The 71,705-nt window shown below is 40.4% G+C and overlaps 1 protein-coding gene across 5 annotated transcripts; it reads left to right on the top strand.

Moving 5' to 3' along the window:
• Positions 1-11,547: 11,547 nt before the first annotated feature.
• On the top strand, positions 11,548-65,191 carry TJP2 (tight junction protein 2). Of its 5 annotated transcripts, XM_059834309.1 has the most exons (25): positions 37,332-37,403; positions 38,024-38,047; positions 38,947-39,000; positions 41,363-41,416; positions 43,439-43,563; positions 45,869-45,971; positions 46,687-47,266; positions 48,788-48,891; positions 49,047-49,200; positions 50,239-50,347; positions 50,463-50,602; positions 51,120-51,186; positions 53,233-53,383; positions 54,143-54,251; positions 54,938-55,148; positions 56,457-56,644; positions 57,697-57,792; positions 57,900-57,979; positions 59,051-59,261; positions 59,683-59,783; positions 60,169-60,381; positions 60,728-60,838; positions 61,803-62,141; positions 62,570-62,655; positions 64,316-65,191. In XM_059834309.1, exons 1-25 carry the CDS (start codon positions 37,332-37,334, stop codon positions 64,482-64,484), a joined length of 3,651 nt encoding a protein of 1,216 aa, XP_059690292.1. In that variant the 3' UTR covers positions 64,485-65,191. The 5 variants fall into 5 exon arrangements, with proteins under 5 accessions (XP_059690296.1, XP_059690292.1, XP_059690293.1 ...); XM_059834313.1 differs by lacking the exons at positions 37,332-37,403; positions 38,024-38,047; positions 38,947-39,000 and adding an exon at positions 11,548-11,668; XM_059834310.1 differs by lacking the exons at positions 38,024-38,047; positions 38,947-39,000.
• Positions 65,192-71,705: the final 6,514 nt, after the last annotated feature.

Raw genomic sequence — 71,705 nt, 5'->3', positions numbered from 1 at the left:
CATTTGTGTGTGTGTTTTAACAGTTACCAGCATTGTCTGTCTCCACAACTTCCTTGGAGGGTAAAGGAAATCTCTTGTTACAAGACTGTTCTCTTTTAATTGCTGAAATAACAGTATTTACATTCTCAAGGATGGTGTAACTTTCATCATGCCTTGGCTGCATCAGTTCCATCCTATTGTAGTAATCCTGGAACCAGTCATTCTAATAACGGGAAAGAAAGCACTGACATGGTGTAACAGCTACAGTTTGTTGAGGTTAGAGATGTTCAAGTCTGGTTTATTTTCAACCGGGTATGAAAATACTCATTGCTGGGAAAAAATTAGTTTGTTAAATCTGATAATTGATCCTTGACATCAGCTGCATAAGACCTGTGACTTTTAATCCCAAATTGCAGTGAACTTCTGTGAACTTTAGAAAACTCCTCAAAAATGAGACAATCTATTTGTAAAACAAACATTTATGGCAATAAGGATACAGGGCATAATTTTTAGGCCTGTCTTCTAATATATGGATCTTGCCATAGTGAAGAATATTTGCAAAGGTGAGTTACCTACAAAGATTGCAGCATCGAAGTGGGTATGAGTGGTTTTGCGTGGCCATGCTGGCACGCACACCAGTGCATGTTGTCTTTCACAGTTAAAGGTTTGGTTTCAGTCCCGTGACCAAGTACTCTAAGTTGTTTGGGAATCCCCAGAGAAGTTCTCAGGTTTAATTTCTACACAGATTTCTCTCCCAGATGCTTCTGTCAAAACAGAGCTGTTCAACCATGGGGTGCTTTTCTCAATTATCTGAACCTATCCTCTTTAATGGCCTTTTACCACTACTAGGGTTACCCTAGTCCCACTTCAGAAAGTTGGTTTTTTTTTTCTTAATAGGTAAATTGTGATACTGTGATTTAGAACTTCCTGTAAGTGTGTTTTGGTTTTTTTGCCAAACAAAGTTTGGTAAAAAACAAAAGTTTTTTCATTTTTTTACCTGCATTTAACAGTAGAGGACCGAGGTTATTTTTTACTTAAATAGTACATAATTAACACAGGTACTGACTGCAGTATGGGAATTAAACAGCTTCATGCAGCAGTGAAGACCACTCCAGGTAATTTCACAACTTAAACTATTATTGTTTGGGTTGTGTTTCAGTTGTTTTGTTATTGTTGCTTTTTGTTTTCTTTTAAATCAGATGATTGCTTTTTGAAAGTGCATGTTGCTAGGGAATATTGTAGATTTTTGTTTCAAATGAGAATGCAGACTGTGGAAACTCCTTTCTGTCCAGTGTTAGATGACCCTCGCAGTTGTGAACATATTGAGGATGTTTATGATCCAAGCCTAGTAATGACAGAGTGAGCTGTGGGAGCTCTGGTCTGCTATCTTGTATGGCATCTATCCTGGTGTGTATTCATCAGCTGCAGGCTTTGTTTTTAGGAAACATGAGCTACCCAAGTCTTCCTGAATTCAGGTCAGCATAGTCATTGTGTATCTGAGTCCTGGAACCTCAGATAACCACAGTTTCTAATCTAGGAAGAAAATGAAACTCACTAGTGCTGTATTTTCATGTGTATAATGTGAAAATGACAGACAAAAATACTGTGATGCAATAGTAGAGCCAATAAGAAGTCTGCAAGGAAAAATATAAATCCCCTTTTGTTCTGATTTTTCCCAGTGCCTGCTCCCTTCCCATGCTGTTGTCTTTGCTTCTGTTTTGCACCAGCAATCCAGAACTGAAAAATTTCTTTTTATTTAAGGTGTGCAGATTATCTCGGGTGTGGTCTATAGACATGTGAAATGTCAGCTTTAGGATGTCTAGTTAGGTGTGGGTATGTTTTTGTTAAGCTAGGCATGAGTTCAGATATTTTGGACCACTTTGGATGTTTCCTCAGGTTGGCTCAGTAATACCTCTCCCAAAAGCATTTTGTTGTCATTACTCTTGTCATACCAAACTAATTCTTTAAGAGCAGCCTGCATTGTATTGATAAGCTGAGCGTGAACTCAACAATGTTTAGCTTCATGTAAACCAAAGTTTCACATATTTGTTCAAGCTTTGTTATTTGCTTTGCCTCATTAGTCTGCCCCCCCCCCCCCCTCCCCGAGACGTTAGAGAAAACCCATACATGTCTCCTGCACATCACTGTTAACAGCGAGGCTGTCTGTAGTCTGGCTTGCTCTCTCTGTTCCAACATCTGCTTCATCATCTAGCTCTGCTTAATAGCCGGCAGATTTGACTGCTGGTGTCTCTAGCCTCCTTAGCACAACTTTGTATAAGCTGATTCTGAGAATCTCCAGGAACATATGGGCTGGTCAGGCAAGGGACTATCTGTAAGGAGGAGCCAAAAGCAACTGCAATTCATGAAGCTATGTGAAAAAAGTTTCCAGGTCCTCCTCTTCTCTTTCCATTAAACTGTTCCCGCCCCCAGTCTGATCCTTGATGCTCCTTTGCCTCAAGATTGTTTCAACAGATCAAGCTTTACGTATGCATTGATTGTTTTTCAAGCTATTTCTTAGCTATATGGCCCAAACAAAATACATGTATGTTCTGGAAGTTAACAGTTGCCTGTCATAGTTATTCTTGTCACCCAAAAAGAAGCATGTCGAAAGAGACCTTTGTTTCTTTGCTCTCTTCATGGGAGAATTCTTAGGTCTGTAGGTGTTACAGAGATTTTTGTTGAGAGACAAGGAAGAAAAGAATTTTGTCTCTTTCCAAAATGCAAAGTGATTTGTGGCTATGTTGGGCAATGGTTGTCTCCTTTGTAGTTGGGTCTGAAGTGACTGAAGATGTGATCATGCTTCTGTCATCAGTTTTTACATGAAGTATGCTCAACATCTAATTAAGGGAGAATGACTGTTTTCATCTGTCAAGGATTAGAACAAAAGGAAGCTTTCACTTTGATCTCATAAACGTTTCTTTAATGCAGAAGAGAGCTCCTGTCGTTCTTTCCCTATTCCCTGAAATATGTCTTGCTTTCCAAACCATTCACTGCAATTGAGTCTACAATTTTTACAGTGTGAATGAAAATAACCAAACTTCAGAGCTGCTTTTGTGAAAGCCATCTGTAGAATTTCAGCCAGGTTGAAATCACTGCCCCAAGACTGAAACTTTTTTTTTCCCCCTGTTTCAGTTAAGGAAGCAAAGAAAAGAGTAGGGGACTTTGGAACAGATAAAGAAAAGCTGACAGTTTTCATGGAGCCCTCTTTCCTTATAGCCAGAATAGCTATGTAAGGCTATAACACATGCTCCAAGCCTTGTGGTACGTTGCCACAATGCACTATATCAGTTTGATAGAAGTGTGTGTTACTGCATTTTCTTTGGTTTGTAAACTGATTAGAAATTAATGTGAGAGATCTCCAGGGAGAAGGTTAGCAGAGAAAGCAAATATTGTGAATAAGCAGAGAGTATTTTTAGCTGAACTGTGAGGCAGTTTCTTGCTGTTATCTTTTTGGATATGGCTGAGAAACATGAGTTCCTGAAGTTGACACAAATATTTTTCTTAGCAGCTTAATTCTTAGATTATGTTTATTCACTTGTGTGTTCCCAGTTAGGAAAATTGTGCTATGTTCTTTCCAATAAAACTTAATGTTCGTTCTTCCTGAAAAAACACAAAGCCAGAAGAAGGGGAGTGGATGATAACTCCCTGACAGGAAACAATGGACGAAAGTATGTTTTAGACCTTTTGTTTGCTCTGCAAAAGCTATCCTTCACTAACAATGGATGTACTAGCCGCTTTGAATTTCTGTTTTCAAATTAAGTTGAAGGAAGTCGATAAACTGTGAGTCAGTCTTACTCCCTCTAGATAGGCAGAGATTTCATGAACCATTTAGCCAAAAGCAGTACTTGGGAGTAACTTGTGCTTATTGTGTGAGCTTGGCTTCCCTGTGTACAAGGCTAGTTGTGGGGCACCTATTCTAGTCAGAAATAATTTGTTTTGCCCAGAGAGACAAAAGATGGACCAGAGCTGCACTAAATGTTTTTTTTGGATTTGAAAAGTACTTTGGGGAAGTTTTTGTAAGAACTGTTTCTTAGATCTAAAAGGGGAAAATTTGGGGTTAAAAAAGTGTTAAGGGCAGGACAGAAAGAAGTACCAAAACTTCATAGGGGAAATTGTGGTAGTACTGATGTTGTTAATAAAACTGACTTTGAGGGAGGACTGGATTTTATCTAAATGTTTCTGTGTTTAAGTGAAATTGAATATTGTCATGGACTACTACAGTCAGAAGGTTCTTAAAAACTGAAATAGTAAAAAAACTGCCTGCTGCTTATCTTGTCTTTTCCTAGTCAGTACTGCCTTTGCAATAGAGCTGCCAAAGCTATCAGAAGTCAGGATGCATGCAGGCTTAATGACGTTAGCTATGCTTGCAGACTTCTAGTAGTACTTCACTTTCCTAAGCTTCTTAATACTTTGTATACAGATGTTTGAAGTTGTAGTTAAGACCTGGAGAAGTAATTCTTTGCTTAACTTAATTTCTGTGGGTTTATTACATTAATTTTCTTAATACATCAGAAATTTTCAGACTGCCTGTTCCTTACGTATCAGCATGCAACTAGGTAGGTGAAAACTAAATTTTTCCCTCTGACAGTTGTGCTTGTTGTTTTTTGGTTTTTTTTACAGAATCATAGAATGGTTTGGGTTGGAAGGGACCTTAAAGATCATCTAGTTCCAACCCCCCTGCCATGGGCAGGGACACCTTCCACTAGACCATATTGCTCAAAGCCCCGTCCAACCTGGCCTTGAACACTTCCAGGGTTGGAGCATCCACAACTTCCCTGAGCAATCTGTTCCAGTGCCTCACCACCCTCGTGGTGAAGAATTTCTTCCTAGTATCTAATCTAAAGCTACTCTCTTTCAGCTTAAAGCCATTACCCCCTGTCCTGTCACTTGTAAAAAGTCCCTCTCCAGCTTTCTTGTAGGCCCCCTTCAGGTACTGGAAGGCTGCTAGAAGGCCTCCCAGGAGCCTTCTCCAGGCTGAACAGCCCCAACTCTCTCAGCCTGTCCTCATAGGAGGGGTGCTCCAGCCCTTTGTAGTGGTACTCCCTGAATCTAAAAAATGCTTAATTTTATTTTGCTCTTCTACAATCAGTCCTATGGATTACTGTTTAGTAATAACTTGAGAGAGTTCAATGTGTGCGTGTGTTAGCATAACCTACAACTTTGGCTGAATGCTAAATACCAAATATGGATAACACAGGATTGTAAGTAATATAGAACCTGGCAATGGTTATACCAATCTTCTTGTTAACGGCTGACTATTTTACAGTGTAAGTAATGAAATTTTGTGGGTTTCATCTTAGCACTTTCTAAATAAGTAGCATGCAATACAAAGTCACACCAACAGAAATATAGACATGTCTAATAATATTAAGGGATAACTAAAATGCGTAGTTTACAGAGGGAAGTTGTAGCTGAAGTCTTAGGTCTTCCCATGTCATCTGTTCTTCTTACATTTTTATCTATATTACTGATTAAGTACATAATATTTATATTATATATATAATTACATATAAAGCATTCATATCTTAGTATCTTACCTGATCTCCTTCCATGACCAGGTGACCTGCCTAGTGGATGAGGGAAAAAGCTGTGGATGTTGTCTACCTGGACTTTAGTAAAGCGTTTGACACTGCCTCCCACAGTATTCTCCTGGAGAAACTGGCGGCTCGTGGCTTAGACAGGTGGACTCTTTGCTGGGTAAAAAACTGGCTGGACTGCCGAGCCCAGAGTCTCGTGGTGAGTGGAGTGAAATGCAGTTGGCAGCTGGTCACAAGTGGTGTGCCCCAGGGCTCAGTTTTGGGGCCGGTCTTGTTTAATATCTTTATTGGTCATCTGGATGAGCGGATTGAGTGCTCCCTCAGCAACTTTGCAGATGACACCAAGTTGGGAGGGAGTGTTGATCTGCTCAAGGGTAGGAAGGCTCTGCAGAGGGATCTGGACAGGCTGGATCGATGGGCCCAGGCCAATTGTATGAGGTTCAACAAGGCCAAGTGCCGGGTCCTGCACTTGGGCCACAACAACCCCATGCAACGCTACAGGCTTGGGGACGAGTGGCTGGAAAGCTGCCCTGCAGAAAAGGACCTGGGGGTGTTGGTTGACATCCAGCTGAATATGAGCCAGCAGTGTGCCCAGGTGGCCAAGAAGGCCAACGGCATCCTGGCCTGTATCAGGAACAGTGTGGCCAGCAGGAGCAGGGAGGTGATCATGCCCCTGTAGTTCGCGCTGGTGAGGCCGCACCTCGAATACTGTGTTCAGTTTTGGGCCCCTCACTACAAGAAGGACATTGAGGTGCTGGAGTGTGTCCAGAGAAGGGTGACGAAGCTGGTGAGGGGTCTGGAGCACAAGTCTTATGAGGAGCGGCTGAGGGAGCTGGGGTTGTTCAGTGTGGAGAAGAGGAGGCTGAAGGGAGACCTCATCACTCTCTACAATTACCTGAAAGGGGGTTGTAGAGAGGTGGGTGTTGGTCTCTTCTCCCAAGTGACAAGTGATAGGACAAGAGGAAACAGCCTCAAGTTGTGCCAGGGGAGGTTTAGGCTGGATATTAGGAAAAATCTCTTTACTGAGAGAGTGGTGAAGCGTTGGAACAGGCTGCCGAGGGAGGTGGTGAATTCACCGCAACTGGACTTGTTCAAGGGACGTGTGGACGTGGTATTGCGGGACATGGTTTAGTGGGCATGGTGGTGTTGGGTTGATGGTTGGACTTGATGATCTTAAGGGTCTTTTCCAACCTTAACGATTCTGTGATCTTTGTATCTTAAGTAGCATTACAACATTTCCTTAGTCTTTTTGCAGTCAAGTGTGTCTCTCTTAACACAGCAGTTTGACAGTGCTGCAGCATTTTCAAAATGTCACTGTTACTTCAACATGTTCATCTGTCTCCACCTTAGTAGTTAGTACCTGAGGTCTTTGGCATGCACGGTTACTTACGTCATGGCTAGAACAATTTTGACATGAAAAGTGGCTTTCTGGCATTGTTAGAGGCACATTTGAATGACTAGTAGGTATCATCATGGGAGTCGTTAGCTTTCTTAATTCAGTACAAGTCATGTAAGGAAGTGTTTCTCCATGCCTTTTCTGAACAGATCAGATAAATCCCTTATAACACTTCCAGTGTACAGAGCCTTCTGGTGCTGAGAAGAAAAGTTGAAGCAAAAGTTATTTTCGTCTGTCACAGTGCCTAAAACAGTCTCAAGTTTGCTGTGCAGATCTCTCTTATTTCCTGGATGGATTTGACAGAGAAGATACCTAGTGCTCCATTAGTACTCAAAAGATTATAGACAGCAGAGATTTAGCAAAGGATTAGTCAGTTGGAGTGTGTGCATTATCCGGGTAGGCTTAGAACCATGATTGTCTCTTCAATCATTTTCATTAGTGTTTTATTCAAAGATCAAATTATGTAACAATGACGTTTCAGGGGAATCTGGTAGGAGTTTTTCTTTGGTTTCTCTCTCTTGCTAACTCTTCAAGCCTGGGAGAGGGGAAAAAGCATTATTTCTATGTTTCAAACTTGCAGCACGTTTTGAAAAGCAGCAGTTCAGATAAGTGAAGAGGCATGACTTCAGTTGCAGCATCTGCGTTTGGATGATAACTTAGCGTGGTGGAACTCTTGAGAGAGGCAGGATGCGGTACAAGAAATACATAACTATTTTAGAAGCAGCGATAGGTATTACTCCTCTTAACAAGAGGGAGCTGCTTCCTGAGGGTAGACATGCAAATCTGTGGCAACATCCAGGGTAAGTGTTAAAAAGCAATCAGTGAGTAGCTATGGGAAAACCTGTGCTCACCTTGAATCATGCAGCTTTAAAACTTCTTATCAGAAAAGAGGAGAGTCATTCATGAAAAAAGTAATCTTTTTTTGTGCCTTCCAAATGGTGTATCTTCTGCAGTTGTAGATAAACTTTATGGTTTCATTGAGAGATTTCTATGTACTTCTTGTCCTTGGCTAGTAGAGTAAGTAGGAGAAGGTGTTATTTCTAAATCAGGAGTTTGCTGAAGAATGGAAAGGTTGAACAGGTGTAAACTCATCAGAATGAAAATTAAATGGTTGTTTTCTGTTTATTGCTTACTGCTAAGCTGATGTGTATATGTTTGCCTTCCACCTCCCCCCATTTAAAAATATATATGTTTCAGTTTTATCTATGAGAGAAGTAGCAGCTTCTAAAAGTGGAAAAGCATTCTCTGTGTGTGCAACTTTCCTTCTCTGCTAGGAAGCAAGAGTTCATCATACTTGGGAATACTGTTTCCCTGAAGGAAAGAGAAGTCAATTAAGGCTATTAATGTTCAAAATGTGAAATACTGAGCATTCTGGTTTTGTTAAAAACAATCCAGAGTGCTTTTTTGTACCACAGAACTTGAGTATTAGGCTTCAGAAAATTCTCTCTGTTGATAACTGTTCCCCTCAAAAACTTACCGTGTGTGTGAAAGGGGACTGTCATTCTCTCCCACCTTCCCCTATATGAGCAGCATTGCAAAATGTGTGAGGCTTTTGTTCAAGAGCAATTAATACATTTGTGCTGGTTTTGGAATAGTTTTGTGTAAGGAAGACTTCAACAAAAAGCTTGGAGTAAAACTGTGACTGTGGCTATAACCAAACTCAGATTTATCCTGCAATTTTTTCACAAGAGCGCTTCCTCTAATGGTAGTTGGAACAGAAAGCAATTGAAATACAGTGTACCATATGATTTTTTTTTTTTTTAGTTGTATCACCAAAACCACAAAAACTAGTCTAGAAAATACACTGATGCCAACAGTTTTCAGCCTCTTATCAACATAAGTATTCTTCAGGTTGGTCCTAAGTTTCTGGTGTCATGTTAATGAGTGCTTGTAGGGCTTTTTGTTAAAAATCTGCCCACAGGACAGTGGAATGTCCTAGACTGTGACTTCCTTTGATTGTTTCATCGAAGTTATCTACATGCCAATCTCTTTGAATTTTGCAGCCACTCTTTACATGTTGATAAAACAGTACATCATTGCTCTTGATACTTTTGAGGAGCTGCGTTGGAAAGTAATGGTACACTCTTGCAGAATTCCTCTTTGTTTTCGAGTAGGTTTGTTTGGCCAGAGTCACAGCTTGAAATAAGCCATCTAAAAATGAAACTTGCTAACTTCAGCATCCATTATTTTTTGTTTTGTGATGGGGACTGCTTGGCTTTCATCTACTACTGAGCATTAGTCAGTATTGAAGTGCAAAAGACACTACCACATTAATATTTGTTTTTATTTCCAGCGTTCTTAATTGGGCATCTCCCTCCTTTCAGGCAGAGGTTTAGTTGATGTGATTGTTATACAGACTTGACATTCCAAACTGGTTAAGATGTATTTGGCTTACCTTTGGATTTGCCATTCCAACACTTTCACAAAAGCAGAAAAGCTGTTGTCATTGGCCTGTAAGAGGGATCCCTTTTATGTTTTCATTAAAACTTTCAGGGAACTAAAGGTTGGTAACCAGCAATTGCAGCAAAGCGAAGTGTGAGTTGAAGAAAAAAGCGCTGTTCTTCTTGTAGCTGCTTATTCTATAAAACCGGAATAAGCAAATCAATAACTCACGTCAGCTTATCACTCAACTTGTAGAGGTACTCTGTCACATCCATATAAAAAAAGTGTTTTAAAAGCGTGTGTGTGTGTATATAGGAAAAAAACCCCACATCTAATGAGACAGTTTCCAAAACCTAATACTGAATGTAGGAGGATATAGAGGTCCTCATCTGTCATCTCCTCACTGCACAAATTCAGATGCATGCTTAACTCAAATACTTCCTTTATTTCTCTTAATCATCTCCCAAAATAAGAAATAGAATTAAAGTGTGATGCCAGCTCCAGTGCCATCATTTGAAAGTTGTGAAAATCCTGATTAAAAACCCGGACTAAGGCACAAAAGAAAGCGGGAAAGGCAAATATGTTATTTTGCTCGGGCATTAATTTACATTTCCATATCAAAGGCATAATAAAGTATATTTTCCTAGCTCAGTTTTTGCTTGCAATAGTGATGTGATTTCTGTGACCGATTGGTTTTAATAACTTCTGGCATCTTCACGCAGAGGCAAAATGATGGCAGTGGTAGTTTGGGTTTAGCTTGCTTGCATAACTTTCTTGCAGCCTCCAGAATAGTATTCTGTGCACAGCCTGGAACAGTAAAGCTGATGTTTGTTCATAATGCACAGCATAGCTCCTTGCTGCTTTTTGGTTATCACAGAAACTTATATTAAGCATTCTTTTGTTCTGTGACTTCAGAAATCATGCCTTGATCTAAAACAGTAGTTTTACTTTTAGAAAGAAGCTTTTACGCTGGAAGAATCAGCAGAGAGGGAAAAGGACCTTCTAGTTTCACAATGTGGTGTGTGGCAGGTGCTTGCATTTTTGAAGTTTTTTAAGAAGTTAATATGAGACCAAATGTATTTTTAAAATATCTTAGAAGCTCTAAGTTTGCATTTTTGAACCTGGGACCTCATTATGATTGTGCTCAGGAAATAGTGGGTGCCACATACAAGACACATCAATAAAATGTGGGATAGACTTGTAGATAATTGAGGAAGTTTTGCAGAATTCTTTTAGTATCTCTTTCTTACGGCTCTCCTGATATCTATAAATGGCTAATGGAATATTAACCAGAATTAAAAAAAAATACATTGGAGAGAAAAAAAACCCCAAACCTGTTACAAGTATGGATAAGATACTCTTCTAGGGAAGTCTGGCCTCATCCTTCTTTGAAGATGGAACACTTTGGAAAGATGCTCTTTGAGAGTAATTTAGATGATCAAGACGTGTGTTGGTTTTCTTTTAAAAACAAAACCCAACCAACAAACCCTAGCCACTGGCTTCTTTTTCTATTTCTGTCAAAAGTTCCTCCTCCATCTTAGTTAACCCATTCCTTTTCTGTTTTCCTACACAGGATAATTGAGGGATAGGACAAGTGGGGTGGGAGAGGAGGAGCCCTCTCACAGGGATGCTGAATGGAAGCTAACATACTGCTTGTGCAGAAGAGGGGTAGCTGAGGCCTGTTGAGCAGGGGAAGGAGTAGAAAATTACATTGGGAATTCTTTCTTTGCTATAATTTGGCAACTGGAGTTAAGCTACCAATTGAAATCACTGGAGTGCATGTATCTCATTGTTCTTCTTACCGAGGTTGTGCTCAAGATACAACACTCTTACTAGCTTAACTTTGTACAATCGTGTGCAAACTAAGCTGTCAGACTAAGACTAAATTAAAACAAAAAGCTCAAATGCGTAGTGGAGAGGACCAGTGCAACAAAGGGAATATAAGCTCGCTGCCTGTCCGTACCCTATTTAGTTTGCAAAAATGCATTGTTGCCTGGTTGCAGGCTTGCATGGATGCCTAATGAGGGACAGAGATTAAATTGAAGTTTGCAGTATTGCTGCAGGTGTAAATATTGCTGAGTATCTTCTTTATTCAAGCACTGGTTCCACTTGATTGCCAGGGAAGCTAAAGCATGCTAAACTAACTAAGGAAATATATTTTATATCCTCCTTATCTCTAGGACTTCAGTGTCCCAGGCTTCAGAGTCACTCTTTTGTGATTATATATGACTTAAATGAAACTTTGTTTTTCAGGGAGCAGACCACTACACTGCCATCTCCTTGTGAGTGGGACTGGGAGCACAGCTGTACATCAAGGTCAAAGCATCTCACAGCAAGTAGACAGAGACATTCAAAAATCATCATTCCTTACAAGGTACTAGTCAAGTTGCAACAGTTAGAACTGGCCATTAGTTTAAAATGACAGATTCTTGTCATGTGCTAGCTATAATGTTCATTCTTTTAGCTATGTTTTTAAAAGGTTTTAAGAAACTGTACTTAATAGAGTAATACATTGAAATCAGAACTGGTTCTTTGGGATTCCCGAAGCAACTAGAAAGAGCACACACATATTTGCTGAAAGCTTGATGATGTACAACAGGCCTCCAGAAGAGGAGAGACTTCTGCAATAAACTCAATGTTCTGCTAAAGTTATGCAAAATAGTAATGCACAGGCCTGTACTAGTTCATCTCTTAGTTAAACATTTGTAAAGAATGGATTTAATCTGGGGTGATGTCTTCAGCAAATATAAATATTTAGCATGGGTTTGAGGATAAATAAATTACTTTAAGCTTGGAGGGTAATATTAATGGGAATTGCTTAGTGACTCAGGGAACTTTCCTGGGAAACAGAATAGCCACACAGAGGGAGAGTTGTTTTGCTGCATATTTTCTTACAGTACATCATTAAGGTAAATATAATCCTTTTGGCATCTTAACCTTGCTTTTGAAACCTTTTCTCAAGTGCTTCCAGAGAGAATATAAAATGCATCCTTAGTTTCATGTGTCGATCAAACATGCTTGGCTTGTTTTTGTAAGTCATTAATAGATGACAATTTTAAGAGAGCAAAGGGTTTTTATGCTGGTGTGTCGTGAAACTGTAATTGACTTATCTTTCATTCTTGAGAAATTAATAGCTATTGCTGCTTTAGTAATTTACTTGGAAATGTGGCTATCAGTTGTCCTGTCTTTCTAATTTGTGATATACTTAACCAAAGCTACTCATCTGTTAGTTTAATGTTCTGGGAGTGAGGGGAGAGGGAGAGGATGCTAGTTAATAAGACTCTAAAGACATGATAGGACACCAAAAAAAAAAAAAAAAAAAGTTGGCATTATGTAAAATAACAAACAAGCAAGCCCTGTTCATTTAGGGCACTGTGTGGGGAAAATACGATGCGGAAAGATCAGTAAAGCATAGCTAGGCAGGAGTGTCCCAGTTGGGGTCTCAAGCAGACTCTAGCATTTTCCTCAAAATAAAAAATTTCAAGAATATGGTATGGTATGCAAACCGTACACCAGGTAATGTGAATACTTACAAGCCCAACTCTTAGTGAAAGAAACTCAAGAACCATGTATCCACTAGAAAAAGATGCCTCAGAAGCTGCATCCAGCCACCTTGCCTGTGGGCTCCCAGGAGTTTTAGAACTGGCAAGTGAATGACTGGGGTGGCTGTGTCCATCTGCTTTCTCCCTGATGATTGTTCTCACTATTCTCCCTTGGACTCTCACCAGCTCATTTCAGTCCTTCCTGAAGAGTAGCTCTCAAAAGTGAGCATAGTACCCTAGCTGGGACCTTAGTGTTACTGAATAGGGCTGCAGAACTGCTTTGTTTTTTAATGAGCTTGTCAGCAGGAGGTTTGCCAGTATAAATAGGATGGGGAGAGGCAGAGCTTTGAAGCATAGTTTTAGTGCTCTGAAGGACTAACTTGGCTGAAGAACTGCTGGCTGGAGCTTTGTTTTTTAAATTAACCTCTGTATCAGAAAAAAATTAACAAGAAATTTTTGTGTATGTTATGTCTTTTGCATTCTGGATATTCTTTTGCAGGTTCTTACTACGTATAATGATCCCTATGAGAATGGGATCTTTGTTTTCTTTACTGTGTTGTCTTAATGAATTTGAGCTGCAAGAATTGATTACCATGGTACAGTTTTTGATGTAGGGCTTGACTTCTAGTGAGGGAAGGCAGATAAATTGCTAAAAGCAGGGGATTGTTTCACAGCCTTGCAAGGAATAGTCAAGAAACATGGAGAAGAGAGGAAGGAAATGAGATGTAAGCAAAATCATTGTTCAAACAGAACGTGCTCAATGTGGTGCCTTCTGTTTAAAATGAAGAAGCTGGGGGTGGGGAAGAGATTTCCTTTCAAGTGTTGATACGCACTTTTGTATGGTGTTTGAGGAGAAAAAGAGCACACATTTGTGTGGTTTGGGTCTGTTTAAACTATTTCGATATTTCATTCTTTAGAATAACAGTACTACCTTTTGTAGCCTCTTAAATTAATAGAGGTCAAAGTGCTTATGCAGAGAGAGTTGCTTCAATTTGCATAGTCCGTAGAGGGAAGGGGGGGGGGGCAGTGGCGGGCTGTATTTGGGTAGAGTCACTGTTAAGTCCCTGTTTCACACTCTAGCAATAGGTCACACTATTTTCATTTGCCTGACTTACCAGTGTAATTTTCAAGACACTGCAGTGTCGTTTAAAACATTGCATAGATGAGAATGTATTTAGAATAAATAGACTGTATGTCTTTATTCTCCCCATTATCATTTTTATTGACTGTTATCAAACACCACTGCATATTCTTATGCTGCTTTTTATCTATCCTGTGAAATGTGCTATACACCTGTATTTTCTAATTTGCATGTTCTTTGGAGCAACAAACAAAACAAGCAGTCTTATGCTGTTTTTCAGCAGAATAAACCTATGAGGTGTGAGATCTAGTAGAACTGATGGTTAAGATTTCAAAACTGTTGAGAAAAATATATTACTGTATTTCATACTGTTAATATCTCTAATGCTATTCCTAGTTGTTCAGCATATAACCATGTTTGTTACAGTAAAATTTTTTTTGGTTTTGTGAACTTGAAATTGAGTTTACAATTGGCTTAGAACAGTGCTGCTTCTTGCTCTAAATCTTTATCTACATGTTTTAAATTCTGTTGATTTGAAGCATCTAGGTAAATCTGTATGTCTAGGTTAAAAAAAAAATATATCCTTACCGTGAGAAGGTCAAAAGAGGTGGCCAGGTGAGCCACAGAGTATTTTGTACTGTTAATTACCACAGAAAAAGTATGTATGAAGTGTGGGTTGCTGTTTAATGTTGGGCTCTGTGTTTCTTCCAGGGACATCTGCGCTTTCTAAAATAAGTCTTATAATTGGTGCTTTGAAACCTGGAAAGTGTGTAAGCTCTACATCCTTACACTAGACCAGGGATGGCAAACATACCAGACCCTGCAAACTGTATGCCAAAATCTTTATGCTGCATAATCACAAACTATACTTTGGAAGCTGAGACAAGGAGTAAGATGATGAACATGTCACTCTGCTTTAAGCTGGCACTTGAGTCATGCAGTAACCCAGAAATGATAGGCTAATTCGGGTGGAAGGGGACCTCAGGAAGTTTCTAGCCCAACCTCTTGCCCAAAACAGGGTCAGCTGTGAGATCAAAACAGGTTGCTTGGGGCTTTACCCAGTTGGGGTTTGAAAACCTCCAAGGACAGGTGGTACAATCTCTCTGCGCCCTGGGTCCATGGCTTGGCTGCCCTCATGGGGAAAATTTTTCTCCTTTTATCCATCTGAACCTCTCGTTTGAACTTCTGCCCATTGTCTCCTATCCTTCTACCACACACCACTTAAAACCTGGCTGTAGCTCCTCAATCTCCTCCCATCAGCACCAATGGGCTGCTGTGCCCCAAAGCCATCCTTCATCCAAGCTGAACAAGCCCAGCTGCCACAGCCTCCTCTTGCAGGGCCAGTGCTTTAGCCCCCACCGTCTTGGCAGCCCTCCACTGGATTCACTTCTACACATGGTAGCAAGTACCAAGGTAGTATTCATGGCTTCTCTTCTCCAATCCCCTCAAGATAGAGATTAAGATTACTGTGCCATACATGTGACTTCCCAGCATAGAGCTATGTGTTTGAACCATATGTAGCACCTGAGCAGTTCGAGAGTCAGAGGTCAGCTACCTACACATCCTCTAATCCTGAAGGTTGAATGTTAGGGCCCAGCTTACTATATAAAGAAGCTGATGTAATTGGATTTATGAATCATTTAAGTAGGACTGGGCTGACTGATTTGTGTGATTTTGCAGGCCGATGACAAACAGCAGTCTGAAGAGATTGCCTGGAAGGGAAGGGGGAACGGCTGTTTGGCAATGTGGTATTTTTAGAAACTTCTACCCTGCCTTTCATCAGAGGATCATGAACACTTACTTAAAAACAAAAGCAAAACTGACATCTCTGTTCAGACAGTTCAACAACTGGACCAGCAGCCTACATTCCCAGATCTCTTGCTGAAATCAGTTCCCAGTTCTTCTGAGGGGGTTGCCTGTTTGCCATGCTGTCTAGCAGCACTACCAAGTGTTGAACTCTAACATTTAAGAAAAAAAGAAAAAGAACTGATTGTCAGAGGAGGGCCAGTTAAAAGGCTTGATGGTGGGGAGGAGGTGGGGAGAACCTGGATCACAACATGGTAACTAATCTTGGTTGCTGCAGGCAAGTTGCTGAATAGCCTGGGTTGGTAGGAGTAACTGTGAGAGGCAGCCGCTTGTTTTAAATTTGCATCCTGTAGTGTAGTGTTAAATGGGTGTTCCTCTGCTAGTGCTGGAAGCTTCATTCACAGTAGCATTAGATAATTTATGGAATATGTCCTAGGTTTTGCATGACTTCAAGCTACAGCAAGTGAACTTTCTAAATTAGTGCTACACAGACCGTTGATTTAGTCTGATTGTAGGCAAACAATGTCTGCCTTGATTATTTAAACTGAAAATCTCAATGGGAAATGTGGTCACTAGAAGTTATTTGCATGTTTCTCATACAGTTAACTACCCATTAATCTTTCCGGTTAATTTTAAAATCTTTATGCACCTACGTAACATTTCATTAAATCCTCTGCACTTGATACTGCTTTGTACAGTTATTGCACATACAAAATAACTGGTCATAAACACTGCAGAGGACAGAGCTGCACATTTATAGCCCAATTAATGTAATTTTGACATGGTGTTGTTACCCAGCCTTTACTTTTCATGATGCGGTATCCCTTCCAGGGCTCCCTACAACTGTACCTGCACCTCCCATTTCAAGATCTTACAGGTCTTTTCTAACCTTAGTGATTCTGTGGAAGGGAGACTATGAGTGAAAAGTGCATGCAGCCATGCCTCCAAACACTCTGAAGTGTGCAGAGACGTGCATAGACAGAACAGACCATTTTGCTGGGTCTCCTACCCCTCTTCTACTTCTGCTGCTGTCCCAGGTCAGTTTTGGCTAGTTTGTTGGTATTCTGTATAGTCATATGTGATCCACAATGCGGAGCCTTGTGGCACTTAAGAGAACCTGAGTCAGGAGGAGAAGTTGTATCTAATTATACACTTAAAGATGTGCTTCTTTGAGCTGCCATTTAGGAGTTTGGTTTTGTTTTCCTTTGGCTTACAAGGGAAATGAATGGGGATGCTGTCCTCCTGTGAAATAGGTGTTAGTTGTATTCGGTGCTTTGAGTACCTGTTCTCCCTCTTCTTGCCACAGGGGGCAGGAACTTGTGCCAGAGGAGTTCCTGCAGGTCTTGTGACTGGTTACACAGCTATCTTGTATCCTTCCATTTTTGGTTTAGGTGGCATCATCCTCCCCTCATAAGGCCTACCTTGGGAGGATAGTTTGGTCAAAGGGCAGGAAGTACCCAGGAAGGCACGAAAGTCTGTTCTCTGTAGTTGAATTGCAGGATAAGTAACTTGTAAATTGTGATTATGTTGATAGTTACATCAGTCCATGCCATCAGTATGGCATGACCAGGGCATTTGGGCACTTGGCCAAGCTCTAGCGTGAGCATGAGCACTAGAGGTCACTTGCTGCTCACATTTGCAGGCTGGTATAGGATGATTTCTCAGTCCGTTGTGGTAGAGCAGCTGTTTGGTTTGAGAAAAGAAATAAGAAAGCAGGAAAAGATGTGTCTCCTCAGTTCTCTTACAAGTGAGGTATTTTATGGATAATCATGGGAAATATTTTGATATGCCCAAATGGACTGGTTTCCATCTTTTATTGCAGGAAACTGAATGGAGGCAAACCGATAGGCCCTTCCCAGGTGATGATTTGTGGTAAGGGATTGAAAACCAGCCTATTTTGCTTGTGTAACTGTGGTCAGTTCCTGCATCTGTGTTGCACTTACCTCAGGCTAGCTAAGTGTGATAACCTTGGTTGCTGCCTTACAGCTCAGGGAAGTATAGCCTGATAACCCCACTGTTAGTGATAACACCATGTGGCTTTGATAAAGTCACAGAACATGCCAAAAGGAGGCTTTAGGCCAAGCCATACTTTTGTGTCTGGAACAAGAAGTAATCCTCCTTGGCCTTGGACAGGATAAGCAGACCCTTACATTGCTCTGCCTGGCGCTACCTGCACTCCCCAACAGGCTGTGTCTAGTGGGGGAATCGGGAATGCTTGCTCTTCATCTTCTGCCAGCGCCTGTGTGAAGGGAGACGGCTGCAGGAGGCTGGTACTCTACTTTATGCTGCCACGAACTTGTTATGCGTGTTAAGAGACAGAAGCCGCTAGATCCCAGTTGCTGCACCTTTCCCTGTCGCACCTGATGTCTGACAGCTGCTTTCTTTGAAAAAGTATATTGCCATCTGGCTAAAAGCAAAAATTGATCTTACATCTAAGTCGTCTTATGTAGTCATCTGCAGCAAAATCTTATCATACCCTATCAAAACAAAAACCAGCTCATGTTGTTTTCATCTTGTCTTGTCATTTCAAGGAGGTAGGTATTGGACAGTGGCTTTCTCTGCTGACCCCATGGCGTAATATCCTGTGCTGATATTGCCAGTGCTAGCCCTTTGGAAAATTGCCGCCAGATTGCAGAGATGTGCAGAAGTGCTCAGCAGTGTGAGAGTGACAGCTGTTTTGCCTTGCCCTGCTGCGTCTCATGGAGAAATTCTTGATGCCAGATGATGTCACAGAACCCCATGTGCATGAGGAGCCTGGCCCTGTGCACTTTTTTTTCCAAGTGGTCTTGACTTTGGTCGTGTACCAGACTGCTAGTGTTGCAACAGAAGTTGGATAGGATCACTCACTTGTAAAACTGAGAGGAGGGACCAGATGAAAGAAGAGCAAAGTTCATGCTTTGGCATTTTTCTGCCTTTTTATCTCCAAATTTGAGGATAGATCCTCATGCTGTTCGCATTCTTTTTTTTTGAAGTGTTGGCTTAAGAAAGTTATTCCCTTACAGTTTGTCCTTATTCTTAATTTCTTCCTTCCAAGAGTCAATTCAAGTATTGACTCATCCGCCCAAAATAATGTAGCTGCAGGAAGACAGTAGCACTGGAAAGAAATCTTTATTTCTGAATACAGGTGTGGTGGAACTCCTGGCAGTGTTCTCCTTAGTGCTTTTAGTGACCAGTCATTTCCGCAAGCTCTTGAGAATACTGTTACCTGAAGAATAATGCTCTTTTAAACTATGTAATTATGGCCTTAAAACCAAGCAATTCAGCCTCTGAATTAATAGCAGCAGGGTTGACTTGGAGACTGATGTGGAAGGGCTGTTAGGTGGTGGGAAGGAAACCTGACCGAGGCTGTGGAGTTGGGGAAACCATCAGGTGTGTGAGGGCTGTCAGATCCTCCTAAAAACACAAACAGAAACGGTAGAAATGACTAGCGCATTCCTGTCTGACAAAACAGGGCTGTGGATACTGTCCTAAAGCCTCATGTCAGAAATGTTGCCCGGGCTTGGACCATAGGGCCCATCTCTCCTGTTTACTCTGTGACAGGCATCAGCTGCTGGCCGCTGCCAAGGGCAAGGATACAAGAAATATTTTTGTAAATGGAGAATAACAATTCTTTTCATCCCAGGGAGAATGAAAATGTTTCTTCCCCTCCCCGAGGCGTTTTCAGGCTTGATTGGCTGGCGGCGGAGGGCGGCCGGGCGCCGGCCGTACAAAGTCGCTCTGTGGCGGGCTCCTCAGTGCCGGCTTTGTCCCTGGCGGGCTCCGGCGCAGCCCCTCGCCCGCGTCGTTCCCGCCGGCCAGGCGCTCGATCGGTTTCCTCCGGTACTTCCCTGGCAGCGGGGCCGAGGCGGGCGAGAGGCATGCCCGGGGCTGGCGGATTTGATCGCTAGCGGCCGGGGCAGCGGTCGGCGGCGCGGCAGAGCCGGCGATGTTACCATGGGAGCAACGCAGGGCTCCGCCGGGAGCGAACCACGGGAGCTCGCGGGGGGGGCGGAGCAGGTCGGTAGTTTCCCCCGCGCCCACCGCGCTCCTCCTCCTGCCGGGCTTGCCCGCCGACACCCCTCGCCCCGGCCGTGTTAGTGTCCTCCCGGCTGGGACACCGCCACGGCGGGGGGCAGAGGAGGGGCTCCGCGGCGAGTCCGGCTCCCGCCGCGGCGCGGGGGCTGTGAGGTGGGCCGCGGGCGGAGGAGGGGGAGGGCGGGGGCTGCATCTGTGGCACCGTGCAAGGAGCGGGTGCGTGCGTGTAACGCTTGCGGCTGTTAACGTGTATTTCAAACCTGCTTAATGTACCTGTGGCCGCTGCTGCGGCGGCGCCGCCTCCGAGCCAGGCCGGGACCACCCGCCCTTCAGGCGGAGAAGCCGCTCGTAGGAGGGGGAGGACTCGGTTAGCGCGGGCTGCAGGTTTGCTCCGTTCATCCCCACCGCCTCGGCCTGGCTAGTGACACTGCTGGAGCCGAAGGACGGTGGAAATCGCGTGTTTTTTCAGGGAAATCGGAGCGGGGAGCTTCAGGCCAGCGGGCAGGAGCAGAGGGACGTTCAGCTTTTGGGTGTGTGGACTTGCCTGTCTGTAATGCTGGCCTGTTGGCTACGTCTCGAACGCTGGAAGACAGAATGTAATTTTGTATTTTAAATATTGGTTGTGGTCAGGATGCAGTTCAGCATTTTAACCGGCAATACCCCAGTTTCTGTGGAAAAACCAGTTTGTAAAAGAAAATCCTATTGTCCCTCTCCTTGGCCCCTGCTTTGTTTGTTGTTGGTTTTTTTTTTTTTTTTAAAGTCTGTTCAGTTTTTATGGGAAAACGTGTTTTCCTACACCTATTGTCAAACTGCAGTAATCAGTATAGCTACAAAGCACCTAGACATAGCAAGCAGCACCTGTCAGGACTGGAGAGATGGTGTGGTGTGCATGCCAGCGTGCAGGAAACTGAACTTATCTGTATTCATTTCCCCCACCCCCGCTAAAACGTGGATGGAAGATGTAAACAGACCTTATTTATGTCTCATAGTTTGTTTTGTGGCTTGTAGAATAATTAGTGCTGTAAGTATCCTTTTTGTGTATAGAGTCTGTGTGTTAGCCAATATCCTATATTGCACATTACGGGTATTCATTGGCCATCAGTGAACTACCAGTTGATACTTTCTTTTATGTGATTATTTCCATAGTGTGTGGTTTTGGGCTGTTTTTTGGTTGGTTGGTTTGTGTTTTTGTGTTTTGGTGGGTTTTTTTAATCACACAAGTTGATCTGGGTAACTATCCCACTCTTTCTCCACCCTTCTTATTCTGTTATCTTTATCATTTCCTGTACCTGTCTGTTTCATCTCTCCTGAATCCATCTTGTAAGCTCTTTGACACAGATCCCATTGTATTTGACACTTCTGTTGCTGCAGTAGATTCAGTAAGCAGGCGTAATCATTTGCTGGTGGTTCTGGTGAGAGAAATGTAAATATCCATGACAATGTGTTGGTGGCTTGCCTTGCAGGGGTCTCTTGGGGATGAAGTTTAAATGTGTTGATCTGAGGTGGATGGAAAGCCTGACTCTGCATGTGTGAGCCATAGAAGTTACAGGGCTTGTATTTACAGATGTACACTTTAGATGTACACTTTATACAGCTATTGCTTAAATACTTCATTTAAACAAAATCATAATATAGTATGGCTCCTGAAGTAAGAAACCTTGCAGTGTGTTTCAGCAAATGGTGTACTGGTAGACTGTGCTGTCAGTCTGCTCCCATTTCTGTCGAATAGCAGCATTTTTTGGATCTGCTTTTATCAATATTGGTGGAATCCTTGCCCTTTTGAACTTAATGGCAACAATTCTGCTGGCTTGATAAAGTGTGGGTTGTGAGGTCTCTACTGAGTGTATGGGGTTTCTTCGCACTGTTTTACAGTCTGCCTTTCATGTAAAGAAATAGAAATTAAATGGTTTGGATGCAGATTCTTTTTGTTTCACAGCTGTAAGTCCATGAAGTAGGGAAGTAGGCTGTGTTGGCTATGAATTCAGTGGCGGCTTCTCTGTCAGCAAAAAGGGAGCTTTGGCTGATCTTTCTCCTGCCTATTGTTTGGGACTGTGAGAAAGCTTATGTTTCTTAGGTGTACTGAACTTAGGTAAGGAGAAATTGTCACTGTGGCTCCTGTGATGGTTATATTCCTTATATTTTATTAAGACCACAATTCTCTTTCTTCTAGAAAGACAACAGTTTGTTCATTGTTTTGTAGGAAAAGACAGAAAAATAGTCTGGAGAGATACTACAGCTATGATTTCTAGTTTCCTCTTTATTTTTCTTAATGAAGCTACGCAAACAATACAAAATTTATGATTATACTAGGAATTCTATTTTTCACAGCTTGTGATTATTAGAACTATAAGGTAAATGAAGATTCAACTGATGTTGGAAACATTTTTGGAGTCCTTTGTGTAACGGAAGGTGGTAAGTTGCAGTATTTTCTTAGGAAGCTGACGTCATTGATGCTGCAGGAACCTCTTTTTTCAATAACCTGAACTCTATATGGTTTATAAGCCAAATAGTATAATGTAATTAATGACTGTTAAAATTGCAAATGAACTCAAAAAATAGCTTTGTATTTTAAAACTGTGTTTGGAATGTATTTCTTACCATCAAAATGAAGAACTTGCCAAGAATTTTGCGTGATCTGTGCTGATAAGACAGACATTCACTGCAAATACCAGCCTTAAGGCAGAATTATGTTCCTGAATGCATCTTAGTTGGAATGTACAGGGGAAACTAATATATACATGCAATTATTCTTGATGCTATGTAAGAATAAAACATCATCTGACTTACTAAACAGCAGGAGAGGTGCCTTCATGAACCCTCCAGGCATCTCTATCCAGTAACTTAAAGATACAATAAAGATGAAAATGCTTCTTGAAGGTCTACAGTGGTAGCAGTTAACTAAGCAGGCAGATGATTGTCAGCAGCTTTCCGGGTGTTTTTGCCTTGTGTTGTGTCCTATTAAATACACAGAGAGCAAGATCTTTTTACATATTCTGCTGCTGGAGTCTCTAGATCTGGGTAACAATACTGCATTAGCGTTTCACAACTGAATTTTGCGTAAATGATTCTGGTTAAAAAACCCCCACAAAATCAAAAAAGAAAAAATCTGCCAAAAAAACAGCTGCACTCTAATGGCTTCCTTATACAGCTACAAGAAATTATATACCTATCCATTATTTATTTATTACTTAATAATGTATGTCCTTAGTCTGCCATATTTTTCCCTTGCACATGCATGCCTATTCTGCGATGGGAAAGCATTTCGGATACTGATCCATTATGATTCCTAGCCAGTCTGAGCTTTTTAGAGAGAGTGCAGAATGTCCAGCTAGACTGTCATTCCAGGCTCCACCAGCAAAGCTGTGAGAGGCAAATTGTTGGCCTTTGACTGAACTGAGCAGCTTGTTGCTGGGGTCAGCGCTTGGCACTGATTGCTCTTCGTTCTATGTTCCAGCACTGCAAAAATCTGCTGGATAATGTAGGTTTCTTCTAGTGGCCAGGGCTGAGGATTCTTCTGTCCAGTCAGTGTTTCAGAAGCTTTTTGAAGAGTTGCAGAACAGGATGAAAAATAACTTACATTTTTGATTACTTTGTTTTCCTAAGTAATTTGTATTCCAGAAATCAGAAGTGGTCAATGGTTGTGGTTCTTCTGAACCACAGAGTTAAGTCGATACAGTTTTAAATCAATTGAAGTGACAGTAGCTTAGCTGATTAGTACTACATGTATGTATGCTCCTTAGATGATGCCATCAGAGCTCCTGTTTCTATGTAGAATGGTACTTGCATTGTTTTGTCTGTGGACTACATAATGGTTACAGTTTGGCTGTAAATTTCCTGAAAGTCTTGCAGTTTAGTGTCATAGTAGGGATGTTGTTCCTGACCCAGTACTTTGGCAGAAACTCCTTTTCATTTGCTGATAGTTGACAAGTACTTGTATGTGCTTTACCTCGGTATGATGTGTTGAGTAGGTTAGGTTGCAAAAACCCTGTGGTCAGGCTATCCTGAATGGATAGTGTTGCATGCAGTACCCCTTTGGCAATTATGCTTCCCTAGCTATTTGTGCACAGTGCACCTAAAAGGTTTAAAGATAGGTTAAGATGGGGGGAGATGTTCAGTCGTGTGCCTCAGACACGCTTGTCAAGCTATTGGTAAAATGTGGAAAGCCCTGTACCAGAGTACTGGTGGTACATCAGTCTTTGCTGTTCTGTGGTGTGTGTGAAATATTTAGAATCTAGTCTAACATATGGGGATGCCTTGAGCATGTTTTGTCATTTTGTGTGTGGCTTTTTGTTTGGCAAGTTGTTATGATGCCCTCTTAATTTTAATGTTGCTATGGTGTTAAACTATAGAATTTCATTAATTAAATTTCATCCATAACCTGTCTGCCTGTTGTAATAATTTGACTTAATCTTGCTTTCTTTTCCTGCTTTACCTTGTAGAAGCCAGTAGATACGTTCCTAATGCCTTCTGCGGCAGTAAGGATGGACTAAAACTCTTGGATCGCAATGATTTGAAAAGGGATTAAATTTTTCTTACCTTTTTGTAAGGCTTGTTTGTCTATAGGCAAGTACATAACTTTTTTCTTTCAGATGGGAAAAAAGCAGAACACTTCATCATGGTTTGCTTCTGCTTTGTGTGTCAGAAGGTCCTTGAAGTGTATAATGCTCTTTTATGTGGCTCAGACCACAAGAAGAAAACCTTGAACTGAGATTCGGAACGGAGAGTGAACTTTCAGTTGCTACCAAAGTGAGCTTTGCTCTGGGAGGTAACTTAATGGAAGCATTTCTAAACCTTAATGATTCTGAGATGTTTAATTTCCTTTTAGCTACATATGCAAAAGGATTCTCTTGTTTTTCTTTCCCAGTTCTTTACAAAGCCTCATGTAGTTTATGAAAATTACTAATAGCCACAAAAGGAGGAATAAAATTTATTCTGTCACTTGCTGATCCAGTTCTGGTCAGCTTATTCTTGGTGTACTTCACTTTGCAGTTCAGTGGAAATGGCATACTTTCATAGGGATGTGTCAGTTTGGTTTCATTTAATAGTTGGAGCAAAGCCTGAAGTTCCTTACACTGACATTACATGCATGTGAAGTGTTGACTTGGTGGAAAGATTGCATTAATGGTTCTAGTTTCAAATTGTGCTGCAGGCATCCTTTCAAGTGAAGCAAGAATGGCTGCAGATAAAGTCAGATTAGTGCTTTGGGAATGAATCAGCCAAGTGAAAGTTACTATCTTGACACTAAAGAAAAGGGGTAGCTGACTTCACCTCCTGCACCTTGTGTTGATTTATTGGTTATTGGTTGACTGCTGTCATTAACACTGTTAATGTTGGGGCAAGTTTGAAATGTTCTTTATAACAATGCATTCGGATGTTAGCGAAGTCATGTGCTAGTACGTAACTGAATGGTATACTTCAGCTTCACATCCAACCTTGCAAAAGGATTGAGGAGGAGGAATGGAAAATACTTGAATTTTACCACTCTCATCTGACCACCTGTTGTTTTCTTACCTCAAAGTGTTTTATCAGTGTCATCAGATATGTGGTGAGTTTCAGTGTAACACAACTTTATATTGGATGATAGGTTGCTGGTGTCGCTGCCCTAGAAAAATTCAGATCTGTGGGGAGCATTTACGCTTAGTTTTATTGTTTGAAAAAGCAGTTATACTCCTTTGGAGGCCTGGAGGAGGAAACTTTGCTGTGAGCAAAGGGATTCTGAATGTGTTTTACCGAAGCAGGTGCAGCTGGCTTAATCCACTATCTCATGGTAATTGGGATGTTGGGAGGGGCTTGGTGATTTTTTTGTTTGTTTGCTTGTTTCCTCTTCTTCCAAGTGTGCTGGGAGGAGTATCAGTATAAGTCTTAGGGACCTCAACCCTTCAAATGCAATCGCCAGATTTGCATCAATGCATCCCATTGTATGGATGACAGAAAAATTACTGAGCTCCCTTTTGCAACAGATTTTGCGTTCTATTTAGATATGTTCAAGACACGTTAAAGTTTAGGGGTGAACTTCAGCAATGCTTTGTGGTATGACTGAGTAGGCTGTTGAGACATCTTGAGAGGGAGAGGTGAGTTGCTTAAGACCCTGAAGGCAGGACTGTGGTGGTAGAAGGAAAGGAATGTGGGGAGGTATGATTAGTGTGACTAGAAAACAGCTAAGAGTTGGCTAATAAATCAAGCCATTTGTTGTGGCATGTATCTGAATGACGCTGAACATATGACTTCAAGCTCAAAACAGCTTAATTTTATAGAGATTTGGTATCTTGTGAACTGTCAATTTTTGGCTTGTTTTTCAACAGAAACTTGAATTAGGTTCTTACTGTTAGGGACGTTTAAATGCATTTGAAGCTTTTATTTATCTACCTTGTGTATCAGTGACCTTCTGTTTGACATTTATGTTTTGTGAGGTTCATGAAATGTCATTTATAGTTGTATGAAATGCATTGTAGTATGTAAATTTTATGGTGTTTTAGTCTTAGATGTGGTCAAATGTACCATTAAAATTTATGCAATATACAGAACCATACATAATCAGGTTTCTTTCTGTCAGCCAAGAAAAGAAAGCTAGTGTGACAGTATGTAATCTTACTGCCGCAGGAATGTCCGAACAAAAGTAAAATGCTTCCAAGAATACGGCATATTCTTCTATTAATAGAGTTAGAACAAAGGATACTAGAAACCTTAACAGGGAAAGAAAATCTAGTTTGGTTTGGGACTAAGCTCAGAAACTGACAATTGTGCCATTGTTTGAATTGTCTTGCATTATGACTGGATGATTATAAACGCTGACCTGATTGAATTGTATCCCAGCAATGAATCAGCCTTTTAAAAACCAGTTACAGGAAGCAGTAAACCAGTGCCCAGCTTGTTTTTCTCAGATTCGGGAGCTGTAGTTGTTGAATAACAAAGTTTATGCAATCACAGAGTCTGTAAGGACCACGGAATAGCAGAAATGCAGTTTCTCACCAGTAGTCACTTGATGCTGGAGTTAGTCACTTCTACTGCTTGGTTTGCTATTTGAATATGGGTGCAGGAAGCTGAAGCATTCAAAAACAGTAGCAGTAGAACATGTATCACTGAAGTTGAATAAAAATGTAATCGGTGCTTTGGACCATGTAATGCATATGGTGCTTTGTTTTTTTCTTTCAATTTTTTATTTTAAGATGCTACAAGAGTAAAAGCTATGCTTTGGCTGCAGAGAATAACTGACTCTGAAATGAGACAGGTAAGGAATGGCGTCTGCACTTATGTTTTTCACAGTTAACTTAATTTTATTAGTTTATCTAGCATAATGAAATTGATTATGCACACCTAGTGAGTGTAATTTACCTCCCTATCAAATCCTGATACTGCAAGTACATCAGAACAAACTTTTTTTTTTTAATGATGCCAAGCAAAAAGTGGTCCTCTTAAACTTAGCTTATGCACAAACTGCTTCAGCACGTTGATTCTTAGATTTCGTTTGCATGGGCATCTTAAGGAGCAGAAGGTACAGAAACAGGGTGACTGGAAAGAAACATGTCATGTGTTACAGTTAAAGTGAATGGGAATGGTTAAGTCAGAGACAGTCTTTAAAGCTGGTGTTGATCAGGTGAGCTGAAAGCTTAGTGTCCCTTCAGTAGCTTTACCTTCTTATAGGGTATACAAAAAAACTTACCAGCACCTTAGTCTGTCTGACAAGGTGAAAGTGTAGGAAAACTGCTCAGAAAAAGGAACAGCAAATAAACTCTGTTCACTTTCCAGTGTGTATATACATATGCTACATACACAAGTATAATTGATCTGTCAACCTTTTACCTAGATTAATTTTGATCTTTGAAATTGCTTGGCTTCCAGGTTTTTATCTCCTGAAGCCTTGCTGTGATTTTGAAAAAGAGGTGGTGGGGAAATCTACTTTACATAAAGATTGGGCACATGCTGTGCCCCAAGAGGTCAGGTTGGTTCTTTTCTTTAGAACCCTTTCAACAGCTATGGGCGAGTAAATTAGCATTTCCAAGGCTCCTTTGCTGGACTGGTGCTGCACTTCCTGGAACACTTGGGGAAAAACAGCTTCTGGCTTTCCTCTGTGAAGCAACATACGAAAAGGAAGAAAACTTTGATGAAAATAATGTGCTTCCCCCAACAGGAAGCAACCAATGGGTCAAAATTTGTGAGGGAAGAGCTTCAATCGAAATATGAAATTGCTATTTTGGAGAAGAAAACAGATCTCATTTCCAAAAAAAAAAAAAAAAAAGGCAAATGCAAAAAAATGTTTTAAATTATTTTATTTTTTAGAAAACAACTTCTGCCTCTGGACAAGTAACACTCTGGGAACTAACATTATTTTCAGGCAGCCACCTGTACTGCTTTGATGGTATGCTACCAGGAGTAGGTCCTCATTTACCATTATTGGGGGCAGGGAGAATGGTGAGAAGGGCATAAAGCGGTATTTATGCAGCAAAGTGTAACAAATTCAGAACATGAAACTCAAGATCATTTTACAACCTTTCCTTGCTACACAGATTAAAAATATACATGCAAAACTTCTAAACTTTTCTGGGATAGGGTGGAAGATGTTAGAGGAGTAGTTTACACTTGTTAGAGCTGAATTCTACTGAGCTTAGATGCCTACATATGCATCATCAAAATCCCGTACAATATCCCATTACAGACTAAACAAAAGCTTATTCAAGATGTGGAGGGGGAAAAAAAAAACCCACAAACAAAAAACTGATTGTATCCAAAACACAGCTGCACGATATACAGGTCTTACCTACTGAAAACCTAAAACTCATAAAAAGATAGCTTAGTTCTATTTCAGGAGTAAGTTCCCTCCATTGTATTTTGCCCAACAACAGTTCTGTCATCACCCTGGTGAAATTACCCTGGGAAAATGCACTGTATATCGTGCAGCTTTGATGAAAATAATGTTAGTTCCCAGAGCGTTACTTGTCCAGAGGCAGAAGTTGTTTTCTAAAAAATAAAATAATTTAAAACATTTTTTTTTGCATTTGCCTTTTTTTTTTTTTTTTTTTTTGGAAATGAGATCTGCTTTCTTCTCCAAAATAGCAATTTCATATTTCGATTGAAGCTCTTCTCTCACAAATTTTGACCCATTGCATTTACCTGCTTCCAATAGTTAGAGAGGGAACAGGCAGTTCTAAAAAGATAGTTGTTCAACAAGCATCATAGTTTTAAAAAGGCACCACACAATCCTAAGTAATTTCTGGGTACTTAATTGAAATGATTAACTGTTGTTCTTGCTGGCAGGGATCGCAACTACTGTGAAATACAAGTGAATGAACTTTAGAAAATTCCAGTGTGCGTGTTGCTTGACTTTTCTGGTGTAATAAGATGTGCTGGTTTTGGCTGGGATAGAGTTAATTTTCTTCATAGTAGTTAGCATGGGGCTGTGTTTTGAATTTGTGCTGAAAACAGTGTTGATAGTACAGGGATGTTTTGGTTATTGCTGAGCAGTGCTTACACAGAGTCGAGGCCTTTTCTGCTTCTCACACAACCCCACCAGCGAGTAGGCTGGGGGTGCACAAGAAACTGGGAGGGGACTCAGCTGGGACAGCTGTCCCCAACTGACTAAAGGGATATTCCATACTATATGATGTCATGCTCAGTATATAAACTAGGGGGAAAGCTGGCCAGGAGAACTCTGCTTGGGGACAGGCTGGGCATCAGTCAGAGGGTGGTGAGCAATTGTTTTCATTTGCATCACTTGTCTGTCTTGGGTTTTTTGGTTGGGTTTTTTTTGTTGTTATTTTCCTTTTCATTACTATTGTTGTTATTATTTTACTTCATTTATCGAACTGTTCTTATCTCAACCCCTAAGCTTTCTCACTTTCACTTTTCTGATTCTCTCCCCCATCCTGCTGGGGCAGGGGGGGAGTGAGCGAGTGGCTGTGTGGTGCTTGGTTGCCAGCTGGGATTAAACCACAACATGAGACATTATGCCTTTATGTCAGCAAAACTGAGATGTTAAAGGACTTCATGGTACTTCTTGAAAGTGTAAACGTCTTATGTTCAGGTTGAAAGTAGCCTGGAAGAAAAAGCTCCACTCCAAAAATGTAACTATGATTCTCCTTTTTATTGTTAGTGTTAAAATGTAATGTTTCTAACTTCAGGTGCAACTGTCATGCAGTATTGGTTCAAAATCTCGTTTAGAATTTTTCAGCTACCCATTTACATGGTGTTGTGGTGTGACTGATGAATAATACGCATGGTTTATCTTTGGAGTACCAGATGTTTCTCTCTTTTCAGAACATAAAAGTGCTTGAGGAATATTTTTATTGCCTTTGTGTAAGTGGTGCAATTATTTCTTGAAATAATTGTGGTGGAAAGGCACTTAATAAAGCTGGAATTTAAAAACAACAACAACAAAACAGTCTGTTTGACTGATGATAGGATAGGTGCTTGAGATTAAAGAAACAAAACAAAAAACACCCAACACCTTCTTTTAACACCACATTTCCTGTCATTTTTAGTCTGAAAGGAAGATTTTGAAATAGGTTTATTGCCTAACAAGATGTTGGGACTTTCTCAGAATTTTTTAACTTACATAAATTACATTTATGAAAATCACTCAAATGCCAGCCCGTTTGAAAAATAAATAAAGATACTGTGTAATATTGAGTCTAGTTCTTCAGAGCAATAATACCATGCTGTGTGCCAAAGCAATAGCCTGAAGTTGTATTTCTAAAACTCGGAAGAAGTGCTCTATTTAACATCATCTTATGGGGCAGGAAAGCAGTGTATGCCTCAGTTGCAGCATCACTGCACCACCTAGTGTCTCTGGGGGTGAGTTGCGAGTTGTACACCACCTTCTAGAATATGGGCAAATAGACAAGTTACATGACCTGTCAATGGCTATCAGGATATCCTAGGGTAAAGTCTATGCATGAGGGCAGTAATCTGTTGTTTTATCAAAGGTGGATTAAAAAGCAGGAGAGAATCTATTTTCTCACAGTCTTAAGTACCCCTAAACAGCAGAATTCACAGGGTCAGTCAAGGGGCTGCATGTAAATGAGCAGGAGGAGTGTGGAAATCGTTGTCATCAAAAAGATGATGTTGTTTAGTTCGTATCTTGTGAACCCAGCATATGAGGTAGTTGTGTGTTTGGGAAGAGAAACCTGCATTGCCAGAGATGAAAAGGGGTGTTCGTCTTCCGTGAACCTTCTAGAAGTGCTTGTTTGTAGAGGCAAGGAAAGCTTAATGAGCTTGAGAAGAAAAAAAACATCTAGAAAGCAAGCAAACAAACAAAAAACCCGCCTTGGATTTTTAATAGCTCTTACTAAGGTGAATTGTGACTAGAACTCAAAATGAAAAATACTGATTCTCCCTTTTCTTCCTTTCAGCTTGTCCTGCCCTCTGAAAGACTTCAATATAATTGGTAAATCTTTGTCTTCTAAATATACAGGAAACACAGTTTTCCTAGGCAATATCTTACTGGCATGGACAGATAAAAATTTCCCCAAAAACCTAATTTTTTTTTTTTATTTTTTCCCCCCAAAAGATTCTAGTGTATGCATTATTCGGATACTTGCACGTACAGCCTCCCCAGCTCTGTTTAGGTGTTACTTTAATACAGAGTTGAAACAAATAAAACTATTCAGAGATTATGTGCTTTACTCAGCAAAAGGATGCCTAACGCCACATTCTTTACTGGCTTCTTTTCAGTGTCCAGGTTACTTGTTATTCCCTTTATTTTTTGAAATTGCAGAATAATGAAATATTTGCAAAACCTAAATCCCATGCCTATATTTTGATGTGGTTTTTCTTGTGCTCAGGCAAATTTATGCAAAAAGTCTTTCAACTGGGGCTGCTATTTCATCACTGTGAACCATTTGAAGAGCGCTAGTGCAGGGAATGCTATTATGGGCAGATTGCGTGATATCCTTCGTTACGTTTAAGCATCGTTTGTCATTGACATGCTGTGAGCTGGATTAAGTAGTATATTTTAAATTAAAAAGCACACAACTTGTCAAAGCTCTAGATCAGTGGAGATGTTCTCTATGTGTGCAACTTTTTTTCCATTTCCTTTGGCTTATGTTTTTTAAACAATTTTTGTGCACTAGAAAATCTGGGGTGTTATGCTGTGAATGTTAGTAACAGGGCTGCAGTGCAAATGAGACCTGGATGTGTTTGTCGATCAATATACTAAATAGTCTGATGAACAGTGCTCTTGCCCTTCATCTCCTCAGTTCTGCATTGGACTGGATTCTAGTTCAGTTTGCAGTCTGGAAGGCATTTGGAGTGTTGTAGTGTAACAAGGTAGAAATGAACACAAGTTCTACAACCCTGGAATTTTTCCCCATCTGTTAGCTGGCTAAAACTTCCACAATGGGAGAAGGTTGACTCCTGTTTTCCTATTACAGGTGCTGTTTTGGTGTGAGACTTCTGTTTGGCAGAAATGAAGGAAGTCTATGTGTTTGCTTCCTTTCACAACACGTTTCAGTGGATAGGCTATTTGACTTGAAGTCAAGAGGCCTGAACTATGCTCTTGGCTCTGCAGCTGACAGCTTCAGCCCTGGGTGTTTTTTAAGAAGGAGTAGTTTTGTTAATTGGAGGCAAAATTTGTAGTGAAATAGTCCTGAGCACAGTGTCAAGTAATGACTGTGGGGATTGTCAACATGCTGGATTCAAACTGCTCCTGGAAGAGCTTAATTATTGTCTAGTAAACAGTTCTTGTTTGATGGTTTTAAAAGTTTTCATGCAACTTAAGTAGTGAAGAGTGGTCTTTGAATGCCTGGAATAGGCATGTTGTACTTATGTAGCATTTGCCAGTGCTGTTGTAGATAGAATTTACAAATTATAGCAAGTGACTAGTGTAACTGTTAAGTGAAATATGATTAAGAAAAGTTTTTGACATCGTCACTTATTTTGCATTAAAAACAGTTTTATTTGTGTTTCTGTGTAATGGCATTCAGTTTATCAAATCTATGAAGAACAAATGATTAGAAACGTTATGCTCAGTTTATATTTTCTTTAAATACATCTTTTTAGACAACCCTTATCTTGAGATTACTGCTTCTAAATGCATTTTGGAAAAAAATGTTTCTCACACAGTCTGATATATTCAGTCATTTTTCACTATGTTAATTAAGAATACTTGGCAGGCTCTGGATATGCAGCCTGTGTTACATGATCGTCTTTTTATAGTCATCTTTAATAGCCTAGTAGGCGATAGCCTACAGCTGAAGAAGAGGAGGTGTGGACCTTCACACCACATACTGATATACAGGCTGCTTCTCATTTCACTCAGCTTCCACTGTCTATTGAGGGGATCTCTTCGGGATCCTCCAGAAATTGAAGTGGATCAAACATCTTTGAGTGGTTGTAAATCTAGGGCCATACAATTTTGTCTGTCATAATTGTCTTTATGCAGGCAGGTCACATGTGAGGGCAGTTTCTGAATCCTCTGATAACGTATCTGGTGTTTGAGACCAGGTATGCTGCCGACATCTTGATGCAGCTCTGGAGTCCCTCCATTTGGCTGCTATTATCAGTGGCTAGAACACCCTCGGTTCCCATCCTTTACAGGTGGGTGACTTTCAGTTAAACTTGAAGTTCTTGATCATCTTCTGTATAGGAGTCTGTCTTTAGGGAAAACCTGGACTCAGCTTTCAAGGTTTTTATGCCTAAGTCCATGGTAGCAGATGAAGGGGGCAGGGGAGGGTGGGGAAGGACCTCGTTTTGTGTCACTTCCATAATGGAGGCAACAAGACCGTTTAAGGTTTCCCTTCTGCTTAGTTACACAGCCTTGTCTAGACTATGTGTGAGGAAACACCCTTTTTCTTTGCTGGCTAGACGGGAAGAGATCAAAACAGACAGTGCTAGGTGTAAGACTTCTAGTTAGCTTTTCTGCTGGGGAGGCCCTGCTGAGGTAAGGAAGCTCTTTTTTCATCTGGGTGAGTGGAGAGATACTGCCTTCTGCTGCAAGGCTTTGTTGTGACATTCTGAGGTGGCTCTGTTGGAGCAGAATAACCCCATGCATCAGTACGGGTTCGGGGCTGACCTGCTGGAGAGCAGCTCTGTGGAAAGGGACCTGGGAGTCCTGGTGGCCAACAGGATGACCATGAGCCAGCAATGTGCCCTTGTGGCCAAGAAGGCCAGTGGCATCCTGGGGTGCATCAAGAAGAGTGTGGCGACCAGGTCGAGGGAGGTTATCCTCCCCCTCTACTCTGCCCTGGTGAGACCACATCTGGAGCACTGTGTCCAGTTCTGGGCTCCCCGGTTCAAGGAGGACAGGGAGCTGCTGGAGAGGGTATAGCAAAGGGCTACAAAGATGATTAGGGGACTGGAACATCTTTCTTATGAGGAAAGGCTGAGGGGACTGGTGTCTTTTTAGTCTGGAGAAGAGAAGACTGAGGGGGGATCTTGTTAATGCTTCTCAATACTTAAGGGGTGGGTGCCAGGAGGATGGGACCAGTCTTTTTTCAGTGGTGCCCAGTGACAGGACAAGAGGTAACGGGAACAAACTTGGTCATAGGAAGTTCCATCTAAACATGAGGAGGAACTTCTTTACTTTGAGGGTGGCAGAGCACTGGAACAGGCTGCCCGGAGAGGTTGTGGAGTCTCCTTCTCTGGAGATACTCAAAACTGGCCTGGATGTATTCCTGTGCAATCTGCTCTAGGTGAACCTGCTCTGGCAGTGGGGTTGGACTCAATGATTTCCAGAAGTCCCTTCCAACCCCAACCAGTTTTCTGGGAGCTTGTGCTTTTTGCTGTCACGGTTTATAGAACAAATCATCATGCTTAGTTTTTAATTAATTTTTCCCTACATGATTCACAAAATTAAAGCTGCTCAGCAGAAAAGGACCTGGGGGTGCTGGTTGACAGCTGGCTGAATACGAGCCAGCAGTGTGCCCAGGTGGCCGAGAAGGCCAACGGCATCCTGGCCTGTATCAGGAACAGTGTGGCCAGCAGGAGTAGGGAGGTGATCGTGCCCCTGTACTCGGTGCTGGTGACTTTCAGTTCAGGCCTCACCTCGAATCCTGTGTTCAGTTTTGGGCCCCTCACTACAAGAAGGACATTGAGGTGCTGGAGTGTGTCCAGAGAAGGGCGACGAAGCTGGTGAGGAGTCTGGAGCACAAGTCTTATGAGGAGCAGCTGAGGGAACTGGGGTTGTTCAGTGTGGAGAAGAGGAGGCTGAGGGGAGACCTCATCGCTCTCTACAACTACCTGAAAGGGGGTTGCAGAGAGGTGGGTGTTGGTCTCTTCTCCCAAGTGACTAGTGACAGGACAAGAGGAAGTAGCCTCAAGTTGTGCCAGGGGAGGTTTAGGCTGGATATTAGGAAAAATCTCTTTACTGAGAGAGTGGTGAAGCATTGGAACAGGCTGCCGAGGGAGGTGGTGAATTCACCGTAACTGGACTTGTTCAAGGGACGTGTGGACGAGGCATTGTGGGACATGGTTTTGTGAGCATGGTGGTGTTGGGTTGATGGTTGGACTTGGATGATCTTACAGATCTTTTCCAACCTTAATGGTTCTGTGATAGACTCCCACAAAGAACCAAGGTGTATGTGTCTCGTTGGAGTTGAGCTTGCTTTCAAAGAGAGTTTCAGTTTTAAATGTCTCTGGATAATAGATATCAAATAGGTGTTAGATGTGAAAGGCTTGTAATTGCATCTGTAATCTTGTGCTGGGGGTGACGTTAGGCTTTAGTTTCCTTTACCCTTTGTAAAGAGGCATGCAGGTAAGGTCAAAAGACAGTGTCTGGGACAGTGCTTGCTTGTTTAAAAAAAAAAAAAGCTTTTCTTCCCATGTCACTTTGAAAAATTGACTAGAGCAATTGCTATCCTGGAGAAACTGTTTTCCTCCCAAATGAAATATCCAAATGCAAAAGCCTTCATCTTTCTTTTAACCCATCAGTCTCTTCCCAGCTCCTGTTCTGACTATCCAAGAAAATTTGTAGTAACATGCCTAGACTTCCTGATTATTTCTTTTAAATTCCTTTTCAGCTTCCTTTTAAATGTTGGTGGAGTCAATCCATCTGTCTTTCTCATTTTCCTTTAGAGACAAGGCAGTCCAGAACCAAGGAAGAAGAGTCCTTGCTGTTATAACCACTGCAGCTCATAGACAATGTTTTGCCATTTTTGTTCTCCATGTCATCAGTCTTTGGTGATATTTCTCTATTTGGAGTGCTGTTGAAGCTTTGTCAGGACAAGGAGGAGGAGAGCAGGAGAGCTGAGACGGGGCTAGAGAGGTCTCAAATACATCCTTACATTGTTTCTGCTTCCTGCTGTTTTTGTAAAAATAAGTAAATTTTAAACACTGTTTTGGAAGCTGTGAATGTGAGTCTGTTCAGAGGAATGAGTTATTTTCTTTAGAAATGTTGATGGAGATTCTAAACTATTTTGACCAAACTCTAATGACAGTCTTAAACTACTTACATTCACATGTGTGCTGTGGAAGTGAGAAGCCCCATTCAGAGGCTGGTGTCAGTGCGCTTCTCCTGGACCCCCTCGGAGCAGGCTGAATGGTGTTCACCCTCGGCAGCTCAATGCTGAAGGGGCAAGCCTGTGTTCATCCTAGTTCTGCTGGCTCATGCAGAGATGGGGTCAGAGTTGAAACACGGGATGTTGAAATCCGTCTTCATTTTAAATGGAAAAACCTAAAAAAACCCCAAAAACCTCCACATTTTCCACCGCTGTCTGAATTCTTACTTTTCAGCAGTTAAAATTGTTCCACTCATGAAAAATGCAATCTACAGATGGAGGTTTTGGTTAGCACTGTGCACTGAACGTGGCATGTGTTCCGATCTGTTCACTGCCTGAGAAACGTACTTACCTAAAGTCTAGGGGAAAAGTTCGCTTAAGGCTTAAATTTCACAGCATTCATGAGGCATAGATGGAACTGATAGCTTGACCTGTTTTCCAATGAAGTAATTTGTTTGGCTGTATGATTAGCTTATCATTCTTACAAATACCTTACTAAATGTTTGAGGGCAGAGGGAGTGTCTTGTTATGTGTGGCTATTATAATTTTGTTTCTGTTTCTCTTTTTGCTTGCTGGAGCAAAGTCTACAGTTCTGCAAGTGTTTATATGCAATTTTACATGTGAAATTGAAGGGATTACTCACATGTACACACTTATTTCTGCATAAGGACTTCCTGGATTCAGCAGTTTAATTGTTAAGACTTGATAAGAGGCTGCTAAACCACAGCATTACTCAAGATAATGGAGTCAAGTGGTAATTTTTACTATAAAGTATTATAGTCAGAATACAAATTTTCAAATAATCTGCACTGTACTTCTTAAGCCTTTTTTCTTTAAAGTTTCAAGTAGGTACTTGGTGGGGTCAACCCATATGTGCTTGGAAGAAGAATAACTTGCTACATATTGATCTGTTTCTGACAATTTTTTTTTAAAAAACTAAGATTACATTACTGCTTTTTCCTGGGGTCTCTTAAAGTGAGAGTTAGATAAACTCTTGGTAGATTTCCCTACTGTGGTTTTAATGTGTTTCTGTGTGAAACTGACAGCAGGATTTGTTCGAGTATGTAGGCCACTATTGTATTAGAATTACATAACCATGTTGAGTGGTGGAAACAGATGAAAAGACGGGGATGTACAACGTCCCCTCACAGATTATATCCTGCAACAATGAAGACAGCTCAAGCTCTGCACAGAATGTGGTCACATGCAGTCAAAAAGTTGGGGATTTTGAAAGGGCACGTGAGTTGCTTTTTGTTGCATCTTGCTCCAAGTCTTTTCTTCCCCTCCTCCCCTCGTATATCTCTCCCCTCTCCAACTCAGTTTTATAGCTAGATAACTGTTGTGGCAGGTCTTCTGTCAGTGTGAATGAAGTTGTCTTCAGTGATCTCTCAGTAGCAAGTAATTGCATAAACCTCTGATGACTGTCAGTGAGACTTGCAACAGCTTGCCTGTTTGTAACACACAGATGATTTTAGCACTTTGACTAGTTTCCTGCCAAAGATTCTGTTAAGCAGTCTATTTTGGGGATGTAGAAAGCACCTGTCATTTTGGTATATGAGCATTAGGCAGATTTAAGCAAATCCTGACTACAGTGCTCTAATTAGAAATGGACTGACTTTAGTCACTAATGAATTTAGAGTAGCTAATTGCACTAATTTGCATTTACTGCAGGTAGCCTGCTATCTGTGTGAAACCTGGGTAGACTAGCAAAACAGTTACTGTCAGTAACTGGAGGTGGGGTTCTTAACCATTTTGCCTGCCTTTCTTTCTGCAGTGTTTTGGTGTGCAATCTTGCAGTGAAATTGCGATTCTGTAAGGGATGCACAGGCTGCTCAGGATCCCTTTGTGTTTCCTTACAGATGAATTATGAAGAAATTGGCAAGGTGATGGAGGCCTTTTGTAACCCATCACTTGATGCATTTAGAGGAGAGTCATATTAGATGTGGAATACAGGAATTTTGTGATTGTGGTGGAGACTTCAATCTTAGTTTTGATCAAGTCCTCAACTGATGATTTGTAACATTTGTGGTCTCTCCCTCCCTCTCAATCTTCTCTTCTCCATTAATCTGTCAGTATGGGTTAGCATTGTGGCAATGGCAAGCAGCAGTATGTTTTATAATGTTAAAGAGATTATTGCTTAGAGATTTGAGGGAGTACAGATGTGGTTTCTGCCTTATAGGCTTCCAAGGTGACCATTCAGTTCTCTGAACCGTGTTGCAGAGCCTGCATAGCTTTATCAGTGTGGCAGAACTAGTCCTGTTGTCTTGGTAATTATATTGCACAAGATCAGCTTTGCAAGTACATTAGCGTACTTTCCTTCACTAATACAGCATACAGCAAATGGAGACAGTTTCCCAAGGAGCAGTTTCTAAAAATGTATTACTTTAACAAATACTTATGAATTTAAAAGTTAATTATTTAATTAGCTTTTGTTGTGTGTTCAGTAACAGTTTCAAGCTAAAAATAAACCCCCAAAATTTACGCAGAAAGTACCCGAGACAGTCACTGATACTATAAGGAATTTTTTTCTAGACACAGATGAGATGATACTATAGGCTCAACATCTTACAAGACCTAGGCACAGATGACATGATACTATAGCTCAACATTTTGCAAGACCTTAATTGTAGTGTCTATAGGCAGCAGTTTCTTTTCAATTCTTATTACTTACTTTAGTGGCCAGATACTGTGAGGCTTACTTGTCAAAGCAAAATAAACTTAACCCTGTTAGTTTACGATGCTTTGATTTACTACACAATGCATCTCTCCAGTTGTGCACAAGGTTTTACTTGTGCCACTGCTCATGGGAGGCCTAGTTTTCTGGAAGGAAATTCCTGTAAGCTTACCTGTTTCATACCCATAAATCTGTCCCGAATATCTTTACTGTGCTTTCCTCAGTCCTTTTACTGCGGTGTTGTACTGAATAAGCAGTCATTTCTCAGGCCTTCCTTTAGTAGGTAGTGTATTGAAGAACCTGGTGTTAGAGTTTCTGGAAGAGTAAGGCAATTATGCTGTTCTTTGTTCTCACTGGTAGTAAGCTCTCATCGATTGCATCCTGCCTACCTTGCTATTTTGCCTGCGCAGAGCTGGACTCAGTATTCTAGGCTGGGAGGTAATGTTAGTAAGAACTGCATACAGTGCAGACTGAATTTAAATGATGTTCTTGTTATACATGTAAGTTGTTGAGGCTTTTATACAGTGAGAAGGATGGAAAAGGTTTTCCTTCTCCCCTGCTTCTACAAAATTTGAACCTACCTGCTTGTCTTGCAAATTTTACCCATCATTTGATACTGTCTTTCATTTCTGAAACTTTCTTCAGTGAAGTCAGCTGGAATTTAAGTGACACTGAGGCCCTTCTTTAGCACAGACTGGTTTTTTGCAGAGCTAAAAAATATCGTATAGAAAAGCAGGACAGTGATGGTGTAGCCAAGCGTCAATAGTAGGTAAACTGTTTACACATTTTCATACATGCCAGACAGGCAAGGCTAGTCACTTCTATTTACCGCAGCATCACAGCAGCTCAGAAAAAGCGCGTAGTTAAGGAGAAATTTTTTACTATGGAAGGTTCTCTGTGTAAGGGAATATATGTAGTGAGACAGTTGAGTGTCAGCTAGTTGAAACATTAAAACATGTCAGCTGATTAAATGGGAATATCAGATAAAAGAATTTCAACATGTGCTTCAGCAGAGTAATTCACTGACCCAAGACATAGATGTTTTAATACTAACAATTATAAATGCCACTCATTCTTGTCTGATCTAGATGAGTAGAAATTGAGAAGTACTTATTTGTATTATTTTTAATATAAGCCATTCTCTCCTCCAGCTATTTTGAATGAATTTTTTAATTAGACCCAAAAGGTTCTGGAAACTGGGGAGCATTGTTCATTTTCTGGGAGAACAGTGGAAATTTAACACTGAGTGTTGTAAAATTCCTGGTAAGAATGCAGCATGTTTTTGTATTCCCACAGGAACTCTGAGCAGGACTTTCATTTTAAGTTTGTTTTTTCAATACAGTGAATGTGCAATGGAAAATGTAAACCTAGTTCCTTCTTTGCATTTGAGAAACAGCATCCATAGCTTGCTAGAGAGTTGTGTACTGCCAGAGGACTTTTACTCTGGAAATACTGGGGGTGCTTTAAAGTACAGGCATACCTTTCTTGTGTCAATTCTCTGGCTATTGTTTTGGAGCTTAGTTGCCAGTAATCTGTTTAATGCCTTTAAAAAAACTGTTAAGTCAGAACTGAGCTTCTGTCTGAACTTCAGTTTTCTGAGCAAACTCTTCGCTTCCCAAGAAAGACAACCACTTTTAGCAGTAAAAACAAACAATCCTACAGCTTGAGTATGTGCATGCACATACTCATGCAATGCCTGGATTTTTCTTCTGCAATGGATGCTTTGCATTTTGAAATGTTTGCAGTACATCAAATATTGTGGCTCATTTTTCTCCTCATTTTACAAGCCAGGCACTGAAGGGGCTGACTGTGTACTATATGATGCATCACAGCTGGGTGATTATTCTGTATTAAATTTCAAGCTGTGGTGTTGGAAAGATTTCAGGTTATATCATGTAAGAGAAACTGATCAGTTCAGGATCTGTTTTAAGTGGAAATGTGGAAAAAAAAAGTGGTTCTGACAAGTGTCACAGAGATGGATGTACCGGTGCTGTATAGTGTGATACACTGTGTTTTCCTGTAAAATTTAATTTCTTGAGGTGAACCTTAGTGGTCAGTTATGTAATTCATAGCAGTTGAAACATTTTAAGTCCACATAAACAAAAAGCAAAAGATCTGAAGGCTAGTTTATTTTGAAAACCTCAGTTTCAACTGCTAATCTTATTGCATACTGGAATGGAGAGTTCTTCCCTAAGTATTTTGTGTGTTATTTGAATCGGGGCTGTATAATGCTAGGGTGGTCTGAATTCAATAACCTTGCTGAATGAGACTTTTGCAGAAAATCAGAATGAGCTGTTAAATCGGTGAAATGTGAAGGGATTCTACCACCCCAGACGTGTTAATATTTTTTTCCTTTTTAAAGAAAAATCATCATTAATTGAAATATATACATTTCGTACTAACTCTACCAAATTATTAGAATATGCATATTATTTTTATACCTGTGTTTTAATGGGGTATTTCACATTTTAATTTAGATAGTTGTATGCTTTGTGTTTTACTAATTGGTTTCTGTGTGCAACAGGCCCCAGGCATGGAAGAGCTGATATGGGAACAGTACACTGTGACCTTACAAAAGGTGAGTGAGTGCCTGTTATATTTTTAGTTTTCAGATATGCAAGCACTGGTTTAGTCTAAATATGTTTTACAATAGATGTTATTAGTATATCTGAGTCTAGAATAGGATGAATTTGTTGTCCAAATCAGATACGTTTTTCATTTTAAAGCTTAATTGTTAGTTACTTGTACAATAGCATGACTCTTAAATTGTTAATTTACTCTTAACGTTAAAGTGCTATATTCGCTACTGTTTGGTCTTTGTAATGACAGTATAATATACCACATGCCAGCCGCATAGGTAAATTTGTCATTGAATAACCTCAAAAACAAAGCAGATGGTTCTGTGAAGCAGTGTGGTTAATGTCCAAGCTTTATAATAGTCACTGAACATAATTCCACTGATTTTATTTTTTTTTTATACTTTAATATCTACCAGTGTACAATCTAGTGGAAAACTACTGTCATCAAAATTTCTAAAATACATGGACTACGGATGTCACTTTTAACAATTCTTTGAAGAAAAGAGGAAGTATCTCATTATGTAGAGTCCTTTTGAGTTAAAGAAAGCAGACAGCTTGTTTGTGAGTTCTCTAATGGTTAGGCTGCCACACCATGGTACAGGATGTGTGCTTCGGCAGTGATGGTGGTCTTCCCAGCTGTTCTGATGATCTGGGTTCAGAGAGCAGCCTGCACTGTGCTGCTTACGTTTTTTTACATGTTCTGCAATGAACTCAACTGGATGACCGGAGGTAAAATAGTGATCTTTCCTACACAGCCTGTTTTATGTGCTGAATTGTTGTGAAGGGATTGTTTTTCAGAGGTAGACAGGAGAAACATTGCAGAAGCAGACCTTAGTTCCTGTAATTTCCAACTTTTCAGATCTTGAATATCGTGTGAATGAGCATTACTTCTTTGCCTCAGAGATAGGCTTATACTGCTGAAGTGGCAAAGGGCTATTGGACTTGCTGCATCAGCCACTACCAATGAATTTTACTGTTATTTTGAATTCTGTATTATTTTGGCTTGAAGCATCAAACTGCTTCCTGTAAAACTAAGGTGCAGCAAGTGAAGTGCTGTTTTAAAAAAAAAAAACACATTGCTTTTTTTCTCCTCAAAGAAATAACCACTTAATATTGACGTTAGTGGAGCACGAGCTGGTATGTGATGAATTACACAGGCTAGTGTGAGTTGGGGAAGAGCACGCCTTCAATTTGGTGTGTTACTTTGCCACTATGTTAAAACATTTTGTTTAAATGTAGCGTAATTTGTATTTTAGTGATAAGAGGTGTATGTTAAATAAGTGATAAAATTAAACCTGTGTGTTTATCAAAATGTATGGTTTTGTGCACACCTTCTTGTCTGCAGTTCAGTTACGCTAACAGTTCTCAGTTCTAGTGTTATAGACATGCTTCCTTCACACCCTATTAAGTATTTCCCTGATATTCTATGAATGGGCTTTTATGGATCTGATATTTCTGTGATGACAAGTTTGACATAAATTACATATTTAAAATAGTTGATGGTGAGAGAGGATAATTGTACATAATTCACAAGTTCATTGTTTGCTTTTTGTAATCAGCCATGATCTTGTTTAGTTTGATTGAGGAGTAAGTAGTTATTACAAACTAGGTAGCAATCATAATGAAGATGAGATCCTGGAAAAGCTGTTCCAGTTTCCCAGGTGTCACTAACAAAGTAGATTTATCTAACAATAAATTTGGTATGAATAACCAGTGGGATGGTGCAGCAAAATGCAGGCCAAGCTAGTGGGTCCTTTACTTAATTGCTGACCATCGTAAGGCTGTAGACTGAGGTTTTGGAACGTGGGAACATGTCATCTTGTTACATGGATTTGTAAACACATTCCTTCTTAAATCTAGAGGTGCTGCGTATTTCTGCAATTCTCTGCACACAACTATCATATTTTAAATAATTTCTAGGTAGAGTGCCATCACAGGAACATTCGTGTTACTCGTTTTTCTCCCTATCAAAATTCCTATGGATGGAATTGAGTTTTGTTGTATTTGTTTTTGTTACAAAGGATTCAAAACGAGGATTTGGGATTGCAGTTTCTGGCGGCAGAGATAACCCTCATTTTGAAAATGGTGAAACATCGATAGTCATTTCAGATGTTCTCCCAGGTGGTCCAGCAGATGGATTACTTCAGTAAGCAATTTCTTATTTCTCTGTCTGGCATATTTTGATGGGCGTGGCTGTAGAATACATAAATCTTTCAGACAGGCTCGGGTGAAATCCTGGTGATTTAATCCACTCAAGATTTGATGCCCTCTTGAAAACCTGTTTTAAATAATGAAAAAAACCTCCAAACAACAAAACAAACTCCACCGGAAGGTGGTTTTATTTGCTGTTTTGTAAGAAATTAAATTTCAGTGGTGTTGAAAAGCTTTTATAGTTAAGTATGTTTCTCTTAAGATTGCGTTTCTTTTAAAGAAACAGTAGAAATACCTATTATCTTAAAACATTATCACTGTTCTTCCTCCAGGAGACACTAAATTTAGTGATCAATCATTAGTTTTCAGGAGAATGGCTTAAGTCAGCCCAAAGAAGGATCTTCACTCCTAAGATGTCAGGAGCAATAATGGGGGAAGAAAAGAAAAGTGTTTGCTAAGTATTTATTTTACATTTGAAAGAAAAAATATGGAAATAAAGTGTTTTGGTAGTCTTCCTGGTAACATCATCCTTGGTGAGGCAGCATCTATCATGGGCAAGTAATTTTAAATCTATAGGCTGAGATAAACAGTTTCTAGCCCACTGCTTATCAGCTTTTCATCCTTTGACCTGGAATACGTGATGAGGACTAGACAGTTTGGAAGAATGTTGAAGTTGTCCAGTAATAGTAAATCAAAAGAGTAGATTGTGGCCATTTTACCAAACATTAATTTTTGGTGAGGTAATGAAAAGGCTGACATTGGAGTAGTTATTGAAGGACCGAATAAAAGGATTATTGTGAAGCAGGTAAACCATTCTCAACATAAGTGTACAAAACCTGCATTTTATAGCAGCGACCCCTGCACAGCACTAGTATCATCCATTCTGTTCTGTGATCACCTGATATTTGGGAGTAAAATCATGTCCACAAATTATTTAAGGTCCTAGGTAAATTGATGATGATAGGGCAATATCAAGCGATTTGGGCACATTCAGACAAAACACTTTCTGAAGAATACTGAATGCAAAGCTGTTCCTCCAACAAACCAAGGAATATAGGCCTAGCCTTCAGAGTGTGTGGGAATTACAATCCTGCAATCTTTTTTATGGTAGAGTGAGCATAAATAGATGGGAGGTCTTGATGTAGTGTTGCAACATGAAGTTTTATACTATCTTTGGATGTATGGAGTGTGAAGAGAGCTATTTTAACTCAAATAAAGCCCAGATGAAACTGATACTGGAATATAGCTTGCTGTTCTGGCATACTCATTCAAAAAAAGGAATTGGAAGGGTATGAAAAGCGGCACAAAAATCATTTGGAAGTTAGAGAAAGTGCCTTACAAAGAGAGGCTTAAAGTGTCTAATCTTCTTATTTAAAAAGAAGATTGCCATGTGACTTGATTACAGTGAAGAGAAAATAATGGGTACAAAAGATTTCTTTTATCGAGCAGAAAATGGCACGGTAACCAGTAATTGGTTGGGCTAATGCTCTGTAAGGTTAGTAACTGAGTAGTCACCAGAATAAAGTGGTAGATTTTTTTTTTTTAAACTCCTGCACTTTTTGCGCTGAATTGCCGTTATGGAAGATACGTTTTTTAATTGTGTGTTATGGGGCTGTCTCCTGGGGTGACTGAGTTAAGTCTTAATGGTCTGTTTGACATGCAGGAGATCTGAATAGAAAAGTTAGTAATCTCTTTTGACCTGTGTTTTAGGGCAGGGAGGACTTTTTGTGTATTATAGTTTGGTTGGGTTTTTTACCCCCCCCCCCCCCCCCCCCCAATCATCTTTCTTCAGGGTAGATGGGACCTGAATGCCAGTCTTTCAGAAAAGTGTACTAGAGTGGTACTTGTCAAGATCTGTCTGAATACTGCTCTGGCTGCAGCAATTTGAAGCTCTCTTGAAATTCTTATGTTGTTGTGAAAAAAATATAGCACTAGGTGTGGAAGACTAGGAATTCTGAAAGAACCAAAAAAAAAAAAAAGTTTTAATGGTCATCACAAATACTCTTTAAAAAACAAAATCTTCTCTGACATTATGGCAAGGTACTTAAGCTGGACATAGTACATGTACAAAGATACACACCGCTACCTGAAGTCTAATTTTTAAACACACTGAAAGCTTCTTCTAGTATTCAGGTATTGTAGTGTTTGTATAACAAACACAGTTTTTAAGCAAAGGTCCTTGTTAAAGTGAATGAAATCCATACGTTCCCCCTGAAAAAAAAAGAAATTTTGTTGCAGTGTTTCCATGAAGACTCCTCTTAAATCCTTTTTTTCTTTTTTTTTCCTCCCCTCTCTTCCAGAGAAAATGACCGAGTGGTCATAGTTAATGGGACCCCAATGGAAAATGTTCCACATTCTTTTGCAGTCCAGCAGCTTAGGAAAAGTGGGAAAGTGGCTACCATTGTAAGTAAATTACAAATGTATTCACTCTACAGTGGTATATACCTGTGCAACCAGTCAAGACTTTGGTTTTCTTCTGTGAAGTGTATTATAAATGCATAAAGCAAAGCAAGCCTTTGCCCAATAAAATGTACAAAGTAAATAAAACAAAGCAAAGACATAGTTTCTACAGGTGAAACAAATGGAAATTAAACAACAGTGTCACAAAGTTATCCTGTTGAAAAACACGGAATAAAATGTATGTCCTCAATCTTTCATTTTACTGAATAATGAGTGGTAGTTGGAAAAAACAAAAGTTATGTGAGGCAAGTGATGTCCTGCATACACAGACCTTGTCCAAGAATTTGCTGTCCAGATTGGCTTTCATTAGTTGAGAGAGGCATCTACAGCTCTGTCTTCTGGGGGATTGTCACATTTTTTAGAAGTCATCTAGAAGAAGAAAAAAAGTATTACTTAGTCACATTCTTGTAGAGGTAAAAGAATGGGGTTGCTGATCTGATTATATTTTTTTTTTAATTTTCCTACTGTTCTTTATCCTCCCAATTAGTAAGTATTTCTGCTGCACATCTAAATAATCTAATTTACTGGTTGTTCTATAAAAAGAACATTGTTCTTCTCCCCCCCCCCCCCGAAGTGTGAAGAATACTCATCTGTTGAATTTCACATTCTGACCATTGGAGGCATTTTTTGTTTGTTTGTTTTGTATTCCACTGAACAGGTAGTGAAAAGACCAAGGAAAGTGCAGGCTTCTGCGTTGAAGAGAAGCCCCTCCCTTAACTATGAGGACAGAGCTTTAGATGTAATGGATGACCATGCAGAATTTGATGGCAAAAGTGCTCGAAGTGGCTATAGCGACAGAAGCTGGCATAGCGGTAACGGAGGGCGCAGCCAAAGCTGGGGAAACAGCCTGGATCAGAGCTATAGAGATGAACAAGACAGAGGACGTAACCAAAGCAGAGACTGTGACAGGGAACGCAGCTACAGCCGTGATCGAAGTCGTGGTAGGAGCGTTGACAGGAGCTTGGACCGAGACTACAGAAGAGATTGGAGCAGGGGAAGGAGCATTGACAGGGATGGTGGCTATGAACGGGACTATAGAGGAGACTACAGCCCACCCGGTTATAGTCATGGATCTCAACCTGATCCTAGATATGGGAGGGAAGTGAGGAGTCGAAGTCGGGACAGGCTTTGTTCCCAAAGTCCTTCACCTGAAATGCACCATCAACATGAATACCTAGGACCACAGGATCAGAATGGACCAATCAGTGTTCTCTTAACAAAAGGCAGACATAATGAAGGTAGGTATAGTAGGGGAAGAGAGGAACTGACTTTTAATACAGCATGTTATTTTGGTGGGGGAGGGAGAGGAGCTGAATATTCTCTGCTTTTCAGGTTAAATGTTGAGTTTTCTAACTGATCACTTAAGTTGTTCTTTCATTCTTCCTGGACAGTTTGGGGTGCTTTTTACCCCAGCACCTTGAACTTTACCTTTGAACAACGGACTGCTCACCCACATTGTTTCAATCTTTTCAAACCACTGTGTCCTTTGATTTTCCATTTTCTCGGCCCTGTTCTTCTGGTTCTGGTGGGAGACATGGATCTGATCATGATTCAGATTACACTTGGCACATCTACAAAAGGGTCAGCTACAAAGGGTGAAGAGTAGACTCTGCCTTTAATAGCGCACTTACTTCTTCCCTTCAGTATAATTAAATTAGTTCCAGGGATTGTTTGGTTCCGAATACTTGAGAATGTGGTTAAAGAATACTGAAATAGCAACAGCTGAAATAGCCTTTCCTTGCTGAGTATTGGAGCGTGTAAATGAAAGCCAAAAGCCTGATCTTTTGTGTGCTGTGAAAGACTCTTGTGCTATAAACCATATCTGAGATTAGGTTCTGCATTCTTTTCTGTTTGGGCTTTTTTTGGGGGTGTGGTGGTTTGTTTGTGGGGGTTTTGTGGTTTGTTGTTTTTTTCTAATCTGTCCTGTTATATTGTAAGAATTTTCTGCTCATGTAAGCTTTGTATGCAGGAGCTAACGTCTTTTTTTCATTGACTCTGGCAAGGATCCCTTTCCCTACTTCCTCTTCTTGCCCTGCATATAATGTTTCCACTTGTAAAGATAATACAGATGGGTATACAAATAAGGAGAAATTTAAGGTGTTTCTTTGTTAAGGTTTACATGTATCTAGTAATTCCATAATAATTTCTTGCTCAAATGTGGTGTTTTTTTAAAAGCAGGTAGCTGTTTCTTTCCTTTTCTGTTGTTCTAGGATGTGCATGTTTTAAGAGTGCTGCCTTTCTTTTTAAGTAGCAAATATACTGATCCAAGTAACTTGGATCGAAGGGAAGAAAAAAGGGGGCGGGGGGGAGGAAGAGGAAAAAAAACAAACCCTTTTGCGTGAAACAACTGAGACACTGGGGTACAGGTAGGACAGGGTCGGCATGCAGCAACTGGTAAAAAACCCAGCTCTTCTATTAGTGCTTTTTGACCGTTCTCCCTCTGTACACTGTGCAAAATGTGATACAGAGAGAGAATCTAGTCCAGCATGTTAATAAGCAACTCCAGAATGAAGGCATTGTTTTGCTGTTGAAGGTGCAGACTAATCATCTGTCTGTGATTGTTTTTAGACTGCTGTTTGTTCTTACTGTGGTGACAGCACAGAAGTAGGAGAGTTAGCCTAGGGTTAAGTGGGTTTATTAGGTCTGCATTTTTTTCTGTTCTCATGGTGTAATGGGGTGTGTTTACATGTGTGTAGTTTTTAAAAAAATGCATTCTCGCTCATCTTCTAAGCTACAGTGGATTATTTCCTTGATTCCAGAATATGGTCTCCGGCTTGGAAGTCAGATCTTCATAAAAGAAATGACCCGTACTGGCCTAGCAACCAAAGATGGCAACCTTCATGAAGGGGATATAATTCTCAAGGTCTGTTCTGGTTATGCTGGTAGCAGTTTAGCAGGCACTTGTTATAGTGGTTACTCTGGAGTAAGTCATGTTATAGTCAAGTTCACTATTAAACTTCAGCACAATATGGACTTGTTTGTTTACTTGTAGTGTTATTGTTGCCTTTTTATGTCCAGATCAATGGTACAGTGACGGAGAACATGTCTTTAGCTGATGCCCGGAAATTAATTGAGAAGTCTCGGGGGAAGCTCCAGCTTGTTGTCCTCAGGGACAGAAAGCAGACACTGCTCAACATTCCTTCATTGAATGACAGTGACTCAGAAATGGATGGTGAGGTTTACTGTGGATAAAAAGTTCTGGATTCTGTGCAGGGACAGAATGGAGCTTATAGTGTTTTGCTGTGATAGAGTGGTACAAAGGTTCTTTAAAAAAAACCAACCAAGAATAACCAAACACAAACCTAAGTAATAGCCAATTAAGCATCAAGCCCACTTCCTTTAGGTGAAAGAAGAGTTTTGTAGGAATCATATAATTACATTTTGGGCAGAGGCAGAGATGGAAGGAGCAATGTTGGTCTGGCAAAATCAATCTTCGTTCTCAGAACAAGCAAGTCAGTTGCTAATAAAAGAATTCAGTTTTAGAAACAGGTAGATTGGACTGGTCTCTCCTTCTGAGGGCATCAACATTCATGACAGCATTCAACGGGAGAGAAAAAATGTCAGGACAAGAGGAAGTTAAGTCCCCTTGGACAGCTGGTTTCTATTTCCAGTACCTATTCTGTACAAATGATCTCTCACAGTTTATGAGCTATATGTCTCAACATAATCTTGCTTTGGGAAGGGCTCAGGGTGTTGGGGGAGCAGGATGTTACATTACTTAGTGCAAGATATTTGCTTCTCTGATGTCAGAATACTGGGTGCAACTTTTTGTAGGTTTTACTGTGAAGACTGAGAATACAGTTCAAGTCTGAGGGCTACTCTGTTTTGTCACTGAAAAGCAATGATGTGAGGACTGTTTATGTCAAGGTGCTCTTCTGTTTGGGAATCTCCATGAGACCTCAAATAAAAGGCTGCTAACACTAGTTAATGAGTCTATGGTATGCGCAAAGGAGTTTTGTGATGTCAGTGTTTTCCTAAAGGTTGGGTGAAACTTTCCTGAAATACTTCTGGGGGGATGGGGGGGGGGGGGTGGAAGCACTAAAAGGCACACAGCACTTTTTGAACCCTAGTCAAATCCAACTTGAAACAGGAGTAGGCTTAAAGGTTCAGAATATCTTATATGTGAAAGCTTTGTAAATAAATGTGGTGATCAGATGTGCAGGTAATTTAAACAAATCCTGCATTTCTTGATTTGCTGCTGTCTTTACAGACATTTCTGAAATAGAGTCAAACAGATCATTCTCCCCTCAAGATGACAGGTCACATCATTCTGACATAGATTCGCATTCATCCAATGAAAAGCTGAAAGAGAAACCGAAGTAAGAAATGGTCTTTTCTAGTCCATTTTTCTAATGCTTGTCAAAGAAATTCTTAAAATACATGGCATTCTTATCTGATCTCACTACACATTTTTTCTCTTTTTCTTTCTTTTAGTGCAAAAGGTGATCCATCCAGTAGGATGTCCAGGATGGGAGCAATGCCTACACCATTCAGATCGACTGGTGACATTGCTACTCCTGCTGTTGCAGTTGTAGACACAAACAAAGAACTGAAGTACCAAGATGACCCAGCAGGTCAGAGTTCGAAGTTTTTGGTTGCTTTTTTTTCCCCTGCCCACAGAATGTGTAGTCCCCCAATCATGTTGCCATATCTAGTATATTCTTCATGTCAACCCGATCCTGACACACAGATCAGAGGTCTGTCTTTGCTTTATGGTGCAGAGAGAGAAGTAGTACCTGAGATTATTTCAAAGCAGTTGCTTATTAGAATTACTACCTCAAAAAGCAGGTACTCTCCTAGAGCATCTACTGTAGCCTGTTGCCCTAAGCAGCCAAATGAAGCTATTCCTGAAGTCTGATCTGGCTTGCCTGAAAGAGTTGTGTATCCTTGCCTTGAACTCTGTTATTTTTCAAGAATTAAAAAAAAAAAAGGGGGGAGGTAAATCAACTCTAGTCAAAGAGATGCTTGACACTTAAATCTGTATTAATTTTTGGCATGGAGTTGTTTGATCGCTGTCTGATAGCTAAAACTTGTTGGCATTTATAACTTTTTTAATAGCGCCATAATTTCTATTGGCTTTTTTATATATAGTGTCTCAACCAAAAGCAGTTACAAGAATGATTCTTAAACCAAGCCCTGAAGATGAAGCAATATATGGGTAAGGTGGCACTTGCCATATGCTTCTGCACTCAGTGTTCTTCCAGTCATGTGTACCTGGTTCTCGATTGTATGGGTTTTGGAGTTTTTTGCACATTTAGAGTGATACTCCTTTTATAGCTTAATGCAAGAAGAGATGACATGGCTTCTAACTGACCATATTTGAGTTAAACTTAATTTTAGAATTATCTGCCTGGAAGGTAGAGACTTGCCTTCTACCAGGAAGGTATAGAACACCCTGTGCTTCTGGGCTTGCGTGGGAACGTATACAATGGTATATTTTTATTCTGCTCTATTTGGCACTTTGAGATACTATTTGGAGTACTATGTCCATTTGGGGGCTCCCCAGGACAAGAAAGACATCAACACACTGGAGCGAGTCTAGGGGATCAGTGGCTGCAGCATATGGCATAGAAGAAAAGACTGAGAAAACTGGGTTTGTTAAGCCTGGAGAAGAGAGGACTGAAGGGACATCTTATTGCTGTCTGCAACAACCTAATGGGTAGTGGGTGTAGAGAAAACGGAGCCATACTCTTCTCAGAGGGGTACAGTGGTAGGACAAAGAGCAAGGGATGCATGCTGGAACATAGGAAATTCTGACCTGATGTAAGGAAGAAAACTTTATATTTTGAGGGTGGTTAACCACTTGAATAGCTTTCCCTTGTAGGTTGTGGTATCTCCACCATCAGAGATACTCACATAACTGGTCAAGGCCCTGAACAACCTGCTTTGAGCAGAGGGCCATTCTAACCTGTGCAATTCTATGGAAACATATTTTACACCTCTTCCTTTATTTTATATGTACACAAAAGACAACCCTCCCCTTACCCACAATACTAAGATACAAAGAGAACGTCCTCTATTTAATTTGTAAACAAGCTCGTTGCAAGACAAGGCCAAACATATGTGTGTTTCTTTACAAACTGGAACCTTCTATACAGATATCTGTGTCTTTTCTTCAAATCCAAGCTTGTGCAGTCCATATTGCAGTTCTAGTCTTTGCTTAGAAATGAATGAAACATTGCTTCCAAAGTTTATTGGGGGGGGGGGGGGGGGGGGGGGTGTTGATGAACTTTATAAGTGGTCAAATGGAACATGGTACTGTTGTTTCTTTAACAATTAAGATACTAGAAGTTGCAAACTGTATTAATAATCAACTTAGATGTTTTCTTTTGAAAGTTTCCAAATACAGAAATTGAAGGGAGAGGAGCACTGAGATTTTAAGGAGACACCTAAAGATAAGGTTTTGAAGTTATTCTGTAGCTTGGAGTATTTTCTCAGATGAATTCTTTTCTCAGATCTTTTCTGGGTTGGACTCTGCATGTGTTGTCATTGATGTGCAAATTAATCAAGTGATTATTTTGCTGAAGGGGAATTTATAATACAGGCTTAGGGTATTACTGAGAAAGCCTGACAGATAAGTACTGTCCTGTGTGTTGGAAGGTCACTCAGGCATACAGCTTTTCTGACAGCAAAAAAGCTGAACCTAGTCCAGTAGCCTCTCCCACTGCAATATGAAAGGACTGATTGTTAACATACCAGTAGAGTATACTTGGAAGTATTTCTCAATTACAAGAAAACTTGAAGACTTCTGTCTAACAAACATGTTAAACTGCAAAGAAAACCGTTATCAATTTATTTCATATGACAGTTCTCAACTGTATAGAGGAAAAAACAATGAGTATGATTACTTAGGCTGTTTTCACAAAAAACCCAGCTGCTTATTTGAGAGAGGATCCAATAGGTAGGCAACTATTCTAGGACTTCAAGAACAGGGAGTTGTTTTCCTGCTCTATCAAGTCCATGTGTGCCACTTTAGTTGCTCTTCCTAGTTCAGTTTCCACTCTGAAAAATGCAGATTCTCTGCTTCCTTCCCTCACTGAAGAGTTGCCTGGGTAAATAGCCTATATAGTGAAAGAAAGGGGCTAAGAATATTATTGATAAGATTTTGTTAAAAGGGTTGCATTTTTTTTTCTCTTGACAACCTGTTGTTGTCATATGCCTAACATCTGGTCTTAATTCCTTTTTCTGCTGGTAAATCTTGCAGTCCTAATACGAAAATGGTGAGATTCAAGAAAGGGGACAGTGTGGGTCTACGACTGGCTGGTGGAAATGATGTAGGGATATTTATTGCTGGAATTCAAGAAGGCACCTCAGCTGATCAGGAGGGACTGCAGGAAGGAGATCAGATTCTTAAGGTATGAGAACAAGTATGTGTCCCTGAAATGCAAATCACTTTTGTATTTTTTGGTTTGCTTCTTAGTGAAAATATGGAAGAAATTACGATCTTAGCAAGTCAAGTTACTGCTTTGGAAGTGTGTGTGTGCGGTGGAGGGATCTTACTGAAATCAGTTTTTGAAGGAGAATTTTGTATCAAGCTTTAGTTTGTTTAAGATTCTGTGGAAGGGGTAGGTAGGAGAAATATCAAGAAAAATGCCCCAAGGTGGGAGTATAAATTTTTCTGTACAATGCTTCTTCCTAGTCTTGGAGGGGGGAAAAATAGAGGCCAGCGTATTTTTCTTCTTTCATCTTTCTCCAGTTTTCTTGGGTAACAATGATTTATTTTTCCAGTTACTGAATTATATCATCTATGCCATTTTGTCCTCTTGCATTCTCCTTTTTTTTCTGAAAATTCAAATAGGAGGCTAAATAATTTTCTCTTCTGCCTCTTTTCTCTTCTGATAGCCTTGATTTTCAAGGCCTTTTGGAGCCTGTTAAAGTAGAAGAAACAATCTAGCAGTGCACATCCAGGGCCTTGTTATTTCAGAAAGATTACTGTTAATGGCTGGAATAAAATATTCCTATGGCAACAGATATCCATATTGACATTAAAAAAATAAGTATAATAAAGGAAGAGAATATTTAAGATTTTTTAGATGAAACAAAAATCTTTGGTTATTCCTTTTCTTGTTGATTTTTCAGGTGTTGGTTTTTTTAAACTTTTTCTTGGTACATAGGTAAACACTCAAGACTTCAGAGGCATTGTTCGGGAAGATGCTGTTTTGTATCTCTTAGAAATTCCCAAAGGTGAAATAGTGACAATTTTGGCTCAAAGCAAATATGAAGGTAGGTGCTTTGAACAAAATGTGTGATCTCCATGAAGCTTTTAAGCTCTGTTTTGTCAGTGAAACCACAAATAATCTCTCTTGTGCTTATTCTTGATAGCAAAATGCTATCAAGTTACCTTCCTTTCAGTAGCTTAGAAGATAGCTGTATTCTGTACCACGAGGGTCATAGAGATGTGCATGTGTGATGTGTTTTTCAGAGCACTTTGCCATCTCTTTCATTATTAGCAAATAGCATCTCTTCTGGATCCTGAAGAGTGGCAATGTACTGCTTGTTACTTCTGCTTTTCTGTCTGCAGCAGCTGGCCCAAGATTTGCTGTTAGCATTCCTTTTCTGCTGTGCCTTGGCACTTATAAGGGATGCAGTCAGATAGCAGCAAATGGACAGTTTTGTTGAAAGCCTCTTGCTTTCTTGTTAGAGACACAGCCTGCTGTAATATTGAAGTATCATAGCTGCCTTTTGCTTTGGGAAGGTGCAAGTACCTCCTTCCCTCAGAGCTGTAAGGGCTGTATGTGTACAGGTATAGAATACTCTTGATAAATGTGTGTGTAGGGTAATGAATATGAAGGCTGGTTTTTTGCATCTTTGAGTGGAGGGGAAGAATTTCAAAACTATGCTCTAGAATGACAGCTTAATCTTTCTTTCAAGAGTTAAAAAAATATAAACAAAAAGAGTTCCTGTTTTAGTCTACAGAGACATCATGGCCTGTGGCAGAGGAGATTCGTTCTTCATCAGGAGCCACTTTGAGTGTGAAAAAGAGTCACCACAGAGCTTAGCATTCACCAGAGGGGAGATCTTTAGAGTAGTTGATACACTGTATGATGGCAAACTGGGAAACTGGCTGGCCGTGAGAATTGGAAATGAACTGGAAAAGGGCCTCATTCCAAATAAGAGCAGGTAAGGTGGCATCCTGTCTTCCTACCTGTTGTTAGAAGTAAGATTCCACACCACACCCCCCAAACGATTTTTGCTTCCTATGTCATACCTTTCTTCCTTTTTTTTCCCCTTTCAAGAATGAATAAATTGTTTTGCCTTTACTGTCACAACAATTATGCCTGTAAAACTGTAGTTTAGAACCATGGCATTACGTGAGGAGAGGCTGAGAGAGGATGGTGTTAACCTGCATACCAGATCAGGTATTTGCAACACAGACCCAGAGCTCCTATCTCAGCAATCAACCAAGCTTTGACCACTAGCTGCTTCAGTTCTTCTTCTAGAAAATGGGTGGAGGGTCCTATTTTGCTTTTTTTTACCTCCCCCCCCTCCCCACCCCACCCCCTTTCTGTCCCCCACCAGCCCATTCCCAACCAAATAAAATCAAACCAAACCGAAAAACCCAACACCTGAGGAAGCTCATGACTGTGTGTGCAAGAATACTCTGATGATTAATCTTTTAAAAGAACATAAGTGTTTGAGTTTTTCGTAAGGGTATACGAAAGAAAGGTTTCAAGCATTTATTGCAAGGCTAATATTTCTTGATAGCTGTAGTCGTTATTTTTGTGTGAAATACTGAGTGAACCACAGCAATGTTTGTTGCTTAAATATGCTTTCGTAGTCAAAATTCATGTGAGGTAAGTGTTCAAATGTGCACAATGAGTAGAAGTGTTAAAATTCATCAGCAAAAAAGTCAGGGTGCTTTTCAGACTGTAGCTTTTAAGTTCTTGGGTGTGATTGTGATTTTAAGATGCAGGAAAAAAGCTCACAACTACATTGTGCAGAAGTTCCTGAAATACGCTTCTTATGTGACTCCTCTGCCTCTTTCCTGATTAGTACATTCTGTCCTCTCTGTTAATTGATCTGACCAAGCCAGCCTTTGTTTCTGTGCTGTAGTGACTTAACTTATAAGGCTTAATGGAGGAGAGAATAGTGACAGTCATTTCTTAGGCCTTCAGTTCTGAGTTGCACTCTCTCACCACCTCTTTGCAGTTGCATTCTTTTATTTATGCTTTTATGACTTGTCAGTTTAAGATCTGAGGGCTCATTCCTGCTCAGCAATCTTGCAGCTGTGGCAAGTCAGAGCATCATTCTGATACTGTGTTTGCTCCAAGGCAGAAGAACCGGGACTTTTGTATTCTTTCTTCCACTTACAGCTGTCTATCTGGAAAATTACCTGTTGCAAATTAGAAATTCATTGTTCTTCAGTGAAAGCGCCTTTGCCCTCTTTGACTAGTTTTGTACCAATGAACTCTGTGCTTTCTGTGTCAGAGCTGAGCAGATGGCCAGTGTTCAAAATGCCCAAAAAGATGGCTCAAGCGATAGGGCAGACTTCTGGAGAACACGTGGCCAGCGATCTGGAGTGAAGAAGAATCTGAGGAAGAGTCGTGAAGATCTGACAGCTATTGTATCTGTGAGCACAAAATTCCCAGCTTATGAGCGAGTTCAGTTGCGTGAGGGTAAGTGAGACTGCTGTCAGCCAGCTGCCCATTTCTTGGTGGCTGGTTTAGTGTCTAAATGTTTGGTCAGCTGAGTAAGTTTTTTTTAACAACTTGGGTTCAATGTTAAATATGAGCAACAGGAAGGGATGACATTTTTCTCAGAATGCAAATTTCTGTGTGCTATTAACTACTCTAAGAAAAAAGCTTTTTTCTTTATTTTTAAACTGCTGCTGTTCTCCTTTGCCTCCAAATTACACGTGCCAATTTCAAGGTTTAAAATGAAAAAAGGAAGAAACAAGCAGGGCTTTCTTGTTTCCTTAGGTTCCCTGTGGCTAGCTCTGAAAGTACAGTCCATGCACCTGAGATCAATCCCAATCTTTAGCTTGCATGTAAATACCACTTTAACATTACTTTCAACAGATTGTCCAAATGTAATCAAGATTGATGTGGTCCATCTCTGTGACTCTAAACTAGCTATGTTAGTAGTGATGTTGAGCAAGATAATTTTCTGGGTATTCACATGTGACAGTATTGTGGAACAAAACAAGCAGTAAAAAGTATTTTAAAGGAGCTCCCAGATGTCAAGACGAGGACTGAGCAATAGAATGGCATTCCCCCATTAACTTATGAGGACTGTGTTTGCACTTGTCTTGATGTAAGCATAACAGAATTTTGCATTTCTTTGCTTCTTCGAGCTGCCTTGCAGCTGGTTTAGCGTTTGTATCTTTATTCACACAAAACCCACTGCGTCAAGATTCATGCTATTTCTCTGGATGAAAAGATTATTGAAGATCTGCTCTGTGTTTGTAGAATCCTCTCAATACATCTTCATTAGAAGCAATAAGGAAGCTGTTAAATTAAAATAATATCTTCTGCTTTCTCAGCTGATGAAAAGTTTCCTGTATAAGTTATGCTGTTGCACAAACTTTTGAGAAAATTTTTTTAAAATACATTTTTTAATATCTTTAGCTTATTAATAACCTTGCATAGTAATTGAGGATCTTGTCTGTGCCACTTATATAAAACCAGTCTTACTGGACTTACCTTTTCTCCAAATATTTTTCTTTCAGCTGGTTTTAAGAGACCTGTGGTGATATTTGGCCCTATTGCAGATGTCGCTATGGAGAAATTGTCAAATGATTTGCCTCACCTGTACCAGACAGCAAGTAAGTTGCCCTCCTAGCTTCCTTATCATCCTTAACTGAGAGAATGGATAACTAAATAATCACAGCTGCCCAGCCACTCTAGATAAGCTAAAATGTTGTCATTGCAGAGACAGAACCCAGAGATGCAGGTTCAGAGAAGTCAACTGGCGTAGTGCGCTTGAACACTGTGAGGCAAATCATTGAGCAGGTAGAGTATCTCTCTGTGAAAATAGCTTACACTCAAAGGCATGTTGTTTGATATGTTTGCTCCTAAAACTTGGAGAGTCCTCAGATCTTCACTGCATCTGCTTCTGCAATAAGCAGACTTGGCTTAATGATAGGACAGTTTTGAAATTGTTCAACAAGTTTTATAATTTTGATAGCTGTCGTCCAAGTGGGAGGGTGAACCTGATACTAGAAATTAAATTCTTCTTCCTCAGTTCATTCTAAATTTGAACAAAGGGGCATTTGTGTTTTACTGCATGCTTTCTGAATTTGCTGTGGAGGCTTTACTGTCATCCAGTGCACTACTTGCTCTTACTGTCATCAGAAACTTAACGTGTTAGATTGCTTCAGAGTTACTACTATTGAACTGAACAGGAAGTGACTATGATAGCTAAGTGGCATCTACTGAGACTGCATTGACTCTTTTTATAATGCTGTTTAGACATCAAGTAGATAGGTGGTAATCAAGAAGCCTAAAAAGCTTAGGCAAAAAGAACGTACTCTGCAGCTTATTGCCCTGAGCCCAATAAAATCCATGCCAGAGGAGTTAGAATGTCACACAGAAGTCTGTTTAGACCTCAGGCCCCACTGAAGCACACGTTTGAAAATCCCACTCATCTTTGGATTAGAAGTAGCTAAAAAAGAATGTATTAAATGAAAAAAGTGAGATTTGCCTCTAAGTGTAGATAAAAGCTCACAGATAGCACACAGAATAGTTGTGGTAGTGGAAGCTGTGTTAGGGACAGGTAGAGAGAAAAGCTAATTAACTTTCACTACCTATTAAAAAAAAGAAAAAGTGGATTAAGTGCATTTTACTTAACATGGGAGTTCACATAAGAATGTGGACATTCAGTCAAAAGCTCTTCAGAAAAATGGATCTGAAAGAAAAAGGCTGCCTGCTGTGGCTTCTGAATGTAATATAACGGTGGGGGAAAATCCAACAAATTGTGGTCTTATTTAGACAAAAAAATCCTGGTTTTCCTAGGATACCATGTTTCAAGCACCTCCTCTTGTTCCCCACAAGCAGCACACTAACTGGGCTTTCTGTTAACAGGATAAACATGCTTTGTTGGATGTGACTCCTAAAGCAGTGGACCTACTAAATTATACCCAGTGGTTTCCAATTGTGGTCTTCTTTAACCCAGACAGTAAGCAGGGTGTGAAAACCATGAGACAAAGGCTGTGTTCCACATCTAACAAGAGCTCAAGAAAACTTTATGAGCAAGCGAACAAACTGAAGAAAACTTGTTCCCACCTCTTTACAGGTAAGAAAGGATGTGTGTCTAACCTGCTTACCAAGAAAGTAGTGTATGTGACTGTGTGAGTCTTGAGACATCCGTTTATTACTCTGCATATTAACTCATGCAGGCTGTAACTAAAAGGGTGTGAAGGTGGGGTCATGAGTAATCCCTTCCTTGACTTTTTTCAAAGTTCCTTGTTCTGCCAAATTCTAATACAAAAGAAATTGTGAATTGACATAGTATCATTAAAAGATAAGTGATGTAATAAGCTTGAAGAATGGACAAACAATAAAATAAAAATACCGTGCTTCTGTCAGTGATGTTAACGAAATGGCTGTTTAACATTTTTATGTAACTAAACCAAAAAGTGTTCAACAGCAAAGACTGGATAAAGGATCACATTGCATTTGCTGTGTCTGTGTACTTATTCCTTCAATTTTTACAGCCACCATCAATTTGAATTCAGCCAACGATAGCTGGTATGGCAGTCTGAAAGATACAATTCAACAACAGCAAGGAGAAGCAGTATGGGTATCAGAAGGAAAGGTAAGCAGTCTGTCCATGCTGTACTAAGCTATACAGATGTCTCAAGATGTTTCTTGCCAGTAAAAATTGTTCAAAATTTTGTTTGTGAATGCTGGATAGGTTAGACAAGTAGTCAGCTGATGTCTTTCTTGGTAAGAAAAAATTACTTATTATTGTTCTTTCTGTTATACTTTGGAGCTTTCATCACTAGTGCTGTGGCTAGGGGAGAATGGTGAGGAGGGATAAACTTTTACAGGAACTTTCCTTTATGATTCTGCATTAGAGTTTCTTTCAGTTCTGCAAAGTCACGCTTAAGAAGTTGTTTGGCATGATGTTGAGACCTAACCAGACTCCAATTCTTACATATTTAATCTTTGTTCCTTAATTCTTACTGACTTTTGTCTAGATGGATGGCATGGAAGATGATGCAGATGATCGTATGTCTTACCTTACTGCAATGGGTGCTGACTATTTGAGTTGTGACAGTCGGCTGATCAGTGACCTAGAGGATACAGATGGGGAAGGAGGTGCATACACTGACAATGAACTTGATGAGCCCTTGGACGAACCAAGGATTTCATCTGTTAGTCGGTCCTCTGAACCTGTGCATCATGAGGAGGTGAGATGATTGGATTTTCAACAAGACTGTACTTTGGACTTTCTGAAAGCCCTGTATGTATGGAGTTTTTTAAACTGCAGCTTTATCTTACCTCTGACAGTGTTTTAGAGCTACATTGTGCAGAGCAAAAATAATAATAGCTCGGCTTTTCTACCTAACTCTGTAGGTTTCCTGATGATGTCTCATCACCTTGAACCTTGCAATTACATCTGCAATGACTGTGGTCAGGTTGCTGACAGTCATTTGATTCCTGGTTACTGTTCCCAAAATAGTAAACTTGAGAGAGAGAAAAAATGATTGGATTACTGGATACTGCAGTGATTTTATCTCTTATTTTCCTTCATAGAGTTCAAAAAAATTTAGTCCAGAACCAAGGGCTCAGTTGAGAAAAGCTGGTAGCAGGGAGATCCTTAGAGAACCGAGTCCACCTCCAGCATTCAAGCCTGAACCACCTAAGGTAAACTTGTAGAAACAAATCTGAATACAAAGCTCCTCTTTCTGGAGAAGTTTCCAGGGTGGCACATTAGGAAGAGCAATAGGAATGATCAGAGACTAGAAAACCTAAGTGTGGAGAGAAGGAATGACTGAAGGTGTTGCAGGATCAAGCAGAGAGAAAACTTAAAGGATAACAGTTCTCTTCAAGTATCTATGATCTCTATACGGTATAAATATACTCCTTTTTGTGTCTGCTAAGACACTGAAAGCTACTTTTTTAGCTCAGCAAGAGCAAATGTAGGCTAATCATCAGGAAAAGCATTGATGGCCACTATTGCGAAGTAAAAAACCAGAATCTACCACCTCTGAAATCAGTCTCCATCACTAGAAATGGATGTTAGCTGTTAATTCAAACCTTGATCAGGAATGGTGCAGAGAAAAAAAATAATGATGTTTGGACACCAAATTCTATTTTAGCAATACCTGATCTCCCCTGACCCCAAAATCCTTTCTTTGAGGATGGGTGCCCTCACATACTGCATGTATTCAAAATATATGCAAGTGTGTCTTAACGACGGAGATGGGGCAAAATAGGACGTGTAAGGAAAATAAAGATGGAATAAAAACCAGGCTTGGGTCCTGCACACTTCTAAACTCCTGCTAGTGATATTCAACATTAGGTAGTACTGACAAATCATTTGGGAGGCCAGTTTTCTCTGTGCTGTCCCCTACCATGTGTTGTAGTTCCGGTAATCCTTAATAAATAAAGTCAAAATGTGCTAGTCTTCTCTCAGTTGATGTATAGTATATGAGCATGTGGCCAAAATGTTGCAGCAGTTCAAATGCCTTTCAAGTGTTAGTTCGGATGAAGATTGATACTGTTAAATACCTAGGCAAAATTATTAATTTCAGATTAAAGCCTTCATTTGAAATTAAAATTATGAGGTTGCTGATGTAAACTTTGTTTGCCTATTGTATACTTACAGGGAAAGTTACAAAGCAAAGAGGATCTATATGACTTCCCCAAGAACTATGACTCCAAATCAAGTAACATTGCTGTCAGCAGTGAGACTTCAACTGTACCAGCTAAAGCAGCACCACCACCTGTTTCTGTGAAACCTGCCTTTGGGCGTCCCATCCTGAGAAACTCTCAGCCAGCAGTCCCACCTGCAGAGGAGGAGGAGGAGGCAAAGCTGGAAGAGGAAGGAGGCGAACAAGAAAATACTCCAAAATCTGTATTGAGGAAAGTAAAAATATTTGAGGAGATGGATCATAAGGCGAGGATACAAAGAATGCAAGAGCTACAAGAGGCCCAGAATGCCAGGGTATGAAGAGATGCATTCTCCCCCTGCTGTGCTTTCCAGCATGTAGAACAGCCTGCATCCTGAAAATGAAGGTCATGCCCTTGCATTGTGTTGCTTCTGGAGGGAGAAGTTTGGGAAACCACACATACAGACATACTATTGTGTGGATTTGGATGTAAAAAGAGGACATATTTTAAGGCTTTCTATTATAACTATAGAAAGCTGACTTCTAATAATCCTGTTGCTTTTGGCAATCCATTGTTTTCACGTGCACTTTGAATTACTCATCTAGCAAAAGATTATGTAACTGTAGGAATATGAGTAAGATCAGTTATCAGTTTGTGCTTCAATTGTTTCAGATGTAGCTGTGACCTGCTAGATCTACAGTCTAGGATCCCTAATGGATAGACTTAAAAAGAACAGTTATTTTCTCCTGCTTTCTTTTAAAGCTTGAAATAGCCCAGAAGCACCCAGATATTTACGCTGTCCCTGTCAAAACACAGAAGTCAGAACAGAACTGGCCCCAGCCTATGAGGTAAGGTGTAACCAGTTTAAAGCATTCTGTCTTGATTTTTTTTACTTCACCAACAGCAGGGAAAGTGATCGTGCCAGTTTTTATTCATATAAATAATCCTGCCTTGGTATATTGCTTTGGTGTGCCTCAAAGATTACTGTAAAGGTGGGGCGAAATTTCAGTGAACTCTCCTTGATTTTCAGGATATTTTTTTCTTTTAGTTCATTCATAGTATTTGAATTAGCTGGGAAGAAACACTAGATTATTTTGCTGAAATATTTGCAGAGCCAGTTTTTTGCCCCAATCAGTATTACTCAGAAGCTTTTCTGCATTCATGTCCTCTGATGTCCATTCTTCCTGTGCTAGATACTTGATGACTGTTAATCTATCCTAACAATTAATTGCAGTTTTAATTACTTAATAACACTTAATTACTTAAATGCTTATTCAGTTACAGATATATTGTGTTGGTAGGGAAACTAAGGATGAAACTTGCTTGAGGTCACCCATCAAGTCTCAGGAAAGTAGTAGTCTTTCATTAGCATTCAGTGAGTTCTGGACTGGTTGACCATTGTGTCATCCCACCCTATACACTGCGTATTTCTATGACTTGAGCAGTCATCTATGCAAGAGCTAACACAGGGTGTGATGGATTTTGGTTTCTGCTCTGCAGAACTTTTAAGTTTTTCTTGCCTCTTAATTCTAGCCTAATTAATTCTAGCCAATAGAAATGGGACTTTTTTTTCCTAGCAAATCAAATCCTTTGATGTCACAGTATAGAATCTAAAATGCAAAAATGGAAAACATGAAGGTTTTCATGCTGGGTTCAGAAAAGCATACCTTTTTTTATATAGTCTTAGAAGCTTTTTAGAAGTAGTGAAAAGTAATCCTTAACCACGTATGCAGAGTGTTTGCTTACATACAGAAATCAGTGCTGTCGCCTTTTTACAGGAATGTTCATGATTGGCCTAGAGGGAGTGTTTAAGCATTGGGGCAGTGCGGAAGGATGATAACATCTTGGGTTTGTACAGTGTGGGACTGCAAAAAATCATGGCTTTTGAAACTGAGAAAATGCCCTTCCTTGGCAGATTTTATTTCTATATATCTGCTTAGTGTCACATTAAATGGGTAGCCCCATAGTGTATAAAAAGCAAATGTGTGGGTTACTTCTGCCCGCTTTTAAGGGTAAGAGCCCTAGTGAGAGCCTTGAGTGAGGAGAGAAGGCTATCAGTTTAAGAAATGTCACATAAGAAGTCTTCAGACTTCGAGACAGGAAACTGGGGATGCAAAAGAAGCAGCAGGCACAGAAGAATCTGGTGCCGAAATAATTGAGGAAGATGTCAGTTGGGGTAGCAGCAGTGGCTGAAAACCTCTCTGCTCAGGGAGTAAGGTGCTGTAAAGCTCTCGGTATGTGCGTGTGTGCACGTTTGGCATTCTTCCAGGTAGGCAGAGTAGATAAAATCTGAACGTCAGGCTCCAGCTTGATGGAAATAAGATGCCTCTCCAGATAGGCTTACCATGGCTATATAATTGTTTATGGGCTAGAAGGGGTTTCATTTGCTCCATGTGCCTTTCTAGGTTGTACATGGCCATAAAACCAATACGGAGTATAATTATTTTTCAGCTTTTCAGAATGGAAGTAAACATTATCTCTCTCTCTTTCCCTGTCTCGCTGTGTTAGCTCCAGACCTCCAGAACCCCAGAAACCTCCTATTAGACCTTACCTAGAGAACTGTGGCAGTTACGGCAGCGATGCAGAGGAGGAGGAGGAGTACCGTCGGCAGCTATCAGACCACTCTAAGAAGGGGTATTTCGGACAGCCATCCCGATACAGAGACACAGAATTGTAGGCTTGCTAGTATGTGCATATATAATGCTCTTTTGAGATTTCTTCTTTCACAGCCAAAGTGAAGCAGTAGTTAGTCTTGAAAAGCTATATTTTTATTGGGAGTGGTGTTAGAGGGTACGCTACTCAACTTAGACATATCTATACACTGGAACTGGAAGAGTTCATTTTTGGGGATATTATTTTGTTAGCATCTAAGAAAAGAAATCACTATTGCCTGAATGCTGTTGCCTGTGTTATAAGGACCAAATCCTGAAAGTTTGTGTTAATTCTTGGTATTTTCATATTTTAACATAAAACCCCTTTTTTCCCTTTTATTAATGCTGCCTTTTTGGACTGTTCTTCTGTGTTATGAAAGTATGATCCCAGAGATACACTTCTTAATGCTATAGAACTAAATTTGAAAGTGTATCTGAAGAACAGTAAGTGCCTTTAACAAGAAGCATCTTAAACCGTTTGTTTCGACATCTGATACTTGGTGCAAAGCCATAACACACTAAAAGGGGATTGACTGTTTTACCTATCTTTTTTTTATCAGTTTCATGGTAACAATTTCCCTTCCATGTTATTTTTCTAAGTTCATAGAGGCTTATGCAATATTTCATAAATACTGACTGTACATAATAAAGGTGCAATTGACGGTTGTTGGAAAAGACCAGGTTGTGTTTAAACAGAGATGATGTAGAAATTCAATCACGTATGAAAATTTACACAGACTGCAAATAATAAAGGATATATTCTAGACAAACCTCATGTATCTTAATTTTCTTTTGAACAGTACTAGTTTTCTAGAGTGTTTGACTTTCATGAGTAAACTTACAGCAGTACACTGTTCAGTTCAGGGTCTCATCTCCTGCTGTTCAAGTAACTGGGAAACGTTACTGTTGACGTTGCTTCCCAGTGTTCTGAACATAATTTTAAAATTTCTTGCGATTTAAAAGAAAGCTGATGCAGAACTATGGACTTCCTGCAAGAGACTTCTCTTTTGGACTGTCGTGGTTTAAGCCCAGCTGGCAACTAAGCACCACACAGCCGCTCACTCACTCCCCCCCTGCCCCAGTGGGATGGGGGAGAGAATAGGAAAAGTAAAAGCAAGAAAACTCGTGGGTTGAGATAAAAACAGTTTAATAAATGAAATGAAGTAAAATAATAATAATAATAATAATGATAATAAAAATTGTAATGAAAACAACAACAAACAAGAAAGGCAAGTGATGCAAATGAAAACAATTGCTCACCACCCTCCCACCAATGCCCAGCCCAAGCAGCGGTCCCCCGGCCAGCCTTCCCCCTAGTTTATATACTGAGCATGACATCATATGGTATGGAATATCCCTTTGGTCAGTTGTGGTCAGCTGTCCCGGCTGTATCCCCTCCCAACTTCTTGTGCACCCCCAGCCTACTTGCTGGCGGGGCGGTGTGAGAAGCAGAAAAGGCCTTGGTGCTGTGTGAGCACTGCTCAGCAGTAACTAAAACATCCCTGTGTATCAATACTGTTTCCAGCACAAACCCAAAACACAGCCCCATACTAGCTGCTATGAAGAAAGTTAACTCTACCCCAGCCAAAACCAGCACATGGACTGTTAACTTCTGCCTCCCCTTTCCTGCTCTTCATCCTTAATTCTGCTATATAGAAGAGAAAATACTGGAAGGGTCATAGAGAAATTTATTTTTGCTCATGTAATAGAAAAGATGGGTTTTTAATGCTCTCTTAAAACAAAAAAGGTAGAATCTTCTTGTTGAAGCAAAGGAATAGAGATGTCTCAGATGAGGAAACTTGCACTGCTCACCATTGATTAGAATCCACAAAATAGAATCATTTAGGTTGGAAAAGACCCTTAAGATCATCAAGTCCAACAGTAGACCTAACACTGCCAAGTCCACCACTAAACCGTGTCCCTACGGGCCACATCTACATGCCTTTTAAATACCTCCAGGGATGGTGACTCAACCACTTCCCTGGGCAGCCTGTTCCAATGCTCGACAACCCTTTCGGTGAAGAAATTTTAACTAATATCCAATCTAAACCTCCCCTGGTGCAACTTGAGGCCATTTCCACTCGTCCCATCACTTGTTACTTGCGAGAAGAGACTAACAGCCACCTCGTTACAACCTCCTTTCAGGCAGTTGTACAGAGCAGGAAGGTCTCCCCTCAGCCTCCTCTTCTCCAGATTAAAGAACCCCGGTTCCCTCAGCTGCTCCTCGTAGGACTTGTCCTCTAGACCCTTCACCAACTTTGTTGCTCTTCCTTGGACGCGCTCCAGCACCTCAATGTGTTTCTTGTAGTGAGGTGCCCAAAACTGAACACAGTATTCAAGGTGCAGCCTCACCGGTGCTGGGTACAAAGGGACAATCACTTCCCTAGTCCTGCTGGCCATGTTATTTCTGATAAAGGCCAGGATGCTGCTGGCCTTCTTGGCCACCTGGGCATACTGCCAGCTCATATTCGACCGGCATGCTGTTGACCGGCACCCCCAGGTCCTTTGCTGCCGGGCTGCTTTCCAGCCACTCTTCCCCAAGCCTGCAGCATTGCATGGGGTCCAGGACGCGGCGCTTAGCCTTGGTGAACCTCGTACAATTGGCCTTGGCCCATCGATCCAGCCTGTCCAGATCCCTTGCAGAGCCTTTGTACCCTCAAGCAGGTCAACAATCCCGCCCAGCTTGGTGTCATCTGCAAACTTACTGAGGGTGCACTCAGTCCTGTCATCCAGATCATTGATAAAGATATGAAATACAGCAATATAAAAAAATGATATCTAGAAATACAAATATATGAATAGAAATATACAAAAATATAGAATATATACAAAATAAATATATAGCAAAATAAAAGTACCAATAGCAATATAAAAATATAAACGTATTACTTTCCTTAAGCCTTTTTTACCTTCAGCTGGAGACAATTTGTTAGCATCAGAACTTTTTCTGTTCCAGCTACATGTTTTTAGATGTGGGTTCATCTGTACTTCAGTACCACAAGTCTTACCTTTGAAATGATTATGTACTGCCTATATTAGAATGTAGTTCATAGTTTGCTTGTGTAATAAGGAAGCTAAAATAAGCGTCATGATCATCAGTTTTTCAGTGTGATTTTCCCCACCACAACCCAAGATCCTTGACTCATTCATTTCATGGGCAGTTCTTATTTAGTGGGTAATTATTCTGTGTTTTTTTTCTCCTTGGTATTCAGTATGTGGATAGCCTACCCTTTATCACAGTCAACAAATAGTATTAAAAAGTATACATTTGTCTATTTTCATAATTTCAGACAAAATCCTTAGTGCACTCAAATGTCTCAGTTATCTCTGGAAAACTAGAGGGAAGCATCTGTTCAAATACAGTGCTTCCTGATCAATCTGCTATGCCTTAATATAGCTCTACAAACAGGAGGAAATAAACTTGCAGAGCAACTCTGCAGTGTATGTGACACACAAAACTAAGCATTGATGTGAACCTCACCTGTTTGCTTGCTTTGGTGTAAAAGCGAGAGAAAATAATTCGGGATTGCATCTTTTTTCTCCTTATTTTTTTCCCCACAGAGGAGTAGTGGTCCAGAGGGTTGGTAATAGCGGGGCGGGTTGACTCAAAGTTGATGAGGGAACAAATCAGAAGCAAAGACTGAGCCATTTCTCCTGGGAAAAAGGAGACTTCCTGAGTCTCTAATCCAGTCTGTAAACAGTGTTGGTACTGTGTCTAAAAGACTGTATTCTACCTGTGTGACTCCACCAGACCCCAGTAAAGATTCCAAATCTTTCTGGAGTTCCTCAGCACACAACTCATTTACTTGGGCTAGCCAAACAGATTAAGAAATCATAAATAATCTGAACACACTATAGCAGTGGACTTCTAAAGGCCTCTGCTGTCTCAAAGATACTAGAACATGTAGGGAAAAAGAACTCCACCTACTTTTCAAGATAGTGGAATGTTTATTTAAATTGGATTTTAGTTTAATAACTGCTCATACTGTTTTGCAGACAAAATTAAGACACTTAAAACTTCCTTGAGCTTCTTGCATCATTTAAAAAGAGGGATGTGAGGTTTTAGTGTTAAAAAGAAAATAATGTTTATTTGATGTGGCACTATTACAGGATAACAAAAACTAAGTTTGCCCTATTTCAATTTGACATGTCTCATCATTAAAAAGTTAAAATAGCTGGTGCAACCACATAGCTGCCTGCAAACACTTAACTTATAATTACCAGCTAGAGATCAGAAGCTAGTCATGCAAAGAGTATGCTTATGCTGCCTTAGAACCTTCAGATGCCAAGTTAAGAGACATCCCAGCAGGTAGTGTTGATTTATTTTTTAGGTACAGGGGCTCAGTACATAACATATTCTCAAGCTCCATAAAACTGTTCAAAAGAAGGAAGGGGAAACCTTAGTAGGGAATAAATTCTGCCCTGTATGATTCTTACTTTTGATAAGAGCTTGCTCTTATTTCCTCATAGACAAACACATGGCACTTATCCCTTCCAAAAGCTTTATAGTAGTTTCAGATGTACATTCTGATGAATTACATCTGACCGGAATGTTAATTTCATTATGTCTAGACTGCATCTCGAGAAATTAAAAAAATTTCATTATGTCTAGACTGCATCTCGAGAAATTAAAAACAATCTTTTACTTTATTTTCTTGGATGTGTGCATTGCAGTAACTGAGGAAAACGATATGTAACTCATCTTAAGAAAGTACAAGGCTTCTCTAGAAATTGCCTTGAAATCACTGTGGATGCTTATAAACCTTCAAGTTATATGTATTGCAGTAAAATAGCTTGCTCTATGCAAAGCAGATTACAAGACTATGTTCTGTGCTTTTTAAAGGGATGTTCAAATAATGAAAATCCTAAAAAGTTACTACTTGACTTAGTTACAACTTTTAATTTAGAGGGTTATGGGAGTAGTTATCTTGTTCTTGGTTTCTTGATTGAAGATAGTGTCAGCTGAAAATGAAAGTCCATTATGATACGTCTACAATAGCCAGTAATATGCTCCAACAGGAACAGAACCTATTACATGGAAATAAATAGTGAGTGAAACAGCAGATTATGGGGACCTGATGATACTTGCTGCATTTCAGCACCATTTTAACCATGGACTTTCCCTAGTCTCGTCCCATGAACTGAATGCCTGTTAGCAGTTGTAGCATTATCTTTGTATGATTTAGTTTCATCTGAAAGGAAACCCAGTTCATGCATTCTGAGATGCCTCTGTAACTCTAGTCGAGGACAGGAATCTAGAAAAATGTTTCACTGAGGGCACATCCATTTCTTTTGTCCCCATTGTTGGCACTCTTCAGTGACCCAAGAGAATCACTGAGATTCTCACTTGGTTAGTCAGTGAGCTAGCCTTCAAGGAGCCTGAATGCAGTTTCTTAAAACTAAGGGAACAGGTACATATTCATAAAGAGGGTGTTCCAGTGTATCTTGGTGTAGAGAGCATGTTATGTATGGAGGACATCATTTTTGTAAATAGGGGCTTACATTTAGGACACCATTCAGAAAATGAATTTGACAGAACTGCAGAACTTTTTGGATTTAACCCATAGTGCTTATTGCTTTGATTGTGAAACAGGAAACATTTGCATTTTGGTACATGCAATAGCCAAGGCAGTGTTGTTTGTAAAAGCCTGTAGGATAGTCTCCACTTTTTGCAAAGGCTGGATAGTTACTCTGAGAGTTCTAACATGGTTCTAATGATAAGCAGCTTTAGTGGTCTTTAGTGGCCTTTGTATGGTTTGGCTGCTAAGCTGTCCAAGCCTGACTAACTTATTTCAGACAACTTCAAGACCTACAGTATTCAGGGTTGCTCCTGCTGTTTCTGCTGATCCCAAAGCAGTTCCAAGGTCCCCGACCTACTTCAAGGTAGTATTGAGCTTGAATTTTCCCAAGCCAGTAAAACTGAATTTGCCTACAGAGAGCACCATTGGTGTATTTATCTATGTTTTATGTTTGCATGGTTGTTTATAGGACACTTAAGTTGATGATAAGAATACAAATGTTTTGTGGGGATTGTTTTCCCATTCCTGAAGGAGGGACTTTACTAACTATGTGATTTGCAGAAATCCGGAAGGACATGTGTCCTCAGTTTCTGTACCCTAATCTCTGGCCTTGAATTAATGTTAGAATGAGGATTTTATCAAGATCAACAGAGGGACCACACAAAAGATTCCAGGAAGCATAGGGTAAGGGGTAATGGCCTGGTGGACAATTAGGCTTTCAGTTATATTGTGCATAAAAAGAGTGAAAGCTATTTGTAGTCCCTCAGTTATATTATGAATACATATCCCAGTCGAAAGCAATTGATTTCTTAAAAATCTTGGAAGGTTTCTCAACTTCCACAATTACACTCAAATTGGTCCAAGGCCAGGCAAAGATTTAATATTAAAAAATGGTTTCCTGAGATATCTGGTACGAGGACACCATAGTGCTGGTTTCCCTACATAGACGGTCCAGGCCCAACACTTCTTCTATCCAGATGCACCAGAGCACACTATAGTGATACTTTCTTGTCTGACACAGTTTTTTCTATCACATAAACTGTGGGCTACTGCTGGTTCAGGGACCAGGTTCATCAGGATGGGCTGTGCCAGGAAAACTGCAGGATCTCTCATAATCTCCGGTCCATTAGTCGCACGGGCTATGATCTCACAGCCATAATGTGACATGGTGGTGAGGTATTTTTCCACCTAAGGATGCTGGAAGTGGCAATGTCACCTGGCATTCCATGTCTACTGGTGTGGCAGCCCCACGTAGGACCCTCCCACGAGGAGCAGCCAGAGCCCTGGGGAGGATCCTGGCTGAGCTCTCTCCCCACCCCCAACGGCCATGGTGCCTTCCCCGGCACAGCCCGCTGGCCTGCCAGGGACATGGCACCCCTGAGGCTCCGGCCCAGCCGTGGGGGCCTTGTGGAGGGGTCCAGGCATGTGAAGGCCTGTGCCATGTGCAATGGGCTGGGAGCAGCCATCAGGGCAGTGCAAGCGCCTGGGAACGGGGCACCGGTGTCTCATGGCAGCTGGAAACCAGGACAGGAGGGCTCCGGAGGTCCCCAGGGGCAGGGGAGTCTGGGTCGGTGTATAGGAGAGCTGGGCAACCTCTGGGAGCCTCTGGGAACCTGTGGGATCGTGAGAGGGAAGTAGGGGCCAGGACAGCCGTGGAGGGCTGGTGGCAACACGAGGGCACCTGGCAGGCACCAGGGATATTGTTTGGTGCTGGTGGAATCACCCAAG

The sequence above is a fragment of the Gavia stellata genome, chromosome Z (genome assembly GCF_030936135.1).
Source record: "Gavia stellata isolate bGavSte3 chromosome Z, bGavSte3.hap2, whole genome shotgun sequence".
Lineage (NCBI taxonomy): Eukaryota > Metazoa > Chordata > Aves > Gaviiformes > Gaviidae > Gavia > Gavia stellata.
The sequence above is the reverse complement of the archived record's forward strand: the minus strand, read 5'-3'. Positions and strand labels throughout refer to the sequence as shown.

Bases quoted from the DNA above. Each gene is read 5' to 3' on its own strand.
- TJP2 (XM_059834309.1), top strand. From the start codon at position 37,332: ATGAAGACAGCTCAAGCTCTGCACAGAATGTGGTCACATGCAGTCAAA. The intron at 49,201-50,238 runs GTGAGGTTTACT...CTGTCTTTACAG, and splicing joins CAGTGACTCAGAAATGGATG to ACATTTCTGAAATAGAGTCA. The intron at 62,656-64,315 runs GTAAGGTGTAAC...TCGCTGTGTTAG, and splicing joins AACTGGCCCCAGCCTATGAG to CTCCAGACCTCCAGAACCCC.